The sequence below is a fragment of the Schistocerca americana genome, chromosome 2 (assembly GCF_021461395.2).
Source record: "Schistocerca americana isolate TAMUIC-IGC-003095 chromosome 2, iqSchAmer2.1, whole genome shotgun sequence".
Lineage (NCBI taxonomy): Eukaryota > Metazoa > Arthropoda > Insecta > Orthoptera > Acrididae > Schistocerca > Schistocerca americana.
Window position 1 is genome coordinate 1,073,352,399 of NC_060120.1, and position 72,089 is coordinate 1,073,424,487.

The window sequence follows — 72,089 nt, forward strand, 5'->3', positions numbered from 1 at the left end:
TTCATCGTCAATAAGAAGGTCCAAGGGATACAGTAAACCTGAAGTGAAGCATCTTAATCTAAAACTGGACTCACAGGAGAGGTTCAAAACATAGAAATCCAGAGTGTCAGTCCTCTTGTACTAAAGTCGGCATTGTGCCTTTTGTATTATATTCGGATGCTATTTCTGTGTTTCATCGTCAATAAGAAGGTCCAAGGAGTACAGTAAACCTGAAGTGAAGCATCGGAATCTAAACCTGGACTCACAGGAGAGGTTCAAATCATAGAAAGTAAGAGTGTCAGTCCTCTTGTACTTAAGTCGGCTTTGTGTCTTTTATATTACATTCGGATGCTATTTCTATGTTTCAGCGTCAATAAAAAGGTCCAAGGGATACAGTAAACCTGAAGTGAAGCATCGGAATCTACAACTGGACTCAGGAGAGGTTCAAATCATATAAAGTTCGAGTGTCACTACTCTTGTACTTAAGTCGGCATTGTTCATTTTGTATTAAATTCGGATGCAGTTTCTGTGTATCAACGTCAATAAGAAAATCCATGGGATACAGTAAACACGAAGTGAAGCATCGGAATCTAAGACTGGACTCACAGGAGAGGTTCAAATCATAGAAAGTTAGAGTGTCAGTCCTCTTGTACTTATGTCGGCATTCTGCCGTTTGTATTACATTCAGTTGCAATTTCTGTGTTTCATCGTCAATTATAAGGTGCAAGGGATACAGCAAACCTGATGTGAAGCATTTTAATTTAAAACTGGACTCACAGGAGGGGTTCAAATCGTAGAAAGTTAGAGTGTCTGTCATCTTGTACTAAAGTCGGCATTGTGTTGTTGTATTAAATTCGGATGCAATTTCTGTGTTTCATCGTCATTAATTATGTCCAAGAGATACAGTAAACCTGAAGTGAAGCATCGGAATCTAAACCTGGACTCACAGGAGAAGTTCAAATCATAGAAATATAGAGAGTCAGTCCTCTTGTACTTAAGTCGGCATTGTGCATTTGTATTAAATTCGGATGCAATTTCTGTGTTTCATCGTCAATAAGAAGTTCCAAGGGATACAGTAAACCTGAAGTGTAGCATCGGATTCTAAAACTGGACTCACAGGAGAGGTCCAAATCATAGAAAATTAGAGTGTCAGTCCTCTTGTACTTAAGTCGGCATTGTGCCTTTTGTATTAAATTCGGATGCAATTTCTGTGTTTCAACGTCAATAAGAAGTTCCAAGGGATACAGTAAACCTTAAGTGAAGCATCGGAATCGAAAACTGGACTCACAGGAGAGGTTCAAATCATAGAAAGTTAGAGTGTCAGTCCGCTTGTACTTATGTCGGCATTGTGCATTTTGTATTAAATTCGGATGAAATTTCTGTGTTTCATCGTCAATAAAAAGGTCCAAGGGAAACAGTAAACTTGAAGTGAGGCATCGGAATCTTAAACTGGACTCGCAGGAGAGGTTCGAATTATAGATAGTTAGAGTGTCAGTCCTCTTGTACTTAAGTCGTCATTGTGCCTTTTGTATTAAATTCGGATGCAATTTCAGTGTTTCGTCGTCAGTAAGAAAGACCAAGGGATACAGTAAACCTGAAGTGATGCATCGGAATCTAAAACTGGACTCACAGCAGAGATTCAAATCATAGAAAGTCAGAGTGTCAGTCCCCTTGTACTTAAGTCAGCATTGTGCTTTTGTATTAAATTCGGTTACAATTTCAGTGTTTCATCGTCAATAAGAAGGTCTAAGGGATACAGTAAACCTGAAGTGTAGCGTCGGATTCTAAAACTGGACTCACAGGAGAGGTTCAAATCATAGAAAGTTATTGTGTCAGTCCTCTTGTACTTAAGTCGGCATTGTGCCTTTTGTATTAAATTCGGATGCAATTTCAGTGTTCCATCGTCAATACGAAGGTGCAAGGGATACAGTAAACCTGAAATGAAGCATTGGAATCTAAAACTGGACTCACAGGAGAGGTTCAAATCATAAAAAGTTAGAGAGTCAGGCGTCTTGTACTTAAGTCGGCATTGTGCATTTTGTATTAAATTCGGAAGAAATTTCAGTGTTCCATCGTAAATACGAAGGTGCAAGGGATACAGTAAACCTGAAGTGAAGCATTTGAATCTAAAACTGGACTCACAGGAGAGGTTCAAATCATAGAAAGTTAGAGTGTCAGTCATCTTGTACTTAAGTAGGCATTGTCTTTTTGTATTAAATTCGTATGCAATTTCTGTGTTTCAACGTCAATAAGAAGGTCCAAGGTATACAGTAAACCTGAAGTGAAGCATCGGAATCTAAAACTGGACTCACAGGAGAGGTTCAAATCATAGAAAAATAGAGCGTCAGTCCTCTTGTACTTAAGTCGGCATTGTGCCTTTTGTATTAAATTCGGATGCAATTTCTGTGTTTCATCGTCAATAAGAAGGTCCAAGGGATACAGTAAACCTAAAGTGAAGCATCGGAATCTTAAACTGGACTCACAGGAGAGGTTCAAATCATAGAAAGTTAGAGTGTCAGTCCTCTTGTACTTAAGTCTACATTGTGCCTTTTGTATTAAATTCGGATGCAATTTCAATGTTTCATCGTCAATAAGAAGGTCCAAGGGATACAGGAAACCCAAAGTGAAGCATCGGAATCTAAAACTGGACTCACAGCATAGGTTCAAATCATAGATAGTTAGAGTGTCAGTCCTTCTGTGCTTAAGTCGGCATTGTGCCTTTTGTATTAAAATCGGATGCAATTTAAGTGCTTCATCGTCAATAACAAGATCCAAGGGATACAGTAAACCTTAAGTATAGCATCGAAATCGAAAACTGGACTCACAGGAGAGGTTCAAATCATAGAATCTTAGAGTGTCAGTCCTCTTGTACTTAAGTCAGCATTCTGCCTTTTGTATTAAATTCGGATGCAATTTCAGTGTTTCATCGTCAATAAAAAGGTCCAAGGGATACAGTAAACCTGAAGTGTAGCATCGGAATCTAAAACTGGACTCACAGGAGAGGTTCAAATCATAGAAAGTTATCGTGTCAGTCCTCTTGTACTTAAGGCGGCATTGTGCATTTTGTATTAAATTGGGATGCAATTTCAGTGTTTCATCGTCAACAAGAAGGACCAAGAGATACAGTAAACCTGAAGTGAAGCATCGGAATCTAAAACTGGACTCACAGCAGAGGTCCAAATCATAGAATGTCAGAGTGTCAGTACTCTTGTACTTAAGTCAGCATTGTGCCTTTGGTATTAAATTCGGATGCAATTTCAGTGTTACATCGTCAATAAGAAGGTCCAAGGGATACAGTAAACCTGAAGTGAAGCAGCGGAATCTAAAACTGGGCTCACAGGAGAGGTTCAAATCATAGAAATCCAGAGTGTCAGTCCTCTTGTACTTAAGTCGGCATTGTGCCTTTTGTATTATATTCGGATGCAATTTCTGTGTTTCATCGTCAATAAGAAGGTCCAAGGGATACAGTAAACCTGAAGTGAAGCATCGGAATCTAAACCTGGACTCACAGGAGAAGTTCAAATCATAGAAAGTTATTGTGTCAGTCCTCTTGTACTTAAGGTGGCATTGTGCCTTTTGTATTACATTCAGTTGAAATTTCTGTGTTTCATCGTCAATAAGAAGGTGCAAGGGATACAGCAAACCTGAAGTGAAGCATCGGAATCTAAAACTGGACTCATAGGAGACGTTCAAATCATAGAAAGTTAGAGTGTCAGTCATCTTGTACATAAGTCAGCATTGTGTTTTGTATTAAATTCGGATGCAATTTCTGTGTTTCATCGTCAATACGATTGTCCAAGGGATACAGTAAACCTGAAATGAAGCAACGGAATCTAAGACTGGACGCACAGGAGAGGTTCAAATCATAGAAAGTTAGATTTTCAGTCCTCTTGTACTTAAGTCGGCATTGTGCCTTTTGTATTAAATTCGGATGCAATTTCAGTGTTCCATCGTCAATACGAAGGTGCAAGGGATACAGTAAACCTGAAGTGAAGCATTGGAATCTAAAACTCGACTCACAGGAGAGGTTCAAATCATAAAAAGTTAGAGAGTCAGGCCTCTTGTACTTAAGTCGGCATTGTGCATTTTGTATTAAATTCGTATGAAATTTCAGTGTTCCATCGTCAATACGAAGGTGCAAGGGATACAGTAAACCTGAAGTGAAGCATTTGAATCTAAAACTGGACTCACAGGAGAGGTTCAAATCATAGAAAGTTGGAGTGTCAGTCATCTTGTACTTAAGTAGGCATTGTCTTTTTGTATTAAATTCGGATGCAATTTCTGTGTTTCAACGTCAATAAGAAGGTCCAAGGTATACAGTAAACCTGAAGTGAAGCATCGGAATCTAAACCTGGACTCAATGGAGAGGTTCAAATCATAGAAATATAGAGAGTCAGTCCTCTTGTACTTAAGTCGGCATAGTGCATTTGTATTAAAGTCGGATGCAATTTCTGTGATTCCTCGTCAATAAGAAGGTCCAAGAGATACAGTAAACTTGAAGTGTAGCATCGGATTCTAAAACTGGACTCACAGGAGAGGTTCAAATCATAGAAAGTTAGAGTGTCAGTCCTCTTGTACTTAAGTCGGCATTGTGCCTTTTGTATTAAATTCGGATGCAATTACTGTGTTTCATCGTCAACAAGAAGGTCCAAGGGATACAGTAAACCTTAAGTGAAACATCGGAATCGAAAACTGGACTCACGGGATAGGTTCAAATCATAGAAAGTTAGAGTGTCAGTCCTCTTGTACCTAAGTCGGCATTGTGCCTTTTGTATTAAATTCGGATGCAATTTCTGTGTTTCATCGTCAATAAAATGGTCCAAGGGATACAGTAAACCAGAAGTGAAGCATCGGAATCTTAAACTGGACTCACAGGAGAGGTTCGAATAATAGAAAGTTAGATTGTCAGTCCTCTTGTACTTAAGTCGGCATTGTGCCTTTTGTATTAAATTCGGATGCAATTTCAGTGTTTCATGGTCAGTACGAAGGACCAAGAGATACAGTAAACCTGAAGTGATGCATTGGAATCTAAAACTGGACTCACAGCAGAGGTTCAAATCATAGAAAGTCAGAGTGTCAGTCCTTTTGTACTTAAGTCAGCATTGTGCCTTGTGTATTAAATTCGGATGCAATATCTGTGTTTCATCGTCAATAAGAAGGTCCAAGGGATACAGTAAACCTGAAGTGAAGCATCGGAATCTAAAACTGGGCTTATAGGACGGGGTTCAAATCATAGAAATTTAGAGTGTCAGTCCTCATGTACTTAAGTTGGCTTTGTGATTTTGTATTAAATTCGGATGCTCTTTCTGTGTTTCATCGTCAATAAGAAGGTCCAAGGGATACAGTAAACCTGAAGTGAGGCTGCGGAATCTTAAACTGGACTCACAGGAGAGGTTCAAATCATAGAAAGTTAGAGTGTCAGTCCTCTTGTACTTATGTCGGCATTGTGATTTTTGTATTAAATTCGGATGCAATTTCAGTGTTTCATCGTCAATAAGGAGGTCCAAGGGATACAGGAAACCTGAAGTGAAGCATCGGAATCTAAAACTGGACTCACAGCAGAGGTTCAAATCATAGAAAGTTAGTGATTCATTCCGCTTGTACTTAAGTCGGCATTGTGCCTTTTGTATTAAATTCGGATGCAATTTCTGTGTTTCATCGTCAATAAAATGGTCCAAGGGATACAGTAAACCAGAAGTGAAGCATCGGAATCTTAAACTGGACTCACAGGAGAGGTTCGAATAATAGAAAGTTAGATTATCAGTCCTCTTGTACTTAAGTCGGCAATGTGCCTGTTGTATTAAATTCGGATGCAATTTCTGTGTTTCAGCGTCAATAAGAAGATCCAAGGGATACAGGAAACCTGAAGTGAAGCATCGGAATCTAAAACGGGACTCACAGCAGAGGTTCAAATCATTTAAGGTTAGAGTGTCAGTCCTCTTGTACTTAAGTCGGCAATCTGCCGTTTGTATTACATTCAGTTGCATTTTCTGTGTTTCATCGTCAATTATAAGGTGCAAGGGATACAGTAAACCTGATGTGAAGCATTTGAATTTAAAACTGGACTCACAGGAGAGGTTCAAATCATAGAAAGTTAGATTGTCAGTCATCTTGTACTTAAGTCGGCATTGTGTTTTTGTATTAAATTCGGCTGCAATGTCTGTGTTTCAACGTCAATAGTTATGTCCAAGGGATACAGTAAACCTGAAGTGAAGCATCGGAATCCAAACCTGGACTTACAGGAGAGGTTCAAATCATAGAAATATAGAGAGTTAGTCCTCTTGTACTTAAGTCGGCATTGTGCATTTGTATTAAATTCGGATATAATTTCTGTGTTTCATCGTCAATAAGAATGTCCAAGGGATACTGTAAACCTGAAGTGTAGCATCGGATTCTAAAACTGGACTCACAGCAGAGGTTCAAATCATAGAAAGTCAGAGTGTCAGTCCTCTTATACTTAAGTCAGCACTGTGCTTTTGTATTAAATTCGGATGCAATTTCTGTGTTTCATCGTCAATAAGAAGGTCCAAGGGATACAGTAATCCTGAAGTGTAGCATCGGATTCTAAAACTGGACTCACAGGAGAGGTTCAAATCATAGAAAGTTATTGTGTCAGTCCTCTTGTACTTAAGGCGGCATTGTGCCTTTTGTATTACATTCAGTTGCAATTTCTGTGTTTCATCATCAATAAGAAGGTGCAAGGGATACAGTAAACCTGAAGTGAAGCATTGGAATCTGAAACTGGACTCACAGGAGAGGTTCAAATCATAGGAAAATAGAGCGTCAGTCCTCTTGTACTTAAGTCGGCATTGTGCCGTTTGTATTAAATTCGGATGCAATTTCTGTGTTTCATCGTCAATAAGAAGGTCCAAGGGATACAGTAATCCTGAAGTGAAGCATCGAAATCCAAAACTGGACTCATAGGAGAGGTTCAAAGCATAGAAAGTTAGAGTGTCAGTCCTCTTAGACTTAAGTCGTCTTTGTGCCTGTTGTATTAAATTCGGATGCAATTTCAGTGTTTCGTCGTCAATAAGAAGGACCAAGGGATACAGTAAACCTGAGGTGAAGCATCGGAACATAAAACTGGACTCACAGCAGAGGTTCAAATCATAGAAAGTCAGAGTGTCAGTCCTCTTGTACCTAAGTCGGCATTGTGCCTTTTGTATTATATTGGGATGCAATTTCTGTGTTTCATCGTCAATAAGAAGGTCCAAGAGATACAATAAACCTGAAGTGAAGCATCGGAATCTAAACCTGGACTCACAGGAGAGGTTCAAATCATAGAAAGTTAGAGTGTCAGTCCTCTTGTGCTTAAGTCGGCTTTGTGCCTTTTGTAATAATTCGGATGCAATTTCTGTGTTTCATCGTCAATAAAGAGGTCCAAGGGATACAGTAAACCTGAAGTGAAGTATCGGAATCTTAAACTGAACTCACAGGAGAGGTTCGAATCATCGAAAGTTAGAATGTCAGTTCTCTTGTACTTAAGTCGGTATTGTGTCTTTTGTATTAAATTCGGATGCAACTTCAGTGTTTCATCGTCAATAAGATGGTCCAAGGGAAACAGTAAACCTGAAGTGTAGCATCGGATTCTAAAACTGGACTCACAGGAGAGGTTCAAATGATTGAAGGTTATTGTGTCAGTCCTTTTGTACTTAAGACAGCATTGTGCCTTTTGTATTACATTCAGTTGCTATTTCTGTGTTTCATCGTCAATAAGAAGGTGCAAGGGATACAGTAAACCTGAAGTGAAGCATTGGAATCTAAAACTGGACTCACAGGAGACGTTCAAATTATAGAAAGTTAGAGTGTCAGTCAACTTGTACTGAAGTCGGCATTGTGTTTTTGTATTAAATTCGGATGCAATTTCTGTGTTTCAACGGCAATAAGAAGGTCCAAGGTATACAGTAAACCTGAAGTGAAGCATCGGAATCTAAAACTGGACTCACAGGAGAGGTTCAAATCATAGAAAAATAGAGCGTCAGTCCTCTTGTACTTAAGTCGGCATTGTGCCTTTTGTATTAAATTCGGATGCAATTTCAGTGTTTCATCGTCAATAAAATGGTCCAAGGGATACAGTAAACCAGAAGTGTAGCATCGGAATCTAAAACTGGACTCACAGGAGAGGTTCAAATCATAGAAAGTTATTGTGTCAGTCCTCTTGTACTTAAGGCGGCATTGTGCTTTTTGTATTAAATTCGGAAGCAATTTCAGTGTTTCATCGTCAATAAGAAGGACCAAGGGATACAGTAAACCTGAAGTGAAGCATCGGAATCTAAAACGGGACTCACAGCAGAGGTTCAAATCATAGAAAGTCAGAGTGTCAGTCCTCTTGTACTTAAGTCAGCATTGTGCCTTTTGTATAAAATTCGGATGCAATTTCAGTGTTTCATCGTCAATAAGAAGGTCCAAGGGATACAGTAAACATGAAGTGAAGCATCGGAATCTAAAACTGGACTCACAGGAGAGGTTCAAATCATAGAAATCCAGAGTGTCAGTCCTCTTGTACTTAAGTCGGCATTGTGCCTTTTGTATTATATTCGGATGCAATTTCTGTGTTTCATCGTCAATAAGAAGGTCCAAGGGATACAGTAAACCTGAAGTGAAGCATCGGAATCTAAACCTGGACTCACAGGAGAGTTTCAAATCATAGAAAGTTAGAGAGTCAGTCCTCTTGTACTTAAGTCGGCTTAGTGCCTTTTGTATTCCATTCGGATGCTATTTCTGTGTTTCAGCGTCAATAAAAAGATCCAAGGGATACAGTAAACCTGAAGTGAAGCATCGGAATCTACAACTGGACTCAGGAGAGGTTCAAATCATAGAAAGTTCGAGGGTCAGTACTCTTGTACTTAAGTCGGCATTGTGCATTTTGTATTAAATTCGGATGCAATTTCTGTGTTTCATCGACAATAAGAAAGTCCATGGGATACAGTAAACCTGAAGTGAAGCATCGGAATCTAAAACTGGACTCACAGGAGAGGTTCAAATCATAGAAAGTTAGAGTGACAGTCCTCTTGTACTTAAGTCGGCATTCTGCCGTTTGCATTACATTCAGTTGCAATTTCTGTGTTTCATCGTCAATTATAAGGTGCAAGGGATACAGTAAACCTGATGTGAAGCATTTGAATTTAAAACTGGACTCACAGGAGAGGTTCAAATCATAGAAAGCTAGAGTGTCAGTCATCTTGTACTTAAGTCGGCATTGTGTTTTTGTATTAAATTCGGATGCAATTTCTGTGTTTCAACGTCAATAATTAAGTCCAAGAGATACAGTAAACCTGAAGTGAAGCATCGGAATCTAAACCTGGACTCACAGGAGAAGTTCAAATCATAGAAATATAGAGAGTCAGTCCTCTTGTACTTAATTCGGCATTGTGCATTTGTATTAAATTCGGATGCAATTTCTGTGTTTCATCGTCAATAAGAAGGTCCAAGGGATACAGTAAACCTGAAGTGTAGCATCGGATTCTAAAACTAGACTCACAGGAGAGGTCCAAATCATAGAAAGTTAGAGTGTCAGTCCTCTTGTACTTAAGTCGGCATTATCCCTTTTGTATTAAATTCGGATGCAATTTCTGTGTTTCATCGTCAATAAGAAGGTCCAAGGGATACAGTAAATTTTACGTGAAGCATCGGAATCGAAAACTGAACTCACAGGAGAGGTTCAAATCATAGAAAGTTAGAGTGTCAGTCCGGTTGTACTTAAGTCGGCATTGTGCCTTTTGTATTAAATTCGGATGCAATTTCTGTGTTTCATCGTCAATAAAAAGGTCCAAGGGATACAGTAAACCTGAAGTGAAGCATCGGAATCTTAAACTGGACTCACAGGAGAGGTTGAATAATAGAAAGTTAGAGTGTCAGTCCTCTTATACTTAAGTCGGCATTGTGCCTTCTGTATTAAATTCGGATGCAATTTCAGTGTTTCATCGGCAGTAAGAAGGACCAAGGGATACAGTAAACCTGAAGTGTAGCATCGGATTCTAAAACTGGACTCACAGGAGAGGTTCAAATCATAGATAGTTATTGTGTCAGTCCTCTTGTACCTAAGGCGGCATTGTGCCTTTTCTATTACATTCAGTTGCAATTTCTGTGTTTGATCGTCAATAAGAAGGTGCAAGGGATACAGTAAACCTGAAGTGAAGCATTGGAATCTAAAACTGGACTCATAGGAGACGTTCAAATCATAGAAAGTTAGAGTGTCAGTCATCTTGTACATAAGACGGCATTGTGTTTTGTATTAAATTCGGATGCAATTTCTGTGTTTCTTCGTCAATAAGAATGTCCAAGGGATACAGGAAACCTGAAATGAAGCAACGGAATCTAAGACTGGACTCACAGGAGAGGTTCAAATCATAGAAAGTTAGATTATCAGTCCTCTTGTACTTAAGTCGGCATTGTGTTTTTGTATTAAATTCGGATGCAATTTCTGTGTTTCAACGTCAATAATTAAGTCCAAGAGATACAGTAAACCTGAAGTGAAGCATCGGAATCTAAACCTGGACTCACAGGAGAAGTTCAAATCATAGAAATATAGAGAGTCAGTCCTCTTGTACGTAAGTCGGCATTGTGCATTTGTATTAAATTCGGATGCAATTTCTGTGTTTCATCGTCAATAAGAAGGTCCAAGGGATACAGTAAACCTGAAGTGTAGCATCGGATTCTAAAACTAGACTCACAGGAGAGGTCCAAATCATAGAAAGTTAGAGTGTCAGTCCTCTTGTACTTATGTCGGCATTATGCCTTTTGTATTAAATTCGGATGCAATTTCTGTGTTTCATCGTCAATAAGAAGGTCCAAGGGATACAGTAAACCTTACGTGAAGCATCGGAATCGAAAACTGGACTCACAGGAGAGGTTCAAATCATAGAAAGTTAGAGTGTCAGTCCGCTTGTACTTAAGTCGGCATTGTGCCTTTTGTATTAAATTCGGATGCAATTTCTGTGTTTCATCGTCAATAAAAAGGTCCAAGGGATACAGTAAACCTGAAGTGAAGCATCGGAATCTTAAACTGGACTCACAGGAGAGGTTGAATAATAGAAAGTTAGAGTGTCAGTCCTCTTATACTTAAGTCGGCATTGTGCCTTCTGTATTAAATTCGTATGCAATTTCAGTGTTTCATCGGCAGTAAGAAGGACCAAGGGATACAGTAAACCTGAAGTGTAGCATCGGATTCTAAAACTGGACTCACAGGAGAGGTTCAAATCATAGAAAGTTATTGTGTCAGTCCTCTTGTACTTAAGGCGGCATTGTGCCTTTTCTATTACATTCAGTTGCAATTTCTGTGTTTGATCGTCAATAAGAAGGTGCAAGGGATACAGTAAACCTGAAGTAAAGCATTGGAATCTAAAACTGGACTCATAGGAGACGTTCAAATCATAGAAAGTTAGAGTGTCAGTCATCTTGTACATAAGACGGCATTGTGTTTTGTATTAAATTCGGATGCAATTTCTGTGTTTCTTCGTCAATAAGAATGTCCAAGGGATACAGAAAACCTGAAATGAAGCAACGGAATCTAAGACTGGACTCACAGGAGAGGTTCAAATCATAGAAAGTTAGATTATCAGTCCTCTTGTACTTAAGTCGGCATTGTGCCTTTTGTATTAAATTCGGACGCAATTTCAGTGTTCCATCGTCAATACGAAGGTGCAAGGGATACAGTAAACCTGAAGTGAAGCATTGGAATCTAAAACTGGACTCACAGGAGCGGTTCAAATCATAAAAAGTTAGAGAGTCAGTCCTCTTGTAGTTAAGTCGGCATTGTGCTTTTGTATTAAATTCGGATGCAATTTCTGTGTTTCATCGTCTATAAGTAGGGCCAAGGGATAGAATAATCCTGAAGTGTAGCATCGGAATCTAAAACTGGACTCACAGGAGAGGTTCAAATCATAGAAAGTTATTGTGTCAGTCCTCTTGTACTTAAGTCGGCATTGTGCCTTTTGTATTAAATTCGGATGCAATTTCAGTCTTTCATCGTCAGTAAGAAGGACCAAGGGATACAGTAAACCTTAAGTGAAGCATCGGAATCGAAAACTGGACTCACAGGAGAGGTTCAAATCATAGAACGTTAGAGTGTCAGTCCTCTTGTACCTAAGTCAGCATTGTGTTTTTCGTATTAAATTCGGATGCAATTTCTGTGTTTCATCGTCAATAAAAATGTCCAAGGGATACAGTAAACCAGAAGTGAAGCATCGGAATCTTAAACTGGACTCACAGGAGAGGTTCGAATAATAGAAAGTTAGAGTGACAGTCCTCTTGTACTTAAGTCGGCATTGTGCCTTTTGTATTAAATTCGGATGCAATTTCAGTGTTTCATCGTCAGTAAGAAGGACCAAGGGATACAGTAAACCTGAAGTGATGCATTGGAATCTAAAACTGGACTCACAGCAGAGGTTCAAACCAAAGAAAGTCAGAGTGTCAGTCCTCTTGTACTTAAGTCAGCATTGTGCCTTTTGTATTAAATTCGGATGCAATATCTGTGTTTCATCGTCAATAAGAAGGTCCAAGGGATACAGTAAACCTGAAGTGAAGCATCGGAATCAAAACCGGGCTCATAGGAGGGGTTCAAATCATAGAAAGTTAGAGTGTCAGTCCTCTTGTACTTAAGTCGGCTTTGTGATTTTGTATTAAATTCGGATGCGCTTTCTGTGTTTCATCGTCAATAAGAAGGTCCAAGAGATACAGTAAACCTGAAGTGAGGCTGCGGAATCTTAAACAGGACTCACAGGAGAGGTTCAAATCATAGAAAGCTAGAGTGTCAGTCCTCTTGTACTTATGTCGGCATTGTGCCTTTTGTATTAAATTCGGATGCAATTTCTGTGTTTCATCGTTAATAAGAAGGTCCAAGGGATACAGGAAACCTGAAGTGAAGCATTGGGATCTAAAACTGGACTCACAGGAGAGGTTCAAATCCTAGAAATGTAGAGTGTCAGTCCTCTTGTTCTTAAGTCGGAATTCTGCCGTTTGTACTACATTCAGTTGCTATTTCTGTGTTTCATCGTCAATAAGAAGGTCCAAGGGATACAGTAAACCTGAAGTGAAGCATCGGAATCTAAAACTGGACTCTTAGGAAAGGTTCAAATCATAGAAAGTTAGAGTGTCAGTCCTCTTGTACTTGAGTCGGCTTTGTGCCTTTTGTATTTAATTCGGATGCTATTAATGTGTTTCAACGTTACTAAGAAGGTCTAAGGGATAGAGTAAAGCTGAAGTGAAGCATCGGAATCTAAAACTGGACTCACAGGAGAGATTCAAATCATAGAAAGTTATTGTGTCAGTCCTCTTGTACTTAAGGCGGCTTTGTGCCTTTTGTATTAAATTCGGATGCAATTTCTGTGCTTCATCGTCAATAAGAAGGTCCAAGGAATACAGGAAACCTGAAGTCAAGCGTCGGGATCTAAAACTGGACTCACAGGAGACGTTCAAATCATAGAAAGTTAGAGTGTCAGTCCTCTTGTTCTTTAGTCGTCATTCTGCCGTTTGTATTACATTCAGTTGCAATATCTGTGTTTCATCGTCAATAAGAAGGTGCAAGGGATACAGTAAACCTAAAGTGATGCATCGGAATCTATAACTGGACTCACAGGAAAGGTTCAAATCATAGAAAGTTAGAGTGTCAGTCCTCTTGTACTTAAGTCGGCTTTTTGCCTTTTGTATTAAATTGGGATGCTATTTCTGTGTTTCATCGTCACTAAGAAGGTCTAAGGGATAGAGTAAACCTAAAGTGAAGCATCGGAATCTAAAACTGGACTCACAGGAGAGGTTGAAATCATAGAAAGTTAGAGTGTCAGTCCTCTTGTGCTTAAGTCGGCAATGTGCCTTTTGTATTATATTCGGATGCAATTTCTGTGTTTCATCGTCAATAAGAAGGTCCAAGGGATACAGTAAACCGGAAGTGAAGCATCGGAATCTAAAACTGGACTCACAGGAGGGGTTCAAATCATAGAAAATTAGAGTGTCAGTCCTCTTGTACTTAAGTCGGCATTGTGCCTTTTGTATTAAATTCGGATACAATTTCTGTGTTTCATCGTCAATAACAAGGTCCAAGGGATACCGTAAACCTGAAGTGTAGCATCGGAATCTAAAACTGGACTCACAGGAGAATTTCAAATCATAGAAAGTTAGAGCGTCAGTCCTCTTGTAGTTAAGTCTGCATTGTGCCGTTCGTATTACATTCAGTTGCAATTTCTGTGTTTGATCGTCAATAAGAAGGTGCAAGGGATACAGTAAACCTGATGTGAAGCATTGGAATCTAAATCTGGACTCATAGGAGACGTTCAAATCATAGAAAGTAAGAGTGTCAGTCATCTTGTACATAAGTCGGCATTGTGTTTTGTATTAAATTCGGATGCAATTTCTGTGTTTCATCGTCAATAAGAATGTCCAAGGGATACAGTAAACCTGAAATGAAGCAGCGGAATCTAAGACTGGACTCACAGGAGAGGTTCAAATCATAGAAAGTTAGATTTTCAGTCCTCTTGTACTTAAGTCGGCATTGTGCTTTTGTATTAAATTCGGATGCAATTACTGTGTTTCATCGTCAGTAAGAAGGACCAAGGGATACAGTAAACCTGAAGTGATGCATCGGAATCTAAAACTGGACTCGCAGCAGAGGTTCAAACCATAGAAAGTCAGAGTGTCAGTCCTCTTGTACTTAAGTCAGCATTGTGCCTTTTGTATTAAATTCGGATGCAATATCTGTGTTTCATCGTCAATAAGAAGGTCCAAGGGATACAGTAAACCTGAAGTGAAGCATCGGAATCTAAAACCGGGCTCATAGGAGGGGTTCAAATCATAGAAAGTTAGAGTGTCAGTCCTCTTGTACTTAAGTCGGCTTTGTGATTTGGTATTAAATTCGGATGCTCTTTCTGTGTTTCATCGTCAATAAGAAGGTCCAAGAGATACAGTAAACTTGAAGTGAGGCTGCGGAATCTTAAACTGGACTCACAGGAGGGGTTCAAATCATAGGAAGTTAGAGTGTCAGTCCTCTTGTTCTTAAGTCGGCATTCTGCCGTTTGTACTACATTGAGTTGCTATTTCTGTGTTTCATCGTCAATAAGAAGGTGCAAGGGATACAGTAAACCTGAAGTGAAGCATCGGAATCTAAAACTGGACTCACAGGAAAAATTCAAATCATAGCAAGTTAGAGTGACAGTCCTCTTGTACTTGAGTCGGCTTTGTGCCTTTTGTATTTAATTCGGATGCTATTAATGTGTTTCATCGTTACTAAGAAGGTCTAAGGGATAGAGTAAACCTGAAGTGAAGCATCGGAATCTAAAACTAAACTCACAGGAGAGGTTGAAATCATAGAAAGTTAGAGTGTCAGTCCTCTTGTACTTAAGTCGGCATTGTGCCTTTTGTATTAAATTCGGATGCAATTTCTGTGTTTTATCGTCAATAAGAAGGTCCAAGGGTTACAGTAAACCGGAAGAGAAGCATCTGAATCTAAAACTGGACTCACAGGAGGGGTTCAAATCATTGAAAGTTAGAGTGTCAGTCCACTAGTACTTATGTCGGCATTGTGCCTTTTGTATTACATTTGGATGCAATTTCTGTGTTTCATCGTCAATAAGTAGGTCCAAGGGATACAGTAAACCTGAAGTGAGGCTGCGGAATCTGAAACAGGACTCACAGGAGAGGTTCAAATCATAGAAAGTTAGAGTGTCAGTCCTCTTGTACTTATGTCGGCATTGTGCCTTTTGTATTAAATTCGGATGCAATTTCTGTGTTTCATCGTCAATAAGAAGTTTCAAGGGATACAGTAAACCTGAAGTGTAGCATCGGAATCTGAGACTGGACTCACAGGAGAGGTTCAAGTCATAGAAAGTTATTGTGTCACTCCTCTTGTACTTAAGGCGGCATTGTGCCTTTTGTATTAAATTCGGATGCAATTTCTGTGCTTCATCGTCAATAAGAAGGTCCAAGGGATACAGGAAACCTGAAGTCAAGCGTCGGGATCTAAAACTGGACTCACAGGAGAGGTTCAAATCATAGAAAGTTAGAGTGTCAGTCCTCTTGTTCTTAAGTCGGCATTCTGCCGTTTGTATTACATTCAGTTTCAATATCTGTGTTTCATCGTCAATAAGAAGGTGCAAGGGATACAGTAAACCTGAACTGAAGCATCGGGATCTAAAACTGGACTCACAGGAGATGTTCAAATCATAAAAAATTAGAGAGTCAGTCCTCTTGTACTTAAGTCAGCATTGTGCTTTTGTATTAAATTCGGATACAATTTCTGTGTTTCATCGTCAATAACAAGGTCCAAGGGATACCGTAAACCTGAAGTGTAGCATCGGAATCTAAAACTGGACCCACAGGAGAATTTCAAGTCATAGAAAGTTAGAGCGTCAGTCCTCTTGTAGTTAAGTCTGCATTGTGCCGTTCGTATTACATTCAGTTGCAATTTCTGTGTTTGATCGTCAATAAGAAGGTGCAAGGGATACAGTAAACCTGAAGTCAAGCATTGGAATCTAAAACTGGACTCATAGGAGACGTTCAAATCATAGAAAGTTAGAGTGTCAGTCATCTTGTACATAAGTCGGCATTGTGTTTTGTATTAAATTCGGATGCAATTTCTGTGTTTCATCGTCAATAAGAATGTCCAAGGGATACAGTAAACCTGAAATGAAGCAGCGGAATCCAAGACTGGACTCACAGGAGAGGTTCAAATCATAGAAAGTTAGATTTACAGTCCTTTTGTACTTAAGTCGGCATTGTGCTTTTGTATTAAATTCGGATGCAATTTCTGTGTTTCATCGTCTATAAGTAGGGCCAAGGGATAGAGTAAACCTGAAGTGTAGCATCGGAATCTAAAACTGGACTCACAGGAGAGGTTCAAATCATAGAAAGTTATTGTGTCAGTCCTCTTGTACTTAAGTCGGCATTGTGCCTTTTGTATTAAATTCGGATGCAATTTCAGTGTTTCATCGTCAGTAAGAAGGGCCAAGGGATACAGTAAACCTTAAGTGAAGCATCGGAATCGAAAACTGGACTCACAGGGGTGGTTCAAATCATAGAAAGTTAGAGTGTCAGTCCTCTTGTACCTAAGTCGGCATTGTGCATTTTGTATTAAATTCGGATGCAATTTCTGTGTTTCATCGTCAATAAAAAGGTCCAAGGGATACAGTAAACCAGAAGTGAAGCATCGGCATCTTAAACTGGACACACAGGAGCGGTTCAAATAATAGAAAATTAGAGTGTCTGTCCTCTTGTACTTAAGTCGGCATTGTGCTTTTTGTATTAAATTCGGATGCAATTTCAGTGTTTCAACGTCAGTAGGAAGGACCAAGGGATACAGTAAACCTGAAGTGATGCATCGGAATCTAAAACTGGACTCACAGCAGAGGTTCAAATCATAGAAAGTCAGAGTGTCAGTCCTCTTGTACTTAAGTCAGCATTGTGCCTTTTGTATTAAATTCGGATGCAATATCTGTGTTTCATCGTCAATAAGAAGGTCCAAGTGATACAGTGAACCTGAAGTGAAGCATCGGAATCTAAAACTGGGCTCATAGGACAGGTTCAAATCATAGAAAGTTAGAGTGCCAGTCCTCTTGTACTTAAGTCGGCTTTGTGATTTTGTATTAAATTCGGATGATCTTTCTGTGTTTCATCGTCAATAAGAAGGTCCAAGGGATACAGTAAACCTGAAGTGAGGCTGCGGAATCTTAAACTGGACTCACAGGCGAGGTTCAAATCATAGAAAGTTAGAGTGTCAGTCCTCTTGTACTTATGTCGGCATTGTGCCTTTTGTATTAAATTCGGATGCAATTTCTGTGTTTCATCGTCAATAAGAAGGTCCAAGGGATACAGGAAACCTGAAGTGAAGCATTGGGATATAAAACTGGACTCACAGGAGAGGTTCAAATCCTAGAAAGTTAGAGTGTCAGTCCTCTTGTCATTAAGTCGGCATTCTGCCGTTTGTATTACATTCAGTTGCAATTTCAGTATTTAATCGTCATTAAGAAGGTCCAAGGGATACAGGAAACCTGAAGTGAAGCATCGGAATCTAAAACTGGACACACAGCAGAGGTTCAAATCATAGAAAGTTTGAGAATCAGTCCTCTTGTACTAAAGTCGGCATTGTGCCTTTTGTATTAAATTCGGAAGCAATTTCTGTGTTTCATCGTAAATAAGAAGGTCCAAGGCATACAGTAAACCTTAAGTGAAGCATCGGAATCGAAAACTGGACTCACAGGAGAGGATCAAATCATATAATGTTGGAGTGTCAGTCCTCTTGATCTTAAGTCGTCATTGTGCCTTTTGTATTAAATTCGGATGCAACTTCTGTGTTTCATCGTCAATAAGAAGGTCCAAGGGATACAGTAAACCTGAAGTGAAGCATCGGAATCTGAAACTGGAATCGCAGGAGAGGTTCAAATCATAGAAAGTTAGAGTGACAGTTATCTTGTACTTAAGTCGGCATTGTGCCTTTTGTATTACATTTGGATGCAATTTCTGTGTTTCATCGTCAATAAGAAGGTCCAAGGGATACAGTACACCTGAAGTGAGGCTGCGGAATCTTAAACTGGACTCACAGGAGAGGTTCAAATCATAGAAAGTTATTGTGTCAGTCCTCTTGTACTTAAGACGGCATTGTGCCTTTTGTATTAAATTCGGATGCAATTTCTGTGTTTCATCGTAAATAAGAAGGTCCAAGGGATACAGGAAACCTGAAGTGAAGCATGGGGATCTAAAACTGGACTCACAGGAGAGGATCAAATCATAGAAAGTTAGAGTGTCAGTCTTCTTGTACTTAAGACGGCATTGTGCCTTTTGTATTAAATTCGGATGCAATTTCTGTGTTTCATCGTAAATAAGAAGGTCCAAGGGATACAGGAAACCTGAAGTGAAGCATCGGGATCTAAAACTGTACTCACAGGAGAGGATCAAATCATAGAAAGTTAGAGTGTCAGTCCTCTTGTTCTTAAGTCGGCATTCTGCCGTTTGTATTACATTCAGTTGCAATTTCTGTGTTTCATCGTCACTAAGAAGGTCTAAGGGATAGAGTAAACCTGAAGTGAAGCATCGGAATCTAAAACTGGACTCACAGGAGAGGTTGAAATCGTAGAAAGTTAGAGTGTCAGTCCTCTTATACTTAGGTCGGCATTGTGCCTTTTGTATTAAATTCGGATGCAATTTCTGTGTTTCATCGTCAATAAGAAGGTCCAAGGGATACAGTAAACCGGAAGTGAAGCATCGGAATCTAAAACTGGACTCACAGGAGGGGTTCAAATCATAGAATGTTGGAGTGTCAGTCCTCTTGTACTTAAGTCGGCATTGTGCCTTTTGTATTACATTTGGATGCAATTTCTGTGTTTCATCGTCAATAAGAGGGTCCAAGGGATACAGTAAACCTGAAGTGAAGCAACGGAATCTAAAACTGGACCCACAGGAGAGGATCAAATCATAGAAAGATTAATTTGTCAGTCCTCTAGTACTTAAGTCAGACTAGTGCCTTTTTTATTAAATTCGGATGCAAGTTCTGTGTTTCATCGTCAATAAGAAGGTCCAAGGGATACAGTAAACCTGAAGTGAAGCATCGGGATCTAAAACTGGACTCACAGGAGAATTTCAAATCATAGAAAGTTAGAGTGTCAGTCCTCTTGTAGTTAAGTCTGCATTGTGCCGTTTGTATTACATTCAGTTGCAATTTCTGTGTTTCATCGTCAATAAGAAGGTCCAAGGGATACAGTAAACCTGAGGTGTAGCATCGGAATCTAAAACTGGACTCACAGGAGCATTTCAAATCATATAAAGTTAGATTGTCAGTCCTCTTGTAGTTAAGTCTGCATTGTGCCGTTTGTATTACATTCAGTTGCAATTTCTGTGTTTCATCGTCAGAAGAAGGTGCAAGGGATACAAAGTACCTGAAGTGAAGCATTGGAATCTAAAGCTGGACTCACAGGAGAGGTTCAAATCATAGAAAGTTAGAGTGTCAGTCATCTTGTACTTAAGTCGGCATTGTGCTTTTGTATTAAATTCGGATGCAATTTCTGTGTTTCATCATCAATAAGAAGGTCCAAGGGAAACAGTAAACCTGAAGTGAAGCATCAGAATCTAAAACTGGACTCACAGGAGAGGTTCAAATCATAGAAAGTTACAGTGTCAGTCCTCTTGTACTTAAGTCGGCTTTGTGCCTTTTGTATTAAATTCGGATGCTATTTCTGTGTATCATCGTCAATAAGAAGGTCCAAGGGATACAGTAAACCTGAAGTGAAGCTGCGGAATCTTCAACTGGACTCATAGGAGAGGTTCAAATCATAGAAAGTTAGAGTGTCAGTCCTCTTGTACTTAAGTCGGCATTGTGCCTTTTGTATTAATTTCGGATGCAATTTCAGTGTTTCATCGTCAACAAGAAGATCCAAGGGATACAGGAAACCTGAAGTGAAGCATCGGAATCTAGAACTGGACTCACAGGACCACTTCAAATCATATAAAGTTAGATTGTCAGTCCTCTTGTAGTTAAGTCTGCATTGTGCCGTTTGTATTACATTCAGTTGCAATTTCTGTGTTTCATCGTCAATAAGAAGGTCCAAGGGATACAGCAAACCTTAAGTGAAGCATCGGAATCGAAAACTGGACTCACAGGAGAGGTTCAAATCATAGAATATTAGAGTGTCAGTCCCCTTGATCTTAAGTCGTCATTGTGTCTTTTGTATTAAATTCGGATGCAATTCCTGTGTTTCATCGTCAATAAGAAGGTCCAAGGGATACAGTAAACCTGAAGTGAGGCTGCGGAATCTTAAACTGGACTCACAGGAGAGGTTCAAATCATAGAAAGTTAGAGTGTCAGTCTTCTTGTACTTACGTCGGCATTGTGCCTTTTGTATTAAATTCGGATGCAATATCTGTGTTTCATATTCAATAAGAAGTTCCAAGGGATACAGTAAACCTGAAGTGTAGCATCGGAATCTAAGACTGGACTCACAGGAGGTGTTGAAATCATAGAAAGTTATTCTGTCAGTGCTCTTGTACTTAAGCCGGCATTGTGCCTTTTGTATTAAATTCGGATGCTATTTCTGTGTTTCATCGTCACTAAGAAGGTCTAAGGGATAGAGTAAACCTGAAGTGAAGCATCGGAATCTAAAACTGGACTCACAGGAGAGGTTGAAATCGTAGAAAGTTAGAGTGTCAGTTATCTTGGACTTAAGTCGGCATTGTGCCTTTTGTATTACATTTGGATGCAATTTCTGTGTTTCATCGTCAATAAGAAGGTGCAAGGGATACAGTAAACCTGAAGTGAAGCATCGGAATCTAAAACTGGACTCACAGGAAATGTTGAAATCATAGAAAGTTAGAGTGTCAGTCCTCTTGTACTTAAGTCGGAATTGTGCCTTTTGTATTAAATTCGGAGGCAATTTCTGTGGTTCAACGTCAATAAGAAGGTCCAAGGGATACAGTAAACCGGAAGGGAAGCATCTGAATCTGAAACTGGACTCACAGGAGAGGTTCAAAACATAGAAAGTTAGAGTGTCAGGCCTCTTGTACTTAAGTCGGCATTGTGCATGTTGTATTAAATTCGGATGCAATTTCTGTGTTTCATCGTCAATAAAAAGGTGCAAGGGATACAGTAAACCTGAAGTGAAGCATCGGAATCAAAAACAGGGCTCATAGGAGAGGTTCAAATCATAGAAAGTTAGAGTGTCAGTCTTCTTGTACTTATGTCGGCATTGTGCCTTTTGCATTAAATTCGGATGCAATTTCAGTGTTTCATCGTCAATAAGGAGGTCCAAGGGATACAGGAAACCTGAAGTGAAGCATCGGAATCTTATACTGGACTCACAGCAGAGGTTCAAATCATAGAAAGTTAGTGTGTCATTCCTCTTGTACTTAAGTCGGCATTATGACTTTTGTATTAAATTCGGATGCAGTATCTGTGTTTCATCGTCAATAAGAAGGTCCAAGGGATACAGTAAACCTAAAGTGAAGCATTGGAATCTAAAACTGGACTCACAGGAGAGGTTCCAATCATACAATGTTAGAGTGACAGTCCTCTTGTGCTTAAGGCGGCATTGTGCCTTTTGTATTAAATTCGGATGCAATTTCTGTGTTTCATCGTCAATAAGAAGGTCCAAGGGATACAGGAAACCTGAAGTGAAGCATCGGGATCTAAAACTGAACTCACAGCAGAGGCTCAAATCAATGAAAGTTAGATGGTCAGTCCTCCTGTACTTAAGTCGGTCTTGTGCCTTTTGTACTAAATTCGGATGCAATTTCTGTGTTTCATCGTCAATAAGAAGGTCCAAGGGATACAGTAAACCTGAAGTGAAGCATTGGGATCTAAAACTGGACTCAAAGGAGAGGTTCAAATCATAGAAAGCTAGAGTGTCAGTCCTCTTGTACTTAAGTCGGCAAAGTGCCTTTTGTGTTAAATTCGGATGCAATTTATTTGTTTCATCGTCAATAAGAAGGGCCAAGGTATACAGCAAACCTGAAGTGAAGCATCGGAATCTATAACTGGACTCACAGGAGAGTTTCAAATCTTTGAAATTTAGAGTGTCAGTCCTCCTGTACTTAAGTCGGCATTGTTCCATTTGTATTAAATTCGGATGCAATTTCTATGATTCATCGTCAATAAGAAGGTCCAAGGGATACAGTAAACCTGAAGTGAAGCATCGGAATCTAAAACTGGACTCACAGGAGGGGTTCAAATCATAGAATGTTAGAGTGTCAGTCCTCTTGTACTTAAGTCGGCATTGTGCCTTTTGTATTACATTTGGATGCAATTTCTGTGTTTCATCGTCAATAAGAGGGTCCAAGGGATGCAGTTAACCTGAAGTGAAGCAACGGAATCTAAAACTGGACCCACAGGAGAGGATCAAATCATAGAAAGATTAATTTGTCAGTCCTCTAGTACTTAAGTCAGACTAGTGCCTTTTTTATTAAATTCGGATGCAAGTTCTGTGTTTCATCGACAATAAGAGGGTCCAAGGGATACAGTAAACCTGAAGTGAAGCATCAGAATCTAAAACTGGACTCACAGGAGAATTTCAAATCATAGAAAGTTACAGTGTCAGTCCTCTTGTACTTAAGTCGGCTTTGTGCCTTTTGTATTAAATTCGGATGCAATTTCTGTGTTTCATCATCAATAAGAAGGTCCAAGGGAAACAGTAAACCTGAAGTGAAGCATCAGAATCTAAAACTGGACTCACAGGAGAATTTCAAATCATAGAAAGTTACAGTGTCAGTCCTCTTGTACTTAAGTCGGCTTTGTGCCTTTTGTATTAAATTCGGATGCTATTTCTGTGTTTCATCGTCAATAAGAAGGTCCAAGGGATACAGTAAACCTGAAGTGAAGCTGCGGAATCTTCAACTGGACTCATAGGAGAGGTTCAAATCATAGAAAGTTAGAGTGTCAGTCCTCTTGTACTTAAGTCGGCATTGTGCCTTTTGTATTAATTTCGGATGCAATTTCAGTGTTTCATCGTCAACAAGAAGGCCCAAGGGATACAGGAAACCTGAAGTGAAGCATCGGAATCTAAAACTGGACTCACAGGACCATTTCAAATCATATAAAGTTAGATTGTCAGTCCTCTTGTAGTTAAGTCTGCATTGTGCCGTTTGTATTACATTCAGTTGCAATTTCTGTGTTTCATCGTCAATAAGAAGGTCCAAGGGATACAGCAAACCTTAAGTGAAGCATCGGAATCGAAAACTGGACTCACAGGAGAGGTTCAAATCATAGAATGTTAGAGTGTCAGTCCCCTTGATCTTAAGTCGTCATTGTGTCTTTTGTATTAAATTCGGATGCAATTCCTGTGTTTCATCGTCAATAAGAAGGTCCAAGGGATACAGTAAACCTGAAGTGAAGCATCGGGATCTAAAACTGGACTCGCAGGAGAGGTTCAATTCATAGAAAGTTAGAGTGTCAGTCCTCTTGTTCTTAAGTCGGCATTCGGCAGTTTGTATTAAATTCAGTTGCAATTTCTGTGTTTCATCGTCAATAAGAAGGTGCAAGGGATACAGTAAACCTGAAGTGAAGCCTCGGAATCTAAAACTGGACTCACAGGAAAGGTTCAAATCATAGAAAGTTAGAGTGTGAGTCCTCTTGTAATTAAGTCGGAATTGTGCCTTTTGTATTAAATTCGGGTGCAATTTCTGTGTTTCATCGTCAATAAGAAGGTCAAAAGGATACAGTAAACCTGAAGTGAAGCATCAGAATCTAAAACTGGACTCACAGGATAGGTTCAAATCATAGAAAGTTAGAGCGTCAGTCCTCTTGTACTTAGGTCAGCATTGTGCCTTTTATATTAAATTCGGATGCAATTTCTGTGTTTCATCGTCAATAAGATGGTCCAAGGTATACAGTAAACCTGAAGTGTAGCATCGTAATCTAAGACTGGGCTCATGGGAGAGGTTCAAATCATAGAACGTTAGAGTGTCAGTCCACTTGTACTTAAGTCGGCTTTGTGATTTTGTATTCAATTCGGATGCTATTTCTGTGTTTCATCGTCAATAAGGAGGTCCAAGGGATACAGTAAACCTGAAGTGAGGCTGCGGAATCTTAAACTGGACTCACAGGAGAGGTTCAAATCATAGAAAGTTAGAGTGTCAGTCCTCTTGTACTTATGTCGGCATTGTGCCTTTTGTATTAAATTCGGATGCAATTTCAGTGTTTCATCGTCAATAAGGAGGTCCAAGGGATACAGGAAACCTGAAGTGAAGCAACGGAATCTAAAACTGGACTCACAGCAGAGGTTCTAAACATAGAAAGTTAGTGTGTCACTCCTCTTGTACTTAAGTCGGCATTGTGCCTTTTGTATTAAATTCGTATGCAATATCTGTGTTTCATCGTCAATAAGAAGGTCCAAGGTATACAGTAAACCTAAAGTGAAGCTTCGGAATCTAAAAGTGGACTCACAGGAGAGGTTCAAATCATAGAATGTTAGAGTGTCAGTCCTCTTGTACTTAAGTCGGCATTGTGCTTTTGTATTAAATTCGGATGGAATTTCTGTGTTTCATCGTCAATAAGAAGTTCCAAGGGATACATTAAACCTGTAGTGTAGCTTCGGAATCTAAGACTGGACTCACAGGAGAGGTTCAAATCATAGAAAGATATTGTGTCATTCCTCTTGTACGTAAGGCGGCATTGTGCCTTTTGTATTAAATTCGGATGCAATTTCTATGTTTCATCGTCAATAAGAAGGTCCAAGGGATTCAGGAAACCTGAAGTGAAGCATCGGGATCTAAAACTGGACTCACAGGAGAGGTTGAAATCATAGAAAGTTAGAGTGTCAGTCCTCTTGTACTTAAGTCGGCATTGTGTTTTTGTATTAAATTCGGAAGCAATTTCTGTGTTTCATCGTCAATAAGAAGGTCCAAGGGATACAGTAAACCTGAAGTGAAGCAACGGAATCTAAAACTGGACTCACAGGAGAGTATCGAATCATAGAAAGTTAGATTGTCAGGCCTCTAGTACTTAAGTCGGAATAGTGCCTTTTGTATTAAATTCGGATGCAATTTCTGTGTTTCATCGTCTATAAGAAGGTCCTAGGGATACAGTAAACCTGAAGTGAAGCATCGGGATCTAAAACTGGACTCACAGGAGATGTTCAAATCATAGAAAGTTAGAGTGTCAGTCCACTTGTACTTAAGTCGGCTTTGTGCCTTTTGTAATAAATTCGGATGCTATTTCTGTGTTTCATCGTCAATAAGAAGGTCCAAGGGATACAGTAAAACTGAAGTGAAGCTGCGGAATCTTCAACTGGACTCATAGGAGAGGTTCAAATCACAGAAAGTTAGAGTGTCAGTCCTCTTGTACTTATGTCGGCGTTGTGCCTTTTGTATTAAATTCGGATGCAATTTCAGTATTTCATCGTCAATAAGAAGGTCCAAGGGATACAGGAATCCTGAATTGAAGCATCGGAATCTAAAACGGGACACACAGCAGAGGTTCAAATTATAGAAAGTTTGAGTGTCAGTCCTCTTGTACTTAAGTCGGCATTATGCCTTTTGTATTAAAATCGGAAGCAATTTCTGTGTTTCATCGTCAATAAGAAGGTCCAAGGGATACAGTAATCCTTAAGCGAAGCATCGGAATCGAAAACTGGACTCACAGGAGAGGTTCAAATCATAGATTGTTAGAGTGTCAGTCCTCTTGATCTTAAGTCGTCATTGTGCCTTTTGTATTTAATTCGGATGCAATTTCTGTGTTTCATCGTCAATAAGAAGGTCCAAGGGATACAGTAAACCTGAAGTGAAGCATCGGAATCTGAAACTGGAATCAGAGGAGAGGTTCAAATCATAGAAAGTTAGAGTGTCAGTTATCTTGTACTTAAGTCGGCATTGTGCCTTTTGTATTACATTTGGATGCAATTTCTGTGTTTCATCGTCAATAAGAAGGTCCAAGGGATACAGTAAACCTGAAGTGAGGCTGCGGAATCTTAAACTGGACTCACAGGAGAGGTTCAAATCATTGAAAGTTAGAGTGTCAGTCCTCTTGTACTTACGTCGGCATTGTGCCTTTTGTATTAAATTCGGATGCAATATCTGTGTTTCATCGTCAATAAGAAGTTCCAAGGGATACAGTAAACCTGAAGTGTAGCATCGGAATCTAAGAGTGGACTCACAGGAGATGTTGAAATCATAGAAAGTTATTCTGTCAGTGCTCTTGTACTTAAGGCGGCATTGTGCCTTTTGTATTAAATTCGGATGCTATTTCTGTGTTTCATCGTCACTAAGAAGGTCTAAGGGATAGAGTAAACCTGAAGTGAAGCATCGGAATCTAAAACTGGACTCACAGGAGAGGTTGAAATCGTAGAAAGTTAGAGTGTCAGTTATCTTGTACTTAAGTCGGCATTGTGCCTTTTCTATTACATTTGGATGCAATTACTGTGTTTCATCGTCAAAAAGAAGGTGCAAGGGATACAGTAAACCTGAAGTGAAGCATCGGGATCTACAACTGGACTCACAGGAAAGGTTGAAATCATAGAAAGTTAGAGTGTCAGTCCTCTTGTACTTAAGTCGGAATTGTGCCTTTTGTATTAAATTCGGAGGCAATTTCTGTGTTTCAACGTCAATAAGAAGGTCCAAGGGATACAGTAAACCGGAAGTGAAGCATCTGAATCTGAAACTGGACTCACAGGAGAGGTTCATAACATAGAAAGTTAGAGTGTCAGGCCTCTTGTACTTAAGTCGGCATTGTGCCTGTTGTATTAAATTCGGATGCAATTTCTGTGTTTCATCGTCAATAAAAAGGTGCAAGGGATACAGTAAACCTGAAGTGAAGCATTGGAATCAAAAACAGGGCTCATAGGAGAGGTTCAAATCATAGAAAGTTAGAGTGTCAGTCTTCTTGTACTTATGTCGGCATTGTGCCTTTTGCATTAAATTCGGATGCAATTTCAGTGTTTCATCATCAATAAGGAGGTCCAAGGGATACAGGAAACCTGAAGTGAAGCATCGGAATCTTATACTGGACTCACAGCAGAGGTTCAAATCATAGAAAGTTAGTGTGTCATTCCTCTTGTACTTAAGTCTGCATTATGACTATTGTATTAAATTCGGATGCAGTATCTGTGTTTCATCGTCAATAAGAAGGTCCAAGGGATACAGTAAACCTAAAGTGAAGCATTGGAATCTAAAACTGGACTCACAGGAGAGGTTCCAATCATACAATGTTAGAGTGACAGTCCTCTTGTGCTTAAGGCGGCATTGTGCCTTTGTATTAAATTCGGATGCAATTTCTGTGTTTCATCGTCAATAAGAAGGTCCAAGGGATACAGGAAACCTGAAGTGAAGCATCGGGATCTAAAACTGAACTCACAGGAGAGGTTCAATTCATAGAAAGTTAGAGTGTCAGTCCTCTTGTTCTTAAGTCGGCATTCTGCCGTTTGTATTACATTCAGTTGCAATTTCTGTGTTTCATCGTCAATAAGAAGTTGCAAGGGATACAGGAAACCTGAAGTGAAGCATCGGAATCTAAAACTGGACACACAGCAGAGGTTCAAATCATAGAAAGTTAGAGTGTCAGTCCTCTTGTATATAAGTCGGCATTGTGCCTTTTGTATTAAATACGGAAACAATTTCTGTGTTTCTTCGTCAATAAGAAGGTCAAAGGGATACAGTAAACCTTAAGTGAAGCATCGGAATCGAAAACTGGACTCACAGGAGAGGTTCAAATCATAGATTGTTTGAGTGTCAGTCCTCTTGATCTTAAGTCGTCATTGTGCCTTTTGTATTAAATTCGGATGAAATTTCTGTGTTTCATCGTCAATAAAAAGGTCCAAGGGATACAGTAAACCTGAAGTGAAGCAACGGAATCTAAATCTGGACTCGCAGGAGAGGATCAAATCAATGAAAGTTAGATGGTCAGTCCTCCTGTACTTAAGTCGGTCTTGTGCCTTTTGTACTAAATTCGGATGCAATTTCTGTGTTTCATCGTCAATAAGAAGGTCCAAGGGATACAGTAAACCTGAAGTGAAGCATTGGCATCTAAAACTGGACTCAAAGGAGAGGTTCAAATAATAGAAAGCTAGAGTGTCAGTCCTCTTGTACTTAAGTCGGCAAAGTGCCTTTTGTGTTAAATTCGGATGCAATTTATTTGTTGCATCGTCAATAAGAAGGGCCAAGGTATACAGCAAACCTGAAGTGAAGCATCGGAATCTATAACTGGACTCACAGGAGAGTTTCAAATCTTAGAAATTTAGAGTGTCAGTCCTCCTGTACTTAAGTCGGCATTGTTCCATTTGTATTAAATTCGGATGCAATTTCTATGTTTCATCGTCAATAAGAAGGTCCAAGGGATACAGTAAACCTGAAGTGAAGCATCGGAATCTAAAACTGGACTCACAGGAGAGGTTCAAATCATAGAAAGTTAGAGTGTCAGTTCTCTTGTACTTAAGTCGGCTTTGTGCCTTTTGTATTAAATTCGGATGCCATTTCGGTGTTTCATCGTCATTAAGAAGGTCCAAGGGAAACCGTAAACATGAAGTGAAGCATCGGAATCTAAAACTGGACTCAGGAGAGGTTCAAATCGTAGAAAGTGAGAGTGTCAGTCCTCTTGTACTTAAGTCGGCATTGTGCCATTTGTATTACATTCGGATGCAATTTCTGTGTTTCATCGTAAATAAGAAGGTCCAAGGGATTCTGTAAACCAGAAGTGACGCAGCGGAAACTAAAACTGGACTCAAAAGAGAGGTTGAAATCATAGAAAGTTACATTGTCAGTCCTCTTGTACTTAAGTCGGCATTGTGCCTTTTGTATCAAATTCGGATGCAATGTATGTGTTTCATCGTCAATAAGAAGGTCCAAGGGATACAGTAAACCTGAAGTGAAGCATCGGATTCTAAAACTGGACTCACAGGAGAGGTTCAAATCATTGAAAGTTCGAGTGTCAGTCCTCTTGTACTTAAGTCGGCATTGTGCCTTTTATGTTACATTTGGATGCAATTTCTGTGTTTCATCGTCAATAAGAGGGTCCAAGGGATACAGTAATCCTGAAGTGAAGCATCGGAATCTACAACTGGTCTCACAGAAAAGGTTCAAATCATAGTAAGTTAGAGTGTCAGTCCTCCTGTATATAAGTCGGCATTGTGCCTATTTTATTAAATTCGGATGCAATTTCTGTGTTTCATCGTCAATAAGAAGGTCCCAGGGATACAGTAAACCGGAAGTGAAGCATCGGAATCTGAAACTGGGCTCACAGGAGAGGTTCAAATCATAGAAAGTTAGAGTGTCAGTCCTCTTGTACTTAAGTAGACATTGTGCCTTTTGTATTAAATTCGGATGCAAATTCTGTGATTCATCGTCAATAAGAAGGTCCAAGTGAAACAGTAGACCTAAAGTGAAGCATCGGTATCTAAAACTGGAATCAAAGGAGAGGTTCAAATCATAGGAAGTTAGAGCGTCAGTCCTCTTGTACTTAAGTCGGCATTGTGCCTTTTGTATTAATTTCGAATGCAACTTCTGTGTTTCATTGTCAATAAAAAGGTCCAAGGGATAGAGTAAACCTGAAGTGAAGCATCGGAATCTTAAACTGGACTCACAGGAGATGTTCAAATTATAGAAAGTTAGAGTGTCAGTCCTCTTGTACTGTAGTTGGCTTTCTGCCTTTTGTATTAAATTCGGATGCAATTTCAGTGTTTCATCGTCAATAAGAAGGTCCAAAGGATACAGTAAACCGGAAGTGAAGCATCGGAATCTAAACCTGGACTCACATGAGAGGATCAATTCATAGAAAGTTAGAGTGTCAGTCCTCTTGTACTTAAGTCGGCATTGGGTCTTTTGTATTACATTTGGATGCAATTTCTGTGTTTCATCGTCAATAAGAAGGTCCAAGGGATACAGTAAACCTGAAGTGAAGCAACGGAATCCAAAACTCGACTCACAGGACAGGTTCAAATCATAGAAAGATAGAGTGTAAGTCCTTTTGTACATAAGTCGGCATTGTGCCTTTTGTATTAAATTCGGATGCAATTTCTGTGTTTCACCGTCAATAAGAAGGTCCAAGGTATACAGTAAACCTGAAGTGAAGCATCGGAATCTAAAATTGGACTCACAGGAGAGGTTTAAATCATAGAAAGTTATTTTATCAGTCCTCTTGTAGTAAGGCGGCATTGTGCCTTTTGTATTAAATTCGGATGCAATTTCTGTGTTTCATCGTCAATATGAAGGTCCAAGCGATACAGTAAACCTGATGTGAAGCATCGAGATCTAAAATTGGACTCACAGGAGAGGTTCAAATCATAGAATGTTAGAGTGTCAGTCCTCTTGTACTTAGGTCGGCATTCTGCCGTTTGTATTACATTCAGTTGCAATTTCTGTGTTTCATCGTCAATAAGAAGGTGCAAGGGAAACAGTAAACCTGAAGTGAAGCATCGGAATCTAAAACTGGACTCACAGGAAAGGTTCAAATCATATAAAGTTAGAGTGTCAGTCCTCTTGTACTTTAGTCGGCTTTGTGCCTTTTGTATTAAATTCGGATGCTATTTCTGTGTTTCATCGTCAATAAGAAGGTCCAAGGGATACAGTAAACCTGAAGTGAAGCATCGGAAACTAAAACTGGACTCAGGAGAGGTTCAAATCGTAGAAAGTTAGAGTGTCAGTCCTCTTGTACTTTAGTCGGCTTTGTGCCTTTTGTATTAAATTCGGATGCTATTTCTGTGTTTCTTCGTCAATATCAAAGTCTAAGGGATAGAGTAAACCTGAAGTGAAGCATCGGAATCTAAAATTGGACTCACAGCAGAGGTTCAAAACATAGAAAGTTAGAGTGTCAGTCCTCTTGTACTTAAGTCGGCATTGTGCCTTTTGTATTAAATTCGGATGCAATTTCTGTGTTTCATCGTCAATAAGAAGGTCCAAGGGATACAGTAAACCGGAAGTGAAGCATCGGAATCTAAACCTGGACTCATATGAGAGGATCAATTCATAGAAAGTTAGAGTGTCAGTCCTCTTGTACTTAAGTCGGCATTGTGTCTTTTGTATTACATTTGGATGCAATTTCTGTGTTTCATCGTCAATAAGAAGGTCCAAGGGATACAGTAAACCTGAAGTGAAGCATCGGAAACTAAAACTGGACTAAGGAGAGGTTCAAATCGTAGAAAGTTAGAGTGTCAGTACTCTTGTACTTAAGTTGGCATTGTGCCATTTGTATTACATTGGGATGCAATTTCTGTGTTTCATCGTCAATAAGAAGGTCCAAGGGATACTGTAAACCAGAAGTGACGCAACGGAAACTAAAACTGGACTCAAAAGAGAGGTTGAAATCATAGAAAGTTACATTGTCAGTCCTCTTGTACTTAAGTCGGCGTTGTGCCTTTTGGATTAAATTCGGATGCAATTACTGTGTTTCATCGTCAATAAGAAGGTCCAAGGAATACAGTAAACCCGAAGTGAAGCATCGGAATCTAAAACTGGACTCACAGGAGAGGTTCAAATCATAGAATGTTAGAGTGTCAGTCCTCTTGTACTTAGGTCGGCGTTGTGCCTTTTGTATTAAATTCGGATGCAACTTCTGTGTTTCATCGTCAATAAGAAGGTCCAAGGGATAGAGTAAACCTGAAGTGAAGCATCGGAATCTAAAACTGGACTCACAGGAGAGGTTCAAATCATTGAAAATTAGAGTGTCAGTCCTCTTGTACTTAAGTCGGCATTGTGCCTTTTGTGTTACATTTGGATGCAATTTCTGTGTTTCATCGTCAATAAGAGGGTCCAGGGGATACAGTAATCCTGAAGTGAAGCATGGGAATCTAAAACTGGACTCACAGGAGAGGTTTAAATCATAGAAAGTTAGAGTGTCAGTCCTCTTGTACTTAAGTAGGCATTGTGACTTTTGTATTAAATTCGGATGCAATTTCTGTGATTCATCGTCAATAAGAAGGTCCAAGGGAAACAGTAGACCTAAAGTGAAGCAGCGGAATCTAAAACTCGAATCAAAGGAGAGGTTCAAATCATAGGAAGTTAGAGCGTAAGTCCTCTTGTACTTAAGTCGGCATTGTGCCTTTTGTATTAAATTCGAATGCAACTTCTGTGTTTCATCGTCAAAAAAAGGTCCAAGGGATACAGTAAACCTGAAGTGAAGCATCGGAATCTTAAACTGGACTCACAGGAGATGTTCAAATTATAGAAAGTTAGAGTGTCAGTCCTCTTGTACTGTAGTTGGCTTTCTGCCTTTTGTATTAAATTCGGATGCAATTTCAGTGTTTCATCGTCAATAAGAAAGTCCAAGGGATACAGTACACCCGAAGTGAAGCATCGGAATCAAAAACAGGGCTCACAGCTGAGGTTCAAATCATAGAAAGTAACAGTGTCAGTCCTCTTGTACTTAAGTCGGCATTGTGCCTTTTGTATTAAACTCGGATGCAAATTAGAGTGTCAGTCCTCTTGTACTTAAGTCGGCATTGTGCTTTTGTATTAAATTCGAATGGAATTTCTGTGTTTCATCGTCAATAAGAAGGTCCAAGGTATACAGTAAACCAGAAGTGTAGCATCGGAATCTAAAACTGGACTCACAGGAGAGGTTCAAATCATAGAAAGTTTTTGTGTCAGTCCTCGTGTAATAAGGCGGCATTGTGCCCTTTGTATTAAATTCGGAAGCAATTTCTGTGTTTCATCGTCAATAAGAAGGTCCTAGGGATACAGTAAACCTGATGTGAAGCATCGGGATCTAAGACTGGTTTCACAGCAGAGGTTCAAATCATAGAATGTTAGAGTGTCAGTCCTCTTGTACTTAAGACGGCATTCTGACGTTTGTATTACATTCAGTTGCAATCTCTGTAATTCATCGTCAATAAGAAGGTGCAAGGGATACAGTAAACCTGAAATGAAGCATCGGAATCTAAAACTGGACTCACAGGAAAGGTACAAATCATATAAAGTTAGAGTGTCAGTCCTCTTGTACTTAAGTCGGCATTGTACCTTTTGTATTACATTTGGATGCAATTTCTGTGTTTCATCGTCAATAAGAAGGTCCAAGGGATACAGTAAACCTGAAGTGAAGCATCGGATTCTAAAAGTGGACTCAAAGGAGAGGTTCAAATCATATAAAGTTAGAGTGCCAGTCCTCTTGTACTTTAGTCGGCTTTGTGCCTTTTGTATTAAATTCGGATGCTATTTCTGTGTTTCGTCGTCAATATCAAAGTCTAAGGGATGGAGTAAACCTGAAGTGAAACATCGGAATCTAAAATTGGACTCACAGGAGAGGTTCAAATCATAGAAAGTCAGAGTGTCAGTCCTCTTGTACTTAAGTCAGCATTGTGATTTTTTTATTAAATTCGGATGCAATTTCTGAGTTTCATCGTCAATAAGAAGGTCCAAGGGATACAGTAAACCTGAAGTGAAGCATCGGAATCTAAACCTGGACTCACAGGAGAGGTTCATATCATAGAAAGTTAGAGTGTCAGTCCGCTTATACTTAAGTCGGCTTTGTGCCTTTTGTATTCAATTCGGATGCTATTTCGGTGTTTCAGCGTCAATAGGAAGGTCCAAGGGACACGGTAAACCTGAAGTGAAGCATCGGAATCTACAACTGGACTCAGAGGTGAGGTTCAAATCATAGAAAGTTACATTGACAGTCCTCTTGGACTTAAGTCGGCATTGTGCCTTTTGAATTAAATTCGAATGCAATTTCTGTGTTTCATCGTTAATAAGAAGGGCCAAGGTATACAGTAAACCTGAAGTGTAGCATCGGAATCTAAAACTGGACTCACCGGAGAGGTACAAATCACAGTAAGTTAGAGTGTCAGTCCTCTTGTACTTAAGTCGGCATTCCGCCGTTTGTATTACATTCCGTTGCAATTTCTGTGTTTCATCATCAATAAGAAGGTGCAAGGGATACAGTAAACCGGAAGTGAAGCATCGGAATCTGAAACTCCACTCACAGGCGAGGTTCAAATCATAGAACGTTAGAGTGTCAGTCCTCTTGTACTTAAGTCGGCATTGTGCCTTTTGTATTACATTTGGATGCAATTTCTGTATTTCATCGTCAATAAGAAGGTCTATGGGATACAGTAATCCTGAAGTGAAGCATCGGAATCTAAAACTGGACTCTCAGGAGAGTTTCAAATCAAAGAAAGTTAGAGTGTCAGTCCTCTTGTACTTAAGTTGTCATTGTGCCTTTTGTATTAAATTCGGATGCAATTTCTGTGTTTCATCGTCAATAAGATGGTCGAAGGGATAGAGTAAACCTGAAGTGAAGCATCGGAAGCTAAAATTGGACTCACAGGAGAGGTTCAAATCATAGAAAGTTAGAGTGTCAGTCCTCTTGTACTTAAGTCGGCATTGTGCCTTGTGTATTACATCTGGATGCAATTTCTGTGTTTCATCGTCAATAAGAAGGTCCATGGGATACAGAAAACCTGAAGTGAAGCATCGGAATCTAAAACTGGAGTCACAGGAGAGGTTCAAATCATAGAAAGTTAGAGTGTCACTCCTCTTGTACTTAAGTCGGCTTTGTGCCTTTTGTATTAAATTCGAATGCTATTTCTGTGTTTCATCTACAATAAGAAGGTCAAAAGGATACAGTAATCCTGAAGTGTAGAATCGGAATCTTAAACTGGACTCACAGGAGAGGCTCAAATCATAGAAAGTTAGAGTGTCAGTCCTCTTGTACTGAAGTCAGCAATGTGCCTTTTGTATTAAATTCGGATGCAATTTCTGTGTTTCATTGTCAATAAAAACGTCCACGGGATACAGTTAACCTGCAGTGAAGCATCGGAATCTTAAAGTGGACTCACAGGAGAGGTTCAAATCATAGAAAGTTAGAGTCTCAGTCCTCTTGTATTTAAGTCGGCATTGTGCCTTTTGTATTAAGTTCGGATGCAATTTCAGTCTTTCATCGTCAATAAGAGGGACCAAGGGATACAGTAAACCTGAAGTGAAGCATCGGAATCTAAAACTGGACTCACAGCAGAGGTTCATATCATAGAAAGTCAGAGTTTCAGTCCTCTTGTACTTAAGTCGGCATTGAAAATTTTGTATTAAATTCGAATGCAATATCTGTGATCCATCGTCAATAAGAAGGTCCAAGGGATACAGTAAACCTGAATTGAAGCATTGGAATCTAAAACTGGACTCACAGGAGAGGTTCAAATCATAGAAAGTTAGAGTGTAAGTCCTCTTGTACTTAAGTCGGCATTGTGCTTTTGTATTAAATTCGGATGGAATTTCTGTGTTTCATCGTCAATAAGATGGTCCAAGGGATACGGTAGACCTGCATTGAAGCTTCGGAATCTAAAACTGTACTCACAGGAGAGGTTCAAATCATAGAAAGTTAGAGTGTCAGTCCTCTTGTACTTAAGTCGGCATTCTGCCGTTTGTATTACATTCCGTTGCAATTTCTGTGTTTCATCGTCAATAAGAAGGTGCAAGGGATACAGTAAACCGGAAGTGAAGCATCGGAATCTGAAACTGCACTCACAGGAGAGGTTCAAATCATAGAAAGTTAGAGTGACAGTCCTCTTGTACTTAAGTCGGCACTGTGCCTTTTGTATTACATTTGGATGCATTTTCTGTATTTCATCGTCAATATGAAGGTCTATGGGATACAGTAATCCTGAAGTGAAGCATCGGAATCTAAAACTGGACTCATAGGAGAGTTTCAAATCAAAGAAAGTTAGAGTGTCAGTCCTCTTGTACTTAAGTTGGCATTGTGCCTTTTGTATTAAATTCGGATGCTATGTCTGTGTTTCATCGTCAATAAGATGGTCGAAGGGATACAGTAAACCTGAAGTGAAGCATCGCAATCTAAAACTGGACTCACAGGAGAGGTTCAAATCATAGAAAGTTAGAGTGTCAGTCCTCTTGTACTTAAGTCGGCATTCTGCCTTGTGTATTACATTTGGATGCAATTTCTGTGTTTCATCGTCAATAAGAAGGTCCATGGGATACAGTAAACCTGAAGTGAAGCATCGGAATCTAAAACTGGACTCACAGGAGAGGATCAAATCATAGAAAGTTAGAGTGTCAGTCCTCTTGTACTTAAGTCGGCTTTGTGCCTTTTGTATTAAATTCGAATGCTATTTCTGTGTTTCATCTACAATAAGAAGGTCAAAAGGATACAGTAATCGTGAAGTGTAGCATCGGAATCTTAAACTGGACTCACAGGAGAGGCTCAAATCATAGAAAGTTAGAGTGTCAGTCCTCTTGTACTTAAGTCAGCATTGTGCCTTTTGTATTAAATTCGGATGCAATTTCTGTGTTTCATTGTCAATAAAAACGTCCAAGGGATACAGTAAACATGCGGTGAAGCATCGGAATCTTAAAGTGGACTCAGAGGAGAGGTTCAAATCATAGAAAGTTAGAGTCTCAGTCCTCTTGTATTTAAGTCGGCATTGTGCCTTTTGTATTAAATTCGGATGCAATTTCAGTGTTTCATCGTGAATAAAAAGGTCCAAGGGATACAGTAAACCTGAAGTGAAGCATCGGAATCTAAAACTGGACTCACAGCAGAGGTTCAAATCATAGAAAGTCAGAGTTTCATTCCTCTTGTACTTAAGTCAGCATTGAAAATTTTGTATTAAACTCGAATGGAATATCTGTGTTCCATCGTCAATAAGAAGGTCCAAGGGATACAGTAAACCTGAATTGAAGCATTGGAATCTAAAACTGGACTCACAGGAGAGGTTCAAATCATAGAAAGTTAGAGTGTAAGTCCTCTTGTACTTAAGACGGCATTGTGCTTTTGTATTAAAATCGGATGGAATTTCTGTGTTTCATCGTCAATAAGAAGGTCCAAGGGATACAGTAAACCCGAAGTTTAGCATCGGTATCTAAAACTGGACTCACAGGAGAGGTTCAAATCATAGAAAGTTAGAGTGTCAGTCCTATTGTACTTAAGGCGGCATTGTGCCTTTTGTATTAAATTCGGATGCAATTTCTGTGTTTCGTCGTCAATAAGAAGGTGCAAGGGATACTGTAAACCGGAAGTGAGCATCGGAATCTGAAACTCCAGTTACAGGAGAGGTTCAAATCATAAAAAGTTAGAGTGTCAGTCCTCTTGTACTTAAGTCGGCATTGTGCCTTTTGTATTACATTTGGATGCAATCTCTGTGTTTCATCGTCAATAAGAAGGTCCAAGGGCTACAGTAATCCTGAAGTGAAGCATCGGAATCTTAAACTGGACTCACAGAAGAGGTTCAAATCAAAGAAAGTTAAGAGTGTCAGTCATCTTGTACTGAAGTTGGCGTTGTGCCTTTTGTATTAGATTCGGATGCAATTTCTGTGTTTCATCGTCAATAAGATGGTCGAAGGGATAGAGTAAACATGAAGTGAAAATCGGAATCTAAAACTGGACTCACAGGAGAGGTTCAAATCATAGAAAGTTGGAGTGTCAGTCCTCTTGTACTTAAGTCGGCATTGTGCCTTGTGTTTTACATTTGGATTCAATTTCTGTGTTACATCGTCAATAAGAAGGTCCATGGGATACAGTAAACCTGAAGTGAAGCATCGGAATCTAAAACTGGACTCACAGGACAGGTTCAAATCATAGAAAGTTAGAGTGTCGGTCCTCTTGTACTTAAGTCGGCTTTGTGCCTTTTGTATTAAATTCGAATGCTATTTCTGTGTTTCATCTACAATAAGAAGGTCCAAGGGATACAGTAAACCTGAAGTGAAGCATCGGAACCTATAACTGGACTCGCAGGAGAGGTTCAAATCATAGAAAGTTAGAGTGTCACTCCTCTTGTACTTAAAACGGCATTATGCCTTTTGAATTAAATTCGGGTGCAATTTCTGTGTTTCATCGTCAATAAAAAGGTCCAAGGGATACAGTAAACCTGCAGTGAAGCATCGGAATCTTAAAGTGGACTCACAGGAGAGGTTCAAATCATAGAAAGTTAGAGTGTCAATCCTATTGTACGTAAGTCGGCGTTGTGCCTTTTGTATTAAATTCGGATGCAATTTCAGAGTTTCATCGTCAATAAGTAGGTCCAAGGGATACAGTAAACCTGAAGCGAAGCATCGGAATCTAAAACTGGACTCACATTAGAGGTTCAAATCATAGAATGTTAGAGTTTCAGTCCTCTTGTACTTAAGTCGGAATTGTGTATTCTGTATTAAATTCGGATGCAATATCTGTGTATCATCGTCAATAAGAAGGTCCAAGGGATACAGTAAACCTGAAGTGAAGGATTGGAATCTAAAACTGGACTCACAGAAGAGGTTCAAATTATAGAAAGTTAGAGTGTCAGTCCTCTTAACTTAAGTCGGCATTGTGCTTTTGTATTAAATTCGGATGGAATTTCTGTGTTTCGTCGTCAATTAGAAGGTCCAAGCCATACAGTAAACCAGAAGTGAAGCATCGGAATCTAAAACTGGACTCACAGCAGAGGTTAAAATCATAGAAAGTTAGAGTGTCAGTCCTCTTGAACTTAAGTCGGCATTGTGCCTATTGTATTAAATTCGGATGCAATATCTGTGTTTCATCGTCAATAAGAAGGTCCAAGGGATACAGTAAACCTGAAGTGAACCATTGTAATCTAAAATTGGACTCACAGGAGAGGTTCAAATCTTAATAAGTTAGAGTGTCAGTCCTCTTGTACTTAAGTCGGCATTGTGCTTTGTATTAAATTCGGATGGAATTTCTGTGTTTCATCGTCAATAAGAAGGTCCAAGGGATACAGTAAACCGGAAGTGCAGCATCGGAATCTAAAACTGGACTCACAGGAGAGGTTCAAATCTTAGAAAGTTATTGTGTCAGTCCTCTTGTACTTAAGTCGGCATTCTGCCGTTTGTATTACATTCAGTTGCAATTTCTGTGTTTCATCGTCAATAAGAAGGTGCAAGGGATACAGTAATCCTGAAGTGAAGCATCGGAATCTAAAACTGGACTCACAGGAATGGTTCAAATTATAGCAAGTCTGAGTGTCAGTCGTCCTGTACTTAAGTCGGCATTGTGCATTTTTTATTAAATTCCGATGCAGTTTCTGTGTTTCATCGTCAATAAGAAGGTCCAAGGGATACAGAAAACCGGAAGTGAAGCAACGGGGTCTGAAACTGGACTCACAGGAGAGGTTCAAATCATAGAAAGTTAGAGTGTCAGTCCTCTTGTACTTAAGTCGGCAAGGTGCCTTTTGTATTACATTTGGATGCAATTTCTGTGGTTCATCGTCAATAAGAAGGTCCAAGGGATACAGTAATCCTGAAGTGAAGCATCGGAATCTAAAACTGGACTCACAGGAGAGTTTCAAATCATAGAAACTTAGAGTGTCAGTCCTCTTGTACTTAAGTCGGCATTGTGCAAATTGTATAAAATTCGGATGCAATTTCTGTGTTTCATCCTCAATATGAAGGTCCAAGGGATACAGTAAACCTGAAGTGAAGAATCGGAATCTAAAACTGGACTCGGAGGAGAGGTTAAAATAATAGAAAGTTTGAGTGTCAGTCCTCTTATACTTAAGTCGGCATTGTGCCTTTTGTATTAAATTCGGATGCAATTTCTGTGTTTCATCGTCAATAAGAAGGTGCAAGGGATACAGTAATCCTGAAGTGAAGCATCGGAATCTAAAACTGGACTCACAGGAATGGTTCAAATTATAGCAAGTCTGAGTGTCAGTCGTCCTGTACTTAAGTCGGCATTGTGCATTTTTTATTAATTTCCGATGCAGTTTCTGTGTTTCATCGTCAATAAGAAGGTCCAAGGGATACAGTAAACCGGAAGTGAAGCATCGGGATCTGAAACTGGACTCACAGGAGAGGTTCAAATCATAGAAAGTTAGAGTGTCAGTCCTCTTGTACTTAAGTCGGCATTGTGCCTTTTGTATTACATTTGGATGCAATTTCTGTGGTTCATCGTCAATAAGAAGGTCCAAGGGATACAGTAATCCTAAAGTGAAGCATCGGAATCTAAAACTGGACTCACAGGAGAGTTTCAAATCATAGAAACTTAGAGTGTCAGTCCTCTTGTACTTAAGTCGGCATTGTGCAAATTGTATAAAGTTCGGATGCAATTTCTGTGTTTCATCGTCAATATGAAGGTCCAAGGGATACAGTAAACCTGAAGTGAAGCATCGGAATCTAAAACTGGACTCGGAGGAGAGGTTCAAATCATAGAAAGTTTGAGTGTCAGTCCTCTTATACTTAAGTCGGCATTGTGCCTTTTGTATTAAATTCGGATGCAATTTCTGTGTTTCATCGTCAATAAGAAGGTCCAAGGTATACAGTAAACCTGAAGTGAAGCATCGGAATCTAAAACTGGACTCACAGGAGAGTTTCAAATCATAGAAACTTTGAGTGTCAGTCCTCTTGTACTTAAGTCGGCATTGTGCAAATTGTATAAAATTCGGATGCAATTTCTGTGTTTCATCGTCAATATGAAGGTCCAAGGGATACAGTAAACCTGAAGTGAAGAATCGGAATCTAAAACTGGACTCGGAGGAGAGGTTCAAATCATAGAAAGTTTGAGTGTCAGTCCTCTTATACTTAAGTCGGCATTGTGCCTTTTGTTTTAAATTCGGATGCAATATCTGTGTTTCATCGTCAATAAGAAGGTCCAAGACATACAGTAAACCTGCAGTGAAGCATAGGAATCTAAAACTGGACTCAAAGGAGAGGTTCAAATCATAGAAAGTTAGAGTGTCAGTCCTCTTGTACTTAAGTCGGCATTGTGCTTTCGTATTAAATTCGGATGGAATTTCTGTGTTTCATTGTCAATAAGAAGGTCCAAGGGATACAGTAAACCTGAAGTGTAGCATCAGAATCTAAAACTGGACTCACAGGAGAGGTACAAATCATAGAAAGTTAGAGTCTCAGTCCTCTTGTACTTAAGTCGGCATTCTGCCGTTTGTACTACATTCAGTTGCAATTTCTGTGTTTCATCGTCAATAAGAAGATGCATGGGATACAGTAAACCTGAAGTGAAGCAACGGATTCTAAAACTGGACTCACAGGAAAGGTTCAAATCACAGAAGGTTAGAGTGTTAGTCCTCTTGTACATAAGTCAGCATTGTGCCTTTTGTATTAAATTCGGATCCAATTTCTGTGTTTCATCGTCAATAAAATGGTCCAAGGGATACAGTAAACCTGAAGCGAAGCATCGGAATCTTAAAGTGGACTCACAGGAGAGGTTCAAATCATAGAAAGTTAGAGTGTCAGTCTTCTTATACTTAAGTCGGCATTGTGCCTTTTGTATTAAATTCGGATGCATTTTCAGTGTTTCATCGTCAATAAGAGGGTCCAAGGGATACAGTAAACCTGAAGTGAAGCATCGGAATCTAAAACGGGACTCACAGCAGAGGTTAAAATCATAGAAAATTGGAGTTTCAGTCCTCTTGTACTTAAGGTGGCATTGTGAATTTTGTACTAAATTCGGATGCAATATCTGTGTTTCATCGTCAATAAGAAGGTCCAAGGGTAACAGTAAACCTGAAGTGAAGCATTGGAATCTAAAAGTGGACTCACAGGAGAGGTTCAAATCATAGAAAGTTAGAGTGTCAGTCCTCTTGTACTTAAGGCGGCATTGTGCCTTTTGTATTAAATTCGGATGCAATTTCTGTGTTTCGTCGTCAATAAGAAGGTCCAAGGGATACAGTAAACCTGAAGTGAAGCATCGGAATCTAAAACTGGACACACAGGAGAGGTTCAAATCATAGAAAGTTAAAGTGTCAGTCCTCTTGTACATAAGTCGGCATTGTGCCTTGTGTATTACATTTGGATGCAATTTCTGTGTTCCATCGTCAATAAGAAGGTCCGTGGGATACAGTAAACTTGAAGTGAAGCATCGGAATCTTAAAGTGGACTCACAGGAGAGGTTCAAATCATAGAAAGTTAGAGTCTCAGTCCTCTTGTATTTAAATCGGCATTGTGCCTTTTGTATTAAGTTCGGATGCAATTTCAGTGTTTCATCGTCAATAAGAGGGACCAAGGGATACAGTACACCTGAAGTGAAGCATCGGAATCTAAAACTGGACTCACAGCAGAGGTTCATATCATAGAAAGTCAGAGTTTCAGTCCTCTTGTACTTAAGTCGGCATTGAAAATTTTGTATTAAATTCGAATGCAATTTCTGTGATCCATCGTCAATAAGAAGGTCCAAGGGATACAGTAAACCTGAATTGAAGCATTGGAATCTAAAACTGGACTCACAGGAGAGGTTCAAATCATAGAAAGTTAGAGTGTAAGTCCTCTTGTACTTAAGTCGGCATTGTGCTTTTGTATTAAATTTGGATGGAATTTCTGTGTTTCATCGTCAATAAGATGGTCCAAGGGATACGGTAGACCTGCATTGATGCTTCGGAATCTAAAACTGTACTCATAGGTGAGGTTCAAATCATAGAAAGTTAGAGTGTCAGTCCTCGTGTACTTAAGTCGGCATTCTGCCGTTTGTATTACATTCCGTTGCAATTTCTGTGTTTCATCGTCAATAAGAAGGTGCAAGGGATACAGTAAACCGGAAGTGAAGCATCGGAATCTAAAACTGGACTCACAGCAGAGGTTCAAATCATAGAAAGTCAGAGTTTCACTCCTCTTGTACTTAAGTCAGCATTGAAAATTTTGTATTAAACTCGAATGCAATATCTGTGTTCCATCGTCAATAAGAAGGTGCAAGGGATACAGTAAACCTGAATTGAAGCATTGGAATCTAAAACTGGACTCACAGGAGAGGTTCAAATCATAGAAAGTTAGAGTGTAAGTCCTCTTGTACTTAAGTCGGCATTGTGCTTTTGTATTAAAATCGGATGGAATTTCTGTGTTTCATCGTCAATAAGAAGGTCCAAGGGATACAGTAAACCCGAAGTTTAGCATCGGAATCTAAAGCTGGACTCACAGGAGAGGTTCAAATCATAGAAAGTTAGAGTGTCAGTCCTATTGTACTTAAGGCGGCATTGTGCCTTTTGTATTAAATTCGGATGCAATTTCTGTGTTTCGTCGTCAATAAGAAGGTGCAAGGGATACTGTAAACCGGAAGTGAGCATCGGAATCTGAAACTCCAGTTACAGGAGAGGTTCAAATCATAAAAAGTTAGTGTGTCAGTCCTCTTGTACTTAAGTCGGCATTGTGCCTTTTGTATTACATTTGGATGCAATCTCTGTGTTTCATCGTCAATAAGATGGTCCAAGGGCTACAGTAATCCTGAAGTGAAGCATCGGAATATTAAACTGGACTCACAGAAGAGGTTCAAATCAAAGAAAGTTAGAGTGTCAGTCATCTTGTACTTAAGTTGGCTTTGTGTCTTTTGTATTAGATTCGGATGCAATTTCTGTGTTTCATCGTCAATAAGATGGTCGAAAGGATAGAGTAAACCTGAAGTGAAAATCGGAATCTAAAACTGGACTCACAGGAGAGGTTCAAATCATAGAAAGTTGGAGTGTCAGTCCTCTTGTACTTAAGTCGGCATTGTGCCTTGTGTTTTACATTTGGATTCAATTTCTGTGGTTCATCGTCAATAAGAAGGTCCAAGGGATACAGTAGTCCTGAAGTGAAGCATCGGAATCTAAAACTGGACTCACAGGAGAGTTTCAAATCATAGAAACTTAGAGTGTCAGTCCTCTTGTACTTAAGTCGGCATTGTGCCTTTTGTATTACATTTGGATGCAATTTCTGTGGTTCATCGTCAATAAGAAGGTCCAAGGGATACAGTAGTCCTGAAGTGAAGCATCGGAATCTAAAACTGGACTCACAGGAGAGTTTCAAATCATAGAAACTTAGAGTGTCAGTCCTCTTGTACTTAAGTCGGCATTGTGCAAATTGTATAAAATTCGGATGCAATTTCTGTGTTTCATCGTCAATATGAAGGTCCAAGGGATACAGTAAACCTGAAGTGAAGAATCGGAATCTAAAACTGGACTCGGAGGAGAGGTTCAAATCATAGAAAGTTTGAGTGTCAGTCCTCTTATACTTAAGTCGGCATTGTGCCTTTTGTATTAAATTCGGATGCAATTTCTGTGTTTCATCGTCAATAAGAAGGTGCAAGGGATACAGTAATCCTGAAGTGAAGCATCGGAATCTAAAACTGGATTCACAGGAATGGTTCAAATTATAGCAAGTCTGAGTGTCAGTCGTCCTGTACTTAAGTCGGCATTGTGCATTTTTTATTAAATTCCGATGCATTTTCTGTGTTTCATCGACAATAAGAAGGTCCAAGGGATACAGTAAACCGGAAGTGAAGCATCGGGATCTGAAACTGGACTCACAGGAGAGGTTCAAATCATAGAAAGTTAGAGTGTCAGTACTCTTGTACTTAAGTCGGCATTGTGCCTTTTGTATTACATTTGGATGCAATTTCTGTGGTTCATCGTCAGTAAGAAGGTCCAAGGGATACAGTAATCCTGAAGTGAAGCATCGGAATCTAAAACTGGACGCACAGGAGAGTTTCAAATCATAGAAACTTAGAGTGTCAGTCCTCTTGTACTTAAGTCGGCATTGTGCGAATTGTATAAAGTTCGGATGCAATTTCTGTGTTTCATCGTCAATATGAAGGTCCAAGGGATACAGTAAACCTGAAGTGAAGCATCGGAATCTAAAACTGGACTCGGAGGAGAGGTTCAAATCATAGAAAGTTTGAGTGTCAGTCCTCTTATACTTAAGTCGGCATTGTGCCTTTTGTATTAAATTCGGATGTAATTTCTGTGTTTCATCGTCAATAAGAAGGTCCAAGGTATACAGTAAACCTGAAGTGAAGCATCGGAATCTAAAACTGGACTCACAGCAGAGGTTCAAATCATAGGAAGTTAGTGTGTCATTCCTCTTGTACTGATGTCGGCATTGTGCCTTTTGTTTTAAATTCGGATGCAATATCTGTGTTTCATCGTCAATAAGAAGGTCCAAGGTATACAGTAAACCTGAAGTGAAGCATAGGAATCTAAAACTGGACTCAAAGGAGAGGTTCAAATCAGAAAGTTAGAGTGTCAGTCCTCTTGTACTTAAGTCGGCTTTGTGCTTTCGTATTAAATTCGGATCTAATTTCTGTGTTTCATTGTCAATAAGAAGGTCCAAGGGATACAGTAAACCTGAAGTGTAGCATCGGAATCTAAAACTGGACTCACAGGAGAGGTACAAATCATAGAAAGTTAGAGTCTCAGTCCTCTTGTACTTAAGTCGGCATTCTGCCGTTTGTATTACATTCAGTTGCAATTTCTGTGTTTCATCGTCAATAAGAAGATGCATGGGATACAGTAAACCTGAAGTTAAGCAACGGATTCTAAAACTGGACTCACAGGAAAGGTTCAAATCATAGAAGGTTAGAGTGTTAGTCCTCTTGTACATAAGTCAGCATTGTGCCTTTTGTATTAAATTCGGATCCAATTTCTGTGTTTCATCGTCAATAAAATGGTCCAAGGGATAAAGTAAACCTGAAGCGAAGCATCGGAATCTTAAAGTGGACTCACAGGTGAGGTTCAAATCATAGAAAGTTAGAGTGTCAGTCTTCTTATACTTAAGTCGGCATTGTGCCTTTTGTATTAAATTCGGATGCAATTTCAGTGTTTCATCGTCAATAAGAAGGTCCAAGGGATACAGTAAACCTGAAGTGAAGCATCGGAATCTAAAACGGGACTCACAGCAGAGGTTAAAATCATAGAAAATTGGAGTTTCAGTCCTCTTGTACTTAAGGTGGCATTGTGAATTTTGTATTAAATTCGGATGCAATATCTGTGTTTCATCGTCAATAAGAAGGTCCAAGGGTAACAGTAAACCTGAAGTGAAGCATTGGAATCTAAAAGTGGACTCACAGGAGAGGTTCAAATCATAGAAAGTTAGAGTGTCAGTCCTCTTGTACTTAAATCGGCATTGTGCCTTTTGTATTAAATTCGGATGCAATTTCTGTGTTTCGTCGTCAATAAGAAGGTCCAAGGGAAACAGTAAACCTGAAGTGAAGCATCGGAACCTAAAACTGGACACACAGGAGAGGTTCAAATCATAGAAAGTTAAAGTGTCAGTCCTCTTGTACTTAAGTCGGCATTGTGCCTTGTGTATTACATTTGGATGCAATTTCTGTGTTCCATCGTCAATAAGAAGGTCCGTGGGATACAGTAAACTTGAAGTGAAGCATCGGAATCTAAAACTGGACTCAGAGGAGAGGTCCAAATCATAGAAAGTTGGAGTGTCAGTCCTCTTGTACTTAAGTCGGCTTTGTGCCTGTTATATTAAATTCGAATGCTATTTCTGTGTTTCATCGTCAATAAGAAGGTCCAAGGGATACAGTAAACCTGAAGTGAAGCAAGGGAATCTAAAACTGGACTCACAGGAGAGGATCAAATCATAGAAAGTTAGATTGTCAGTTCTCTTGTACTTAAGTCGGACTTGTGCCTTTTGTATTAAATTCGGATGCAATTTCTGTGTTTCATCGTCAATAAGAAGGTCCAAGGGATACAGTAAACCTGAAGTGAAGCATTGGAATCTAAAACTGGACTCACAGGAGAGGTTCTAATCATAGAAAGTTAGAGTGTATGTCCTCTTGTACTTAAGTCGGCATTGTGCCTTTTGAATTAAATTCGGATGCAATTTCTGTGTTTCACCGTCAATAAGAAGGTCCAAGATATACTGTAAACCTGAAGTGAAGCATCGGAATCTAAAACTGGACTCACAGGAGAGGTTCAAATCATAGAAAGTCAGAGTGTCAGTCCTTTTGTACTTAAGTCGGCATTGTGCCTTTTGTATTACATTCGGATGCAATTTCTGTGTTTCATCGTCAATAAGAAGGTCCAAGGGATACAGTAAACCTGAAGTGAAGCATCGGAATCTAAACCTGGAATCACAGGAGAGGTTGAAATCATAGAAAGTTAGAGTGTCAGTCCCCTTTGTACTTAAGTCGGCTTTGTGCCTTTTGTATTAAATTCGGATGCTATTTCTGTGTTTCAGCGTCAATAAGAAGGTCCAAGGGATACAGTAAACCTGAAGTGAAGCATCGGAATCTACAACTGGACTCAGGAGAGGTTCAAATCATAGAAAGTTAGAGTGTCAGCACTCTTGTACTTAGGTCGGCATTGTGCCTTTTGTATTAAACTCGGATGCAATTTCTGTGTTTCATCGTCAATAAGGAGGTCCAAGGGCTACAGTAAACTTGAAGTGCAGCAACGGAATCTAAAACTGGACTCACAGGAGAGGTTCAAACCATAGACAGTTAGAGTTTCAGTCCACTTGTACTTAAGTCGGCATTGAGAATATTGTATAAAATTTGGATGCAATTTCTGTGTTTCATCGTCAATAAGATGGTCCAAGGGTTACAGTAAACCTGAAGTGAAGCATCGGAATCTATAACTGGTCTCACAGGAGAGGCTCCAATCATAGAAAGTTAGTGTGTCAGTCCTCTTGTACTTAAGTCGGCATTGTGCCTTTTGGATTAAATTCGGATGCAATTTCTATGTTTCATCGTCAATAAAAAGGTCCAAGGGATACAGTAAACCTGCAGTGAAGCATCGGAATCTTAAAGTGGACTCACAGGAGAGGTTCAAATCATAGAAAGTTAGAGTGTCAGTCCTCTTGTACTTAAGTCGGCATTCTGCCGTTTGTATTAAATTCAGTTTCAATTTCTGTGTTTCATCGTCAATAAGAAGGTCCAAGGGTTACAGTAAACCGGATGTGAAGCATCGGAATCTAAAACTGGACCCACAGGAGAGGTTCAAATCATAGAAAGTTAGAGTCTCAGTCCTCTTGTACTTATGTCGGCATTGTGCCTTTTGTATTATATTCGGATGCAATTTCTGTGTTTCATCGTCAATAAGATGGTCCAAGGGATACAGTAGACCTGAAGTGAAGCTTCGGAATCTAAAACTGGACTCACAGGAGAGGTTCAAATCATAGAAAGTTAGAGTCTCAGTCCTCTTGTACTTAAGTCGGCATTGTGCCTTTAGTATTAAATTCGGATGCAATTTCTGTGTTTCATCGTCAATAAAACGGTCCAAGGGATACAGTAAAACTGAAGTGAAGCATCGGAATCTTAAACTGGACTCACAGGAAAGGTTCAAATCATAGAAAGATAGAGTGTCAGTCCTCTTGTACTTAGGTCGGCATTGTGCCTTTTGTATTAAAATCGGATGCAATTTCAGTGTTCCATCGTCAATAAGAAGGTCCAAGGGATACAGTAAACCTGAAGTGAAGCATCGGAATCCAAAACTGGACTCACAGCAGAGGTTCAGATCATAGAAAGTTAGAGTGTCAGTCCTGTTGTACTTAAGTCGGCATTGTGCCTATTGTATTTATTTCGGATGCAATATCTGTGTTTCATCGTCAACAAGAAGGTCCAACTGATACAGTAAACCTGAAGTGAAGCATTGGAATCTAGAACTGGACTCACAGGAGAGGTTCAAATCATAGAAAGTTATTGTGTCAGTCCTCTTGTACTTAAGGCGGCATTGTGCCATTTGTATTAAATTCGGATGCAATTTCTGTGTTTCATCGTCAATAAGAAGGTCCAACGGAAACAGTAAACCTGAAGTGAAGCATCGGGATCTAAAACTGGATTCACAGGAGAGGTTCAAATCATAGAAGGTTAGAGTGTCAGTCCTCTTGTACTTAAGTCGGCATTCTGCCGTTTGTAATACATTCAGTTGCAATTTCTGTGTTTCATCGTCAATAAGAAGGTGCAAGGGATACAGTAATCCTGAAGTGAAGCATCGGAATCTAAAACTGGACTCACAGGAAAGGTTCAAATTATAGAAAGTTAGAGTGTCAGCCCTCCTGTACTTAAGTCGGCATTGTGCATTTTTTATTAAATTCCGATGCAATTTCTGTGTTTCATCGTCAATAAGAAGGTCCAAGGGATACAGTCAACCGGAAATGAAGCATCAGAATCTGAAACTGGACTCACAGGAGAGGTTCAAATCATAGAAAGTTACATTGTCAGTCCTCTTGTACTTAAGTCGGCATTGTGCCTCTTGGATTAAATTCGAACGCAATTTCTGTGTTTCATCGTCAATAAGAAGGGCCAAGGGATACAGTAAACCTGAAGTGAAGCTTCGAAATCTAAAACAGGACTCACAGGAGAGGTTCAAATCATACAAAGTTAGAGTGTCAGTCCTCTTGTACTTAAGTTGGCATTGTGCCTTTTGTACTAAATTCGGTTGCAATTTCTGTGTTTCATCGTCAATAAGAAGGTCCAAGGTATACAGTAAACCTGAAGTGAAGCATCGTAATCTAAAACTTGACTCACAGGAGAGGTTCAAATCAAAGTAAGTTAGAGTGTCAGTCCTCTTGTACTTAATTCGGCATTGTAAATTTTGTATTAAATTCGGATGCAATATCTGTGTTTCGTCGTCAATAAGAAGGTCCAAGGGTAACAGTAAACCTGAAGTGAAGCATTGGAATCTAAAAGTGGACTCACAGGAGAGGTTGAAATCATAGAAAGTTAGAGTGTCAGTCCTCTTGTACTTAAGGCGGCATTGTGCCTTTTGTATTAAATTCAGATGCAATTTCTGTGTTTCGTCGTCAATAAGAAGGTCCAAGGGATACAGTAAACCTGAAGTGAAGCATCGGAATCTAAAACTGGACACACAGGAGAGGTTCAAATCATAGAAAGTTAAAGTGTCAGTCCTCTTGTACTTAAGTCGGCATTGTGCCTTGTGTATTACATTTGGATGCAATTTCTGTGTTCCATCGTCAATAAGAAGGTCCATGGGATACAGTAAACTTGAAGTGAAGCATCGGAATCTAAAACTGGACTCAGAGGAGAGGTCCAAATCATAGAAAGTTGGAGTGTCAGTCCTCTTGTACTTAAGTCGGCTTTGTGCCTGTTATATTAAATTCGAATGCTATTTCTGTGTTTCATCGTCAATAAGAAGGTCCAAGGGATACAGTAAACCTGAAGTGAAGCAAGGGAATCTAAAACTGGACTCACAGGAGAGGATCAAATCATAGAAAGTTAGATTGTCAGTTCTCTTGTACTTAAGTCGGCCTTGTGCCTTTTGTATTAAATTCGGATGCAATTTCTGTGTTTCATTGTCAATAAGAAGGTCCAAGGGATACAGTAAACCTGAAGTGAAGCATTGGAATCTAAAACTGGACTCACAGGAGAGGTTCTAATCATAGAAAGTTAGAGTGTATGTCCTCTTGTACTTAAGTCGGCATTGTGCCTTTTGAATTAAAATCGGATGCAATTTCTGTGTTTCACCGTCAATAAGAAGGTCCAAGATATACAGTAAACCTGAAGTGAAGCATCGGAATCTAAAACTGGACTCACAGGAGAGGTTCAAATCATAGAAAGTCAGAGTGTCAGTCCTTTTGTACTTAAGTCGGCATTGTGCCTTTTGTATTATATTCGGATGCAATTTCTGTGTTTCATCGTCAATAAGAAGGTCCAAGGGATACAGTAAACCTGAAGTGAGGCATCGGAATCTAAACCTGGAATCACAGGAGAGGTTCAAATCATAGAAAGTTAGAGTGTCAGTGCCCTTGTACTTAAGTCGGCATTGTGCCTTTTGGATTAAATTCGAACGCAATTTCTGTGTTTCATCGTCAATAAGATGGTCCAAGGGATACAGTAAACCTGAAGTGAAGCATCGGAATGTATAACTGGTCTCACAGGAGAGGCTCAAATCATAGAAAGTTAGTGTGTCAGTCCTCTTGTACTTAAGTCGGCATTGTGCCTTTTGGATTAAATTCGGATGCAATTTCTATGTTTCATCGTCAATAAAAAGGTCCAAGGGATACAGTAAAACTGAAGTGAAGCATCGGAATCTTAAACTGGACTCACAGGAAAGGTTCAAATCATAGAAAGATAGAGTGTCAGTCCTCTTGTACTTATGTCGGCATTGTGCCTTTTGTATTATATTCGGATGCAATTTCTGTGTTTCATCGTCAATAAGATGGTCCAAGGGATACAGTAGACCTGAAGTGAAGCTTCGGAATCTAAAACTGGACTCACAGGAGAGGTTCAAATCATAGAAAGTTAGAGTCTCAGTCCTCTTGTACTTAAGTCGGCATTGTGCCTTTTGTATTAAATTCGGATGCAATTTCTGTGTTTCATCGTCAATAAAACGGTCCATGGGATACAGTAAAACTGAAGTGAAGCATCGGAATCTTAAACTGGACTCACAGGAAAGGTTCAAATCATAGAAAGATAGAGTGTCAGTCCTCTTGTACTTAGGTCGGCATTGTGCCTTTTGTATTAAAATCGGATGCAATTTCAATGTTCCATCGTCAATAAGAGGGTCCAAGGGATACAGTAAACCTGAAGTGAAGCATCGGAATCCAAAACTGGACTCACAGCAGAGGTTCAGATCATAGAAAGTTAGAGTGTCATTCCTGTGTTACTTAAGTCGGCATTGTGCCTATTGTAATTAATTCGGATGCAATATCTGTGTTTCATCGTCAACAAGAAGGTCCAACTGATACAGTAAACCTGAAGTGAAGCATTGGAATCTAGAACTGGACTCACAGGAGAGGTTCAAATCATAGAAAGTTATTGTGTCAGTCCTCTTGTACTTAAGGCGGCATTGTGCCATTTGTATTAAATTCGGATGCAATTTCTGTGTTCCATCGTCAATAAGAAGGTCCAACGGAAACAGTAAACCTGAAGTGAAGCATCGGGATCTAAAACTGGATTCACAGGAGAGGTTCAAATCATAGAAGGTTAGAGTGTCAGTCCTCTTGTACTTAAGTCGGCATTCTGCCGTTTGTAATACATTCAGTTGCAATTTCTGTGTTTCATCGTCAATAAGAAGGTGCAAGGGATACAGTAATCCTGAAGTGAAGCATCGGAATCTAAAACTGGACTCACAGGAAAGGTTCAAATTATAGAAAGTTAGAGTGTCAGCCCTCCTGTACTTAAGTCGGCATTGTGCATTTTTTATTAAATTCCGATGCAATTTCTGTGTTTCATGGTCAATAAGAAGAACCAAGGGATACAGTAAACCGGAAATGAAGCATCAGAATCTGAAACTGGACTCACAGGAGAGGTTCAAATCATAGAAAGTTACATTGTCAGTCCTCTTGTACTTAAGTCGGCATTGTGCCTTTCGGATTACATTCGAACGCAATTTCTGTGTTTCATCGTCAATAAGAAGGGCCAAGGGATACAGTAAACCTGAAGTGAAGCTTCGAAATCTAAAACAGGACTCACAGGAGAGGTTCAAATCATACAAAGTTAGAGTGTCAGTCCTCTTGTACTTAAGTTGGCATAGTGCCTTTTGTATTAAATTCGGTTGCAATTTCTGTGTGTCATCGTCAATAAGAAGGTCCAAGGTATACAGTAAACCTAAAGTGAGGCATCGGAATCTAAAACTGGACTCACAGGAGAGGTTCAAATCATAGTAAGTTAGAGTGTCAGTCCTCTTGTAATTAATTCGGCATTGTGAATTTTGTATTAAATTCGGATGCAATATCTGTGTTTCATCGTCAATAAGAAGGTCCAAGGGTAACAGTAAACCTGAAGTGAAGCATTGGAATCTAAAAGTGGACTCACAGGAGAGGTTCAAATCATAGAAAGTTAGAGTGTCAGTCCTCTTGTACTTAAGGCGGCATTGTGCCTTTTGTATTAAATTCGGATGCAATTTCTGTGTTTCGTCGTCAATAAGAAGGTCCAAGGGATACAGTAAACCTGAAGTGAAGCATCGGAATCTAAAACTGGACACACAGGAGAGGTTCAAATCATAGAAAGTTAAAGTGTCAGTCCTCTTGTACTTAAGTCGGCATTGTGCCTTGTGTATTACATTTGGATGCAATTTCTGTGTTCCATCGTCAATAAGAAGGTCCATGGGATACAGTAAACTTGAAGTGAAGCATCGGAATCTAAAACTGGACTCAGAGGAGAGGTCCAAATCATAGAAAGTTGGAGTGTCAGTCCTCTTGTACTTAAGTCGGCTTTGTGCCTGTTATATTAAATTCGAATGCTATTTCTGTGTTTCATCGTCAATAAGAAGGTCCAAGGGATACAGTAAACCTGAAGTGAAGCAAGGGAATCTAAAACTGGACTCACAGGAGAGGATCAAATCATAGAAAGTTAGATTGTCAGTTCTCTTGTACTTAAGTCGGCATTCTGCCGTTTGTAATATATTCAGTTGCAATTTCTGTGTTTCATCGTCAATAAGATGGTCCAAGGGATACAGTAAACCTGAAGTGAAGCATCGGAATGTATAACTGGTCTCACAGGAGAGGCTCAAATCATAGAAAGTTAGTGTGTCAGTCCTCTTGTACTTAAGTCGGCATTGTGCCTTTTGGATTAAATTCGGATGCAATTTCTATGTTTCATCGTCAATAAAAAGGTCCAAGGGATACAGTAAAACTGAAGTGAAGCATCGGAATCTTAAACTGGACTCACAGGAAAGGTTCAAATCATAGAAAGATAGAGTGTCAGTCCTCTTGTACTTATGTCGGCATTGTGCCTTTTGTATTATATTCGGATGCAATTTCTGTGTTTCATCGTCAATAAGATGGTCCAAGGGATACAGTAGACCTGAAGTGAAGCTTCGGAATCTAAAACTGGACTCACAGGAGAGGTTCAAATCATAGAAAGTTAGAGTCTCAGTCCTCTTGTACTTAAGTCGGCATTGTGCCTTTTGTATTAAATTCGGATGCAATTTCTGTGTTTCATCGTCAATAAAACGGTCCATGGGATACAGTAAAACTGAAGTGAAGCATCGGAATCTTAAACTGGACTCACAGGAAAGGTTCAAATCATAGAAAGATAGAGTGTCAGTCCTCTTGTACTTAGGTCGGCATTGTGCCTTTTGTATTAAAATCGGATGCAATTTCAATGTTCCATCGTCAATAAGAGGGTCCAAGGGATACAGTAAACCTGAAGTGAAGCATCGGAATCCAAAACTGGACTCACAGCAGAGGTTCAGATCATAGAAAGTTAGAGTGTCATTCCTGTGTTACTTAAGTCGGCATTGTGCCTATTGTAATTAATTCGGATGCAATATCTGTGTTTCATCGTCAACAAGAAGGTCCAACTGATACAGTAAACCTGAAGTGAAGCATTGGAATCTAGAACTGGACTCACAGGAGAGGTTCAAATCATAGAAAGTTATTGTGTCAGTCCTCTTGTACTTAAGGCGGCATTGTGCCATTTGTATTAAATTCGGATGCAATTTCTGTGTTCCATCGTCAATAAGAAGGTCCAACGGAAACAGTAAACCTGAAGTGAAGCATCGGGATCTAAAACTGGATTCACAGGAGAGGTTCAAATCATAGAAGGTTAGAGTGTCAGTCCTCTTGTACTTAAGTCGGCATTCTGCCGTTTGTAATACATTCAGTTGCAATTTCTGTGTTTCATCGTCAATAAGAAGGTGCAAGGGATAAAGTAATCCTGAAGTGAAGCATCGGAATCTAAAACTGGACTCACAGGAAAGGTTCAAATTATAGAAAGTTAGAGTGTCAGCCCTCCTGTACTTAAGTCGGCATTGTGCATTTTTTATTAAATTCCGATGCAATTTCTGTGTTTCATGGTCAATAAGAAGAACCAAGGGATACAGTAAACCGGAAATGAAGCATCAGAATCTGAAACTGGACTCACAGGAGAGGTTCAAATCATAGAAAGTTACATTGTCAGTCCTCTTGTACTTAAGTCGGCATTGTGCCTTTCGGATTACATTCGAACGCAATTTCTGTGTTTCATCGTCAATAAGAAGGGCCAAGGGATACAGTAAACCTGAAGTGAAGCTTCGAAATCTAAAACAGGACTCACAGGAGAGGTTCAAATCATACAAAGTTAGAGTGTCAGTCCTCTTGTACTTAAGTTGGCATAGTGCCTTTTGTATTAAATTCGGTTGCAATTTCTGTGTGTCATCGTCAATAAGAAGGTCCAAGGTATACAGTAAACCTAAAGTGAGGCATCGGAATCTAAAACTGGACTCACAGGAGAGGTTCAAATCATAGTAAGTTAGAGTGTCAGTCCTCTTGTAATTAATTCGGCATTGTGAATTTTGTATTAAATTCGGATGCAATATCTGTGTTTCATCGTCAATAAGAAGGTCCAAGGGTAACAGTAAACCTGAAGTGAAGCATTGGAATCTAAAAGTGGACTCACAGGAGAGGTTCAAATCATAGAAAGTTAGAGTGTCAGTCCTCTTGTACTTAAGGCGGCATTGTGCCTTTTGTATTAAATTCGGATGCAATTTCTGTGTTTCGTCGTCAATAAGAAGGTCCAAGGGATACAGTAAACCTGAAGTGAAGCATCGGAATCTAAAACTGGACACACAGGAGAGGTTCAAATCATAGAAAGTTAAAGTGTCAGTCCTCTTGTACTTAAGTCGGCATTGTGCCTTGTGTATTACATTTGGATGCAATTTCTGTGTTCCATCGTCAATAAGAAGGTCCATGGGATACAGTAAACTTGAAGTGAAGCATCGGAATCTAAAACTGGACTCAGAGGAGAGGTCCAAATCATAGAAAGTTGGAGTGTCAGTCCTCTTGTACTTAAGTCGGCTTTGTGCCTGTTATATTAAATTCGAATGCTATTTCTGTGTTTCATCGTCAATAAGAAGGTCCAAGGGATACAGTAAACCTGAAGTGAAGCAAGGGAATCTAAAACTGGACTCACAGGAGAGGATCAAATCATAGAAAGTTAGATTGTCAGTTCTCTTGTACTTAAGTCGGCATTCTGCCGTTTGTAATATATTCAGTTGCAATTTCTGTGTTTCATCGTCAATAAGAAGGTGCAAGGGATACAGTAATCCTGAAGTGAAGCATCGGAATCTAAAACTGGACTCACAGGAAAGGTTCAAATTATAGAAAGTTAGAGTGTCAGCCCTCCTGTACTTAAGTCGGCATTGTGCATTTTTTATTAAATTCCGATGCAATTTCTGTGTTTCATCGTCAATAAGAAGGTCCAAGGGATACAGTAAACCGGAAATGAAGCATCAGAATCTGAAACTGGACTCACAGGAGAGGTTCAAATCATAGAAAGTTACATTGTCAGTCCTCTTGTACTTAAGTCGGCATTGTGCCTCTTGGATTAAATTCGAACGCAATTTCTGTGTTTCATCGTCAATAAGAAGGGCCAAGGGATACAGTAAACCTGAAGTGAAGCTTCGAAATCTAAAACAGGACTCACAGGAGAGGTTCAAATCATACAAAGTTAGAGTGTCAGTCCTCTTGTACTTAAGTTGGCATTGTGCCTTTTGTACTAAATTCGGTTGCAATTTCTGTGTTTCATCGTCAATAAGAAGGTCCAAGGTATACAGTAAACCTGAAGTGAAGCATCGGAATCTAAAACTGGACTCACAGGAGAGGTTCAAATCATAGTAAGTTAGAGTGTCAGTCCTCTTGTACTTAATTCGGCATTGTAAATTTTGTATTAAATTCGGATGCAATATCTGTGTTTCATCGTCAATAAGAAGGTCCAAGGGTAACAGTAAACCTGAAGTGAAGCATTGGAATCTAAAAGTGGACTCACAGGAGAGGTTGAAATCATAGAAAGTTAGAGTGTCAGTCCTCTTGTACTTAAGGCGGCATTGTGCCTTTTGTATTAAATTCAGATGCAATTTCTGTGTTTCGTCGTCAATAAGAAGGTCCAAGGGATACAGTAAACCTGAAGTGAAGCATCGGAATCTAAAACTGGACACACAGGAGAGGTTCAAATCATAGAAAGTTAAAGTGTCAGTCCTCTTGTACTTAAGTCGGCATTGTGCCTTGTGTATTACATTTGGATGCAATTTCTGTGTTCCATCGTCAATAAGAAGGTCCATGGGATACAGTAAACTTGAAGTGAAGCATCGGAATCTAAAACTGGACTCAGAGGAGAGGTCCAAATCATAGAAAGTTGGAGTGTCAGTCCTCTTGTACTTAAGTCGGCTTTGTGCCTGCTATATTAAATTCGAATACTATTTCTGTGTTTCATCGTCAATAAGATGGTCCAAGGGATACAGTAAACCTGAAGTGAAGCAAGGGAATCTAAAACTGGACTCACAGGAGAGGATCAAATCATAGAAAGTTAGATTGTCAGTTCTCTTGTACTTAAGTCGGACTTGTGCCTTTTGTATTAAATTCGGATGCAATTTCTGTGTTTCATCGTCAATAAGAAGGTCCAAGAGATACAGTAAACCTGAAGTGAAGCATTGGAATCTAAAACTGGAATCACAGGAGAGGTTCAAATAATAGAAAGTTAGAGTGTCAGTCCCCTTGTACTTAAGTCGGCTTTGTGCCTTTTTTATTAAATTCGGATGCTATTTCTGTGTTTCAGCGTCAATAAGAAGGTCCAAGGGATACAGTAAACCTGAAGTGAAGCATCGGAATCTACAACTGGACTCAGGAGAGGTTCAAATCATAGAAAGTTAGAGTGTCAGCACTCTTGTACTTAAGTCGGCATTGTGCCTTTTGTATTAAACTCGGATGCAATTTCTGTGTTGCATCGTCAATAAGGAGGTCCAAGGGCTACAGTAAACTTGAAGTGCAGCAACGGAATCTAAAACTGGACTCACAGGAGAGGTTCAAATCATAGAAAGTTACATTGTCAGACCTCTTGTACTTAAGTCGGCATTGTGCCTTTTGGATTAAATTCGAACGCAATTTCTGTGTTTCATCGTCAATAAGAAGGGCCAAGGTATACAGTAAACCTGAAGTGAAGCTTCGAAATCTAAAACAGGACTCACAGGAGAGGTTCAAATCATACAAAGTTAGAGTGTCAGTCCTCTTGTACTTAAGTTGGCATTGTGCCTTTTGTATTAAATTCGGTTGCAATTTCTGTGTTTCATCGTCAATAAGAAGGTCCAAGGTATACAGTAAACCTGAAGTGAAGCATCGGAATCTAAAACTGGACTCACAGGAGAGGTTCAAATCATAGTAAGTTAGAGTGTCAGTCCTCTTGTACTTAATTCGGCATTGTGCCATTTGTATTAAATTCGGATGCAATTTCTGTGTTTCATCGTCAATAAGAAGGTCCAAGGGATACAGTAAACCGGAAGTGAAGCATCGGAATCTAAAACTGGACTCACAGGAGAGGTTCAAATCATCGAAAGTTAGAGTGTCAGTCGTCTTGTACTTAAGTCGGCGTTGTGCGTTTTGTATTAAATTCGGATGCTATTTCTGTGTTTCATCGTCAATAAGAAGTTCCAAGGGATACAGTAAACCTGAAGTGAAGCATTGGAATCTAAAACTGGACTCAGAGGAGAGGTTCAAATCATAGAAAGATAGAGTGTCAGTCCTCTTGTACTTAAGTCGGCATTGTGCCTTTTGTATATAACTCGCATTCAGTTTCTGTGTTTCATCGTCAATAAGAAGGTCCAAGGGATACAGTAAACCGGAAGTGAAGCATCAGAATCTAAAACTGGACTCACAGGAGAGGTTGAAATCATAGAAAGTTAGAGTGTCAGTCCTCTTGTACTTATGTCGGCATTGTGCCTTTTGTATTATATTCGGATGCAATTTCTGTGTTTCATCGTCAATAAGATGGTCCAAGGGATACAGTAGACCTGAAGTGAAGCTTCGGAATCTAAAACTGGACTCACTGGAGAGGTTCAAATCATAGAAAGTTAGAGTCTCAGTCCTCTTGTACTTAAGTCGGCATTGTGCCTTTTGTATTAAATTCGGATGCAATTTCTGTGTTTCATCGTCAATAAAACGGTCCAAGGGATACAGTAAAACTGAAGTGAAGCATCGGAATCTTAAACTGGACTCACAGGAAAGGTTCAAATCATAGAAAGATAGAGTGTCAGTCCTCTTGTACTTAGGTCGGCATTGTGCCTTTTGTATTAAAATCGGATGCAATTTCAGTGTTCCATCGTCAATAAGAAGGTCCAAGGGATACAGTAAACCTGAAGTGAAGCATCGGAATCCAAAACTGGACTCACATCAGAGGTTCAGATCATAGAAAGTTAGAGTGTCAGTCCTGTTGTACTTAAGTCGGCATTGTGCCTATTGTATTTAATTCGGATGCAATATCTGTGTTTCATCGTCAACAAGAAGGTCCAACTGATACAGTAAACCTGAAGTGAAGCATTGGAATCTAGAACTGGACTCACAGGAGAGGTTCAAATCATAGAAAGTTATTGTGTCAGTCCTCTTGTACTTAAGGCGGCATTGTGCCATTTGTATTAAATTCGGATGCAATTTCTGTGTTTCATCGTCAATAAAAAGGTCCAACGGAAACAGTAAACCTGAAGTGAAGCATTGGAATCTAAAACTGGATTCACAGGAGAGCGTCAAATCATAGAAAGATAGAGTGTCAGCCCTCTTGTACTTAAGTCGGCATTGTGCCTTTTGTATATAACTCGCATTCAGTTTCTGTGTTTCATCGTCAATAAGAAGGTCCAAGGGATACAGTAAACCGGAAGTGAAGCATCAGAATCTAAAACTGGACTCACAGGAGAGGTTGAAATCATAGAAAGTTAGAGTGTCAGTCCTCTTGTACTTAAGTCGGCATTGTGCCTTGTGTATTACATTTGGATGCAATTTCTGTGTTTCATCGTCAATAAGAAGGTCCATGGGATACAATAAACCTGAAGTGAAGCATCGGAATCTAAAACTGGACTCACAAGAGAGGTTCAAATCATAGAAAGTTAGAGTGTCAGTCCTCTTGTACTTAAGTCGGCATTGTGCCGTTTGTATTAAATTCGAATGCTATTTCTGTGTTTCATCTACAATAAGAAGGTCAAAAGGATACAGTAAACCTGAAGTGTAGCATCGGAATCTAAAACTGGACTCACAGGAGAGGCTCAAATCATAGAAAGTTAGAGTGTCAGTCCTCTTGTACTTAAGTCAGCATTGTGCCTTTTGTATTAAATTCGGATGCAATTTCTGTGTTTCATTGTCAATAAAAAGGTCCAAGGGATACAGTAAACCTGCAGTGAAGCATCGGAAACTTAAAGTGGACTCACAGGAGAGGTTCAAATCATAGAAAGTTAGAGTCTCAGTCCTCTTGTACTTAAGTCGGCATTGTACCTTTTGTATTAAATTCGGATGCAATTTCAGTGTTTCATCGTCAATAGGAAGGTCAAAGGGACACAGTAAACCTGAAGTGAAGCATCGGAATCTAAAACTGGACTCACAGCAGAGGATCAAACCATAGAAAGTTAGAGTTTCAGTCCTCTTGTACTTAAGTCGGCATTGAGAATTTTGTATTAAATTTGGATGCAATTTCTGTGTTTCATCGTCAATAAGATGGTCCAAGGGATACAGTAAACCTGAAGTGATGCATCGGAATCTATAACTGGTCCCACAGGAGAGGCTCAAATCATAAAAAGTTAGTGTGTCAGTCCTCTTGTACTTAAGTCGGCATTGTGCCTTTTGGATTAAATTCGGATGCAATGTCTATTATTCATCGTCAATAAAAAGGTCCAAGGGATACAGTAAACCTGCAGTGAAGCATCGGAATCTTAAAGTGGACTCACAGGAGAGGTTCAAATCATAGAAAGTTAGAGTGTCAGTCCTCTTGTACTTAAGTCGACATTCTGCCGTTTGTATTAAATTCAGTTTCAATTTCTGTGTTTCATCGTCAATAAGAAGGTCCAAGGGTTACAGTAAACCGGATGTGAAGCATCGGAATCTAAAACTGGACTCACAGGAGAGGTTCAAATCATAGAAAATTAGAGTGTCAGTCCTCTTGTACTTATGTCGGCATTGTGCCTTTTGTATTATATTCGGATGCAATTTCTGTGTTTCATCGTCAATAAGATGGTCCAAGGGATACAGTAGACCTGAAGTGAAGCTTCAGAATCTAAAACTGGACTCACAGGAGAGGTTCAAATCATAGAAAGTTAGAGTCTCAGTCCTCTTGTACTTAAGTCGGCATTGTGCCTTTTGTATTAAATTCGGATGCAATTTCTGTGTTTCATCGTCAATAAAACGGTCCAAGGGATACAGTAAAACTGAAGTGAAGCATCGGAATCTTAAACTGGACTCACAGGAAAGGTTCAAATCATAGAAAGATAGAGTGTCAGTCCTCTTGTACTTAGGTCGGCATTGTGCCTTTTGTATTAAAATCGGATGCAATTTCAGTGTTCCATCGTCAATAAGAAGGTCCAAGGGATACAGTAAACCTGAGGTGAAGCATCGGAATCCAAAACTGGACTCACAGCAGAGGTTCAGATCATAGAAAGTTAGAGTGTCAGTCCTGTTGTACTTAAGTCGGCATTGTGCCTATTGTATTTAATTCGGATGCAATATCTGTGTTTCATCGTCAACAAGAAGGTCCAACTGATACAGTAAACCTGAAGTGAAGCATTGGAATCTAGAACTGGACTCACAGGAGAGGTTCAAATCATAGAAAGTTATTGTGTCTGTCCTCTTGTACTTAAGGCGGCATTGTGCCATTTGTATTAAATTCGGATGCGATTTCTGTGTTTCATCGTCAATAAAAAGGTCCAACGGAAACAGTAAACCTGAAGTGAAGCATCGGGATCTAAAACTGGATTCACATAAGAGGTTCAAATCATAGAAGGTTAGAGTGTCAGTCCTCTTGTACTTAAGTCGGCATTCTGCCGTTTGTAATACATTCAGTTGCAATTTCTGTGTTTCATTGTCAATAAGAAGGTGCAAGGGATACAGTAATCCTGAAGTGAAGCATCGGAATCTAAAACTGGACTCACAGGAAAGGTTCAAATTATAGAAAGTTAGAGTGTCAGCCCTCCTGTACTTAACTCGGCATTGTGCATATTTTATTAATTTCCGATGCAATTTCTGTAATTCATCGTCAATAAGAAGGTCCAAGGGATACAGTAAACCGGAAATGAAGCATCAGAATCTGAAACTGGACTCACAGGAGAGGTTCAAATCATAGAAATTTACATTGTCAGTCCTTTTGTACTTAAGTCGGCATTGTGCCTTTTGGATTAAATTCGAACGCAATTTCTGTGTTTCATCGTCAATAAGAAGGGCCAAGGGATACAGTAAACCTGAAGTGAAGCTTCGAAATCTAAAACAGGACTCACAGGAGAGGTTCAAATCATACAAAGTTAGAGTGTCAGTCCTCTTGTACTTAAGTTGGCATTGTGCCTTTTGTACTAAATTCGGTTGCAATTTCTGTGTTTCATCGTCAATAAGAAGGTCCAAGGTATACAGTAAACCTGAAGTGAAGCATCGGAATCTAAAACTGGACTCACAGGAGAGGTTCAAATCATAGTAAGTTAGAGTGTCAGTCCTCTTGTACTTAAGTCGGCTTTGTGCCTTTTGTATTAAATTCGGATGCTATTTCTGTGTTTCATCGTCAATAAGAAGGTCCAAGGGAAACAGTAAACCTGAAGTGATGCATTGGAATCTAAAACTGGATTCACAGGAGAGCGTCAAATCATAGAAAGATAGAGTGTCAGTCCTCTTGTACTTAAGTCGGCATTGTGCCTTTTGTATATAACTCGCATTCAGTTTCTGTGCTTCATCGTCAATGAGAAGGTCCAAGGGATACAGTAAACCGGAAGTGAAGCATCGGAATCTAAAACTTGACTCACGGGAGGTCCTCAAATCATAGAAAGTTAGAGTGTCAGTCCTCTTGTACTTAAGTCGGCAATGTTCCTTTTGTATTATATTCGGATGCAATTTCTGTGTTTCATCGTCAATAAGATGATCCAAGGGATACAGTAGATCTGCAGTGAAGCTTCGGAATCTAAAACTGTACCCATAGGAGAAGTTCAAGTTATAGAAAGTTAGAGTGTCAGTCCTCTTGTACTTAAGTCGGCATTCTGCTGTTTGTATTACATTCAGTTGCAATTTCTGTGTTTCATCGTCAATAAGAAGGTGCAAGGGATACAGTACACCGGAAGTGAAGCATCGGAATCTGATACTCCACTCACAGGAGAGGTTCATATCATAGAAAGTTAGAGTGTCAGTCCTCATGTACTTAAGTCGGCATTGTGCCTTTTGTATTACATTTGGATGCAATTTCTGTATTTCAGAGTCAATAAGAAGGTCCATGGGATACAGTAATCCTGAAGTGAAGCATCGGAATCTAAAACTGGACTTATAGCAGAGGTTCAAATCAAAGAAAGTTAGAGTGTCAGTCCTCTTGTACTTAAGTTGGCATTGTGCCTTTTGTATTAAATTCGGATGCAATTTCTGTGTTTCATCGTCAATAAGATGGTCGAAGGGATACAGTAAACCTGAAGTGAAGCATCGGAATCTAAAACTGGACTCACAGGAGAGGTTGAAATCATAGAAAGTTAGAGTGTCAGTCCTCTTGTACTTAAGTCGGCATTGTGCCTTGTGTATTACATTTGGATGTAATTTCTGTGTTTCATCGTCAATAAGAAGGTCCATGGGATACAATAAACCTGAAGTGAAGCATCGGAATCTAAAACTGGACTCAGAAGAGAGGTTCAAATCATAGAAAGTTAGAGTGTCAGTCCTCTTGTACTTAAGTCGGCTTTGTGCCGTTTGTATTAAATTCGAATGCTATTTCTGTGTTTCATCTACAATAAGAAGGTCAAAAGGATACAGTAAACCTGCAGTGAAGCATCTGAAACTTAAAGTGGACTCACAGGAGAGGTTCAAATCATAGAAAGTTAGAGTCTCAGTCTTCTTGTACTTAAGTCGGCATTGTACCTTTTGTATTAAATTCGGATGCAATTTCAGTGTTTCATCGTCAATAGGAAGGTCAAAGGGACACAGTAAACCTGAAGTGAAGCATCGGAATCTAAAACTGGACTCACAGCAGAGGTTCAAACCATAGAAAGTTAGAGTTTCAGTCCTCTTGTACTTAAGTCGGCATTGAGAATTTTGTATTAAATTCGGATGCAATTTCTGTGTTTCATCGTCAATAAGATGGTCCAAGGGATACAGTAAACCTGAAGTGAAGCATCGGAATCTATAACTGGTCTCACAGGAGAGGCTCAAATCATAGAAAGTTAGTGTGTCAGTCCTCTTGTACTTAAGTCGGCATTGTGCCTTTTGGATTAAGTTCGGATGCAATTTCTATGTTTCATCGTCAATAAAAAGGTCCAAGGGATACAGTAAACCTGCAGTGAAGCATCGGAATCTTAAAGTGGACTCACAGGAGAGGTTCAAATCATAGAAAGTTAGAGTGTCAGTCCTCTTGTACTTAAGTCGGCATTCTGCCGTTTGTATTAAATTCAGTTACAATTTCTGTGTTTCATCGTCAATAAGAAGGTCCAAGGGTTACAGTAAACCGGATGTGAAGCATCGGAATCTAAAACTGGACTCACAGGAGAGGTTCAAATCATAGAAAATTAGAGTGTCAGTCCTCTTGTACTTATGTCGGCATTGTGCCTTTTGTATTATATTCGGATGCAATTTCTGTGTTTCATCGTCAATAAGATGGTCCAAGGGGTACAGTAGACCTGAAGTGAAGCTTCGGAATCTAAAACTGGACTCACAGGAGAGGTTCAAATCATAGAAAGTTAGAGTCTCAGTCCTCTTGTACTTAAGTCGGCATTGTGCCTTATGTATTAAATTCGGATGCAATTTCTGTGTTTCATCGTCAATAAAACGGTCCAAGGGATACAGTAAAACTGAAGTGAAGCATCGGAATCTTAAACTGGACTCACAGGAAAGGTTCAAATCATAGAAAGATAGAGTGTCAGTCCTCTTGTACTTAGGTCGGCATTGTGCCTTTTGTATTAAGATCGGATGCAATTTCAGTGTTCCATCGTCAATAAGAAGGTCCAAGGGATACAGTAAACCTGAAGTGAAGCATCGGAATCCAAAACTGGACTCACAGCAGAGGTTCAGATCATAGAAAGTTAGAGTGTCAGTCCTGTTGTACTTAAGTCGGCATTGTGCCTATTGTATTTAATTCGGATGCAATATCTGTGTTTCATCGTCAACAAGAAGGTCCAACTGATACAGTAAACCTGAAGTGAAGCATTGGAATCTAGAACTGGACTCACAGGAGAGGTTCAAATCATAGAAAATTATTGTGTCAGTCCTCTTGTACTTAAGGCGGCATTGTGCCATTTGTATTAAATTCGGATGCAATTTCTGTGTTTCATCGTCAATAAGAAGGTCCAACGGATACAGTAAACCCGAAGTGAAGCATCGGGATCTAAAACTTAATTCACAGGAGAGGTTCAAGTCATAGAAGGTTAGAGTGTCAGTCCTCTTGTACTTAAGTCGGCATTCTGCCGTTTGTAAAACATTCAGTTGCAATTTCTGTGTTTCATCGTCAATAAGAAGGTGCAAGGGATACAGTAATCCTGAAGTGAAGCATCGGAATCTAAAACTGGACTCACAGGAAAGGTTCAAATTATAGAAAGTTAGAGTGTCAGCCCTCCTGTACTTAAGTCGGCATTGTGCATTTTCTATTAAATTCGGATGCAATTTCTGTGTTTCATCGTCAATAAGAAGGTCCAAGGGATACAGTAAACCGGAATTGAAGCATCAGAATCTGAGACTGGACTCACAGGAGAGGTTCAAATCATAGAAAGTTAGAGTATCAGTCCTCTTGTACTTAAGCCGGATTGTGCCTTTTGTATTAAATTCGGATGCAATTTCTGTGTTTCATCGTCAATAAGAAGGTCCAAGGGATACAGTAAACCGGAAGTGAAGCATCGGAATCTAAAACTCTACTCACAGCAGGGGTTCAAATCATAGAAAGTTAGAGTGTCAGTCCTCTTGTACATATGTCGACATTGTGCCTTTTGTTTTAAATTCGGATGCAATATCTGTGTTTCATCGTCAATAAGAAGGTCCAAGGGATACAGTAAACCTGAAGTGAAGCAATGGAATCTAAAACTGGACTCACAGGAGAGATTCAAATCATAGAAAGTTAGAGTGTCAGTCCTCTTGTACTTAAGTCGGCATTGTGTTTTCGTATTAAATTCGGATGGAATTTCTGTGTTTCATTGTCAATAAGAAGCTCCAAGGGATACAGTAAACCTGAAGTGTAGCATCGGAATCTAAAATTGGACTCACATTAGAGGTTCAAATCATAGAAAGTTAGAGTGTCAGTCCTCTTGTACTTCAGTCTGCATTGTGCCGTTTGTATTACATTCAGTTGCAATATCTGTGTTTCATCGTCAATAAGAAGGTGCAAGGGATACAGTAAACCTGAAGTGAAGCATCGGAATCTAAAACTGGACTCACAAGAAAGGTTCAAATCATAGAAAGTTAGTGTGTCAGTCCTCCTGTACTTAAATCGGCATTGTGCCTTATGTATTAAATTCGGATGCAATTTCTGTGTTTCATCGACAATAAGAAGGTCCAAGGGATACAGTAAACCGGAAGTGAAGCATCGGAATCTGAAACTGGACTCACAGGAGAAGTTATAATCATAGAAAGTTAGAGTGTCAGTCCTCTTGTACTTAAGTCGGCATTGTGCCTTTTGTATTACATTTGGATGCAATTTCTGTTTTTCATCGTCAATAAGAAGGTCCAAGGGATACAGTAATCCTGAAGTGGAGCATTGGAATCTAAAACTGGACTCACAGGAGAGTTTCAAATCATAGAAAGTTAGAGTGTCAGTCCTCTTGTACTTCAGTCGGCATTGTGCCTTTGGTACTAAATTCGAATGCTATTTCTGTGTTTCATCGTCAATAAGAAGGTCCAAGGGATACAGTAAACCTGAAGTGAAGCATCGGAATCTAAAACTGGACTCACAGGAGAGGCTCAAATCATAGAAATTTAGAGTGTCAGTCCTCTAGTACTTAAGTCGGCATTGTGCCTTTTGTAATAAATTCGGATGCAATTTCTGTGTTTCATCGTCAATAAAAAGGTCCAAGGGATACAGTGAACCTGAAGTGAAGCTTCGGAATCTTAAAGTGGACTCACAGGAGAGGTTCAATCATAGAAAGTTAGAGTGTCAGTCCTCTTATACTTAAGTCGGCATTGTGCCTTTTGTATTTAATTCAGATACAATTTCAGTGTTTCATCGACAATAAGAAGGTCCAAGGGATACAGTACACCTGAAGTGAAGCATCGGAATCTCAAACTGAACTAACAGCAGAGGTTCAAATAATAGAAAGTTAGAGTTTCAGTCCTCTTGTACTCAAGGTGACATTGTGAATTTTGTATTAAATTCGGACGCAATATCTGTGTTTCATCGTCAATAAGAAGGTCCAAGGGATACAGTAAACCTGAAGTGAAGCATTGGAATCTAAAACTGGACTCACAGGAGAGGTTCAAATCATAGAAATTTAGAGTGTCGGTCCTCTTCTACTTAAGTCGGCATTGTGCTTTTGTATTAAATTCGGATGGAACTTCTGTGTTTCATCGTCAATAACAAGGTCCAAGGTATACAGTAAACCTGAAGTGTAGCATCGGAATCTAAAACTGGACTCACAGGAGAGGTTCAAATCATAGAAACTTAGAGTGTCAGTCCTCTTGTACTTAAGGCGGCATTGTGCCTTTTGTATTAAATTCGGATGCAATTTCTGTGTTTCGTCGTCGATAAGAAAGTCGAAGGGATACAGTAAACCTGAAGTGAAGCATCGGAATCTAAAACTGGACTCACAGGAGATGTTCAAATCATAGAAAGTTAAAGTGTCAGTCCTCTTGTACATAAGTCGGCATTGTGGCTTGTGTATTACATTTGGATGCAATTTCTGTGTTTCACGTCAATAAGAAGGTCCATGGGATACAGTAAACCTGAAGTGAAGCGTCGGAATCTAAAACTGGACTCAGAGCAGAGGTTCAAATCATAGAAAGTTAGAGTGTCAGTCCTCTTGTACTTAAGTCGGCTTTGTGCCTTTTGTAATAAATTCGAATGCTATTTCTGTGTTTCATCGTCAATAAGAAGGTCCATGGGATACAGTAGACCTGAAGTGAAGCATCGGAATCTAAAACTGGTCGCACAGGAGAGGCTCAAATCATAGACAGTTAGAGTGTCAGTCCTCCTGTACTTCAGTCGGCATTAAGCCTTTTGTATGAAATTGAGATGCAATTTCTGTGTTGCATCGTCAATAAAAAGGTCCAAGGGATACAGTAAACCTGAAGTCAAGCAACGGAATCTTAAAGTGGACTCACAGGGGACGTTCAAATCTTAGAAAGTTAGAGTGTCAGTCCTCTTGTACTTAAGTCTTCATTGTGCCCTTTGTATTAAATTCGGATGCAATTTCAGTGTTTCATCGTCAATAAGAAAGTCCAAGGGATACATTTAACCTGAAGTGAAGCATCGGAATCTAAAACTGGACTCACAGCAGAGGTTCAAATCATAGAAAGTTAGAGTGTCAGTCCTCTTGTACTTAAGGCGGCATTGTGCCTTTTGTATTAAATTCGGATGCAATTTCTGTGTTTCGACGTCAATAAGAAGGTCCAAGGGATACAGTAAGCCTGAAGTGAAGCATCGGAATCTAAAACTGGACTCACAGGAGAGGTTCAAATCACAGAAAGTTAGAGTGTCAGTCCTCTTGTCTTTAAGTCGGCATTGTGCCTTGTGTATTACATTTGGATGCAATTTCTGTGTTTCATCGTAAATACGAAGGTCCATGGGATACAGTAAACCTGAAGCGAAGCATCGGAATTTAAAACTGGACTCAGAGGAGAGGTTCAAATCATAGAAACTTAGAGTGTCAGTCCTCTTGTACTTATGTCGGCATTCTGCTGTTTGTATGAAATTCAGTTGCAATTTCTGTGCTTCATCGTAAATAAGAAGGACCAAGGGATACAGTAAACCTGAAGTGAAGCATCGGAATCTAAAACTGGACTCACAGGAGCGGTTCAAATCATAGAAAGTTAGAGAGTCAGTCCTCTTGTACTTAAGTCGGCATTGTGCCTTTTGAATTTTATTCCGATGCAATTTCTGTGCTTCATCGTCAATAAGAAGGTCCGAGGGATACAGTAAACCTGAATTGAAGCATCGGAATCTAAAACTGGACTCACAGGAGAGAGTCAAATCATAGAAAGTTAGAGTGTCAGACCTCTTGTACTTAAGTCGGCATTATGCCTTTTGTATTAAATTCGGTTGCAATTTCAGTGTTTCATCGTCAATAAGAAGGTCCAAGGTATACAGTAAACCTGAAGTGAAGCATCGGAATCTGAAACTGGACTCACAGCATAGGTTCAAATCATAGAAAGTTAGAGTTTCAGGCCTCTTGTACTTAAGTCGGCCTTTTTAATTTCGTATTAAATTCGGATGCAATTTCAGTGTTCTATCGTTAATAAGAAGGTCCAAGGGATACTGTAAACCTGAAGTGAAGCATCGGAATATAAAACTGGACTCTCTGCAGACGTTCAAGTCAATGAAAGTTAGAGTGTCAGTCCTCTTGAACTTAAGTCGGCATTGTGCCTTTTGTATTAAATTGGGATGTAATATCTGTGTTTCATCGTCAATAAGATGGTCCAAGGGATACAGTAAACCAGAAGTGAAGCATCGGGATCTAAAACTGGACTCACAGGAGATGTTGAAATCATAGAAAGTTAGAGTGTCAGTCCTCTTGTACTTAAGTCGGCATTGTGCCCTTTGTATTACATTTGGATGCAATTTCTGTGTTTCATCGTCAATATGAAGGTCCAAGGGATATAGTAATCCTGAAGTGAACATCGGAATCCAAAACTGGACTCACAGGAGAGGTTCAATACATTGAAAGTTAGAGTGTAAGTCCTCTTGTACTTATGTCGGCATTGTGCTTTTTGTATTAAATTCAGATGCAATTTCTTTGTTTCATCGACAATAAGAAGGTCCAAGGGATACAGTAAACCTGAAGTGAAGCATCGTAATCTAAAACTGGACTCACAGCAGAGGCTCAAATCATAGAAAGTTAGAGTGTCAGTCCTCTTGTACTTAAGTCGGCATTGTGCCTTTTGTATTAAATTCGGATGCAATTTCTGTGTTTCATCGACAATAAGAAGGTCCAAGGGATACAGTAAACCGGAAGTGAAGCATCGGAATCTGAAACTGGACTCACAGGAGAAGTTCAAATCATAGAAAGTTAGAGTGTCAGTCCTCTTGTACTTAAGTCGGCATTGTGCCTTTTGTATTACATTTGGATGCAATTTCTGTTTTTCATCGTCAATAAGAAGGTCCAAGGGATACAGTAATCCTGAAGTGGAGCATTGGAATCTAAAACTGGACTCACAGGAGAGTTTCAAATCATAGAAAGTTAGAGTGTCAGTCCTCTTGTACTTAAGTCGGCATTGTGCCTTTGGTACTAAATTCGAATGCTATTTCTGTGTTTCATCGTCAATAAGAAGGTCCAAGGGATACAGTAAACCTGAAGTGAAGCATCGGAATCTAAAACTGGACTCACAGGAGAGGCTCAAATCATAGAAATTTAGAGTGTCAGTCCTCTTGTACTTAAGTCGACATTGTGCCTTTTGTAATAAATTCGGATGCAATTTCTGTGTTTCATCGTCAATAAAAAGGTCCAAGGGATACAGTGAACCTGAAGTGAAGCTTCGGAATCTTAAAGTGGACTCACAGGAGAGGTTCAAATCATAGAAAGTTAGAGTGTCAGTCCTCTTATACTTAAGTCGGCATTGTGCCTTTTGTATTTAATTCAGATACAATTTCAGTGTTTCATCGTCAATAAGAAGGTCCAAGGGATACAGTAAACCTGAAGTGAAGCATCGGAATCTAAAACTGAACTAACAGCAGAGGTTCAAATAATAGAAAGTTAGAGTTTCAGTCCTCTTGTACTTAAGGTGACATTGTGAATTTTGTATTAAATTCGGACGCAATATCTGTGTTTCATCGTCAATAAGAAGGTCCAAGGGATACAGTAAACCTGAAGTGAAGCATTGGAATCTAAAACTGGACTCTCAGGAGAGGTTCAAATCATAGAAATTTAGAGTGTCGGTCCTCTTCTACTTAAGTCGGCATTGTGCTTTTGTATTAAATTCGGATGGAACTTCTGTGTTTCATCGTCAATAACAAGGTCCAAGGGATACAGTAAACCTGAAGTGTAGCATCGGAATCTAAAACTGGACTCACAGGAGAGGTTCAAATCATAGAAACTTAGAGTGTCAGTCCTCTTGTACTTAAGGCGGCATTGTGCCTTTTGTATTAAATTCGGATGCAATTTCTGTGTTTCGTCGTCAATAAGAAAGTCGAAGGGATACAGTAAACCTGAAGTGAAGCATCGGAATCTAAAACTGGACTCACAGGAGATGTTCAAATCATAGAAAGTTAAAGTGTCAGTCCTCTTGTACTTAAGTCGGCATTGTGGCTTGTGTATTACATTTGGATGCAATTTCTGTGTTGCATGGTCAATAAAAAGGTCCAAGGGATACAGTAAACCTGAAGTCAAGCAACGGAATCTTAAAGTGGACTCACAGGGGACGTTCAAATCTTAGAAAGTTAGAGTGTCAGTCCTCTTGTACTTAAGTCTTCATTGTGCCCTGTGTATTAAATTCGGATGCAATTTCAGTGTTTCATCGTCAATAAGAAAGTCCAAGGGATACATTTAACCTGAAGTGAAGCATCGGAATCTAAAACTGGACTCACAGCAGAGGTTCAAATCATAGAAAGTTAGAGTGTCAGTCCTCTTGTACTTAAGGCGGCATTGTGCCTTTTGTATTAAATTCGGATGCAATTTCTGTGTTTCGACGTCAATAAGAAGGTCCAAGGGATACAGTAAACCTGAAGTGAAGCATCGGAATCTAAAACTGGACTCACAGGAGAGGTTCAAATCACAGAAAGTTAGAGTGTCAGTCCTCTTGTCTTTAAGTCGGCATTGTGCCTTGTGTATTACATTTGGATGCACTTTCTGTGTTTCATCGTCAATACGAAGGTCCATGGGATACAGTAAACCTGAAGCGAAGCATCGGAATTTAAAACTGGACTCAGAGGAGAGGTTCAAATCATAGAAAGTTAGAGTGTCAGTCCTCTTGTACTTATGTCGGCATTCTGCTGTTTGTATTAAATTCAGTTGCAATCTCTGTGCTTCATCGTGAATAAGAAGGTCCAAGGGATACAGTAAACCTGAAGTGAAGCATCGGAATCTAATACTGGACTCACAGGAGCGGTTCAAATCATAGAAAGTTAGAGTGTCAGT